This window comes from Nuphar pumila, chromosome 5, assembly GCF_984573655.1.
Source record: "Nuphar pumila chromosome 5, dmNupPumi1.hap1.1, whole genome shotgun sequence".
NCBI lineage: Eukaryota > Viridiplantae > Streptophyta > Magnoliopsida > Nymphaeales > Nymphaeaceae > Nuphar > Nuphar pumila.
In genome coordinates this window covers 76495229-76567317 of record NC_143253.1, presented here as the reverse complement: position 1 = coordinate 76567317, position 72089 = coordinate 76495229, and the positions used below count along the sequence as shown (strand labels likewise).

Genomic DNA, 72089 nt, shown 5'->3' with positions numbered 1-72089 from the left:
TTTGCAATCCATGTTTACTTTGATCATCTGTTGAAGCTTGAATTTCTATTTCCATCATGATCGCCAGTTGACTTAGGTGATCGTAATTTTTTTTTTCTCTCTTTTTTATATTTTTTGCAAGTAAGGCCGCAACGCAGGGCAGGATTTATCTGAGTACGTCATTCTCGATCCATTTGATTTGAATGATGTTACAGACCTCGTTCAGACCCCTCCAACCAATAGGGGGTCTCTTCAAATTCATCATGCATGCCAGCATGATCAAATCATGAATGTGAATTTTGAATACATGATCGTTCGTTCATGAATCACTGTACAATAGAATATGTCGATGGAATATTTTGCCCAAACTGAGATTCTTCAAGCAAGGTAAAACAAACATGAATTTCCCCTGTGTTATGTTGGCAATTCCCCATATATTTCCCCTGTGTTATGTTGGCAATTCCCTACACTATATTCACTCTCTGCACATCCATTTATTTTCTGCATTATCTGTGTATATGGCTTCTTAAAATGCATCGTTATTGTCTTATTTATAGTAATTCATCCTCATTTGTTGCGTTTGTTATGTATGCATTATATCTCATGATGGTTATGATGACAGAAGATTTCTGGATCCCTGCCCATCAGGAATATACCCTGTTTCACACTCTCAGCAAGGTTTGTCCTTCACTTCTAGTTCTGGACCATACTCATCCTATGTCAGGTGGTAAAATGTGGTGGACCTTAGGCAGAGTCCTCGTGGATATGCCTCTTAACGTTAAGTAGATCCTTTGGGATACACATCCCCATCATGTGACAAACCCAAGAGGAATCACCTCCTTGGCTGTCATGGCTCACGAGTTAATCTCTTAATGAGATTCCAGAGAATTCGGTCTATCAAAGTGCACATAGCGTAAGATGTTCGTAGTCAGAATAAAGATGATTTGATCCCCTGTCAAGTGTCGTCACCACCTGTTTTGCAAAATCCATTCAATTTTTTTTTCTTTTCTTTCTCTAAAGGGCTGGACCCAGAAGGAATGTAATAAGCACTAAATTGACCTGTTGATTGATTCAGAATTTGATAGATTTATGCTGAACCATAAGGATCATTTAGTGCCATCGCATAGTCAATAATCTACTAAAGCGCTTATCAGAAGCTGCTGGACCTTTTCACAAGAATATGTGTGCTTACGTTTTTGTTGGGGGGAGAACAGAAGATCATAGTCACATTTGGGTGTTGTTAATACCCATTACAAGTTCGGACCCTGCAGCCCAACCATCCTACGGTAAGGTAAGTTTTGTTCTGCCAACCAAACTTCATTATACTCTCTCATCGAATTTCATTATTATAGTTTTTTTTTCCAACTGAATGTTATTGATGAATTGTAATCTTTGTACACTGATATACATTTTGATATCAAGTTTCAACATTCAGAACAGGCTACTGCATTGTCTTTTGATCCAAACTATTCTAAATTGAGCTTCAGACTGTAGTTGCGTGTGCTTTCTCATTTGGTTGAGATCCCTTTCCACTTGATGATCATGGTGTGATCTCAATATAAATCATAAATTTGTTACAACTTTTACAGTAAAGTTCTACGACAAATCTCCATTTATTCCCAAAATTATGTGTGAAAATCCTTTGAATTAGCATTTAGAGATAACAAAGATTCGAATCATGGCATTAAGATTTTATTCAGTAATATACGTATGTGTCAGGCTTTGTTCAAGGGAATGACTGTGTCAATGGCATGTCAGCATTAGGTGAGTTAACATCGAAGTGTGAGTTAACACGCATTACTTGTTGGGATTGAAGCATCAGTCAGTTTGTGTGAAGGGCTAATTAATCCGCATATTAGTGTAAGTAGTATGAGTGTGTCAAGAGTTAGTTGACAGTTAATGTATGTGAGCATCTTATTAGGGTAAGTGTGGTTTGGATACCTGAGTTGATAGTGCAGGAGTCAATATCGTGCGAATTAACATTGTCTGAGTAGTATAATGCGTTAAAAGGTGGAATAGTGTGTTAATCTGTATTACCAAGTCAGCAACATAAGTTAGCATGTGTATTAGCATTATATAAATTGGTAGTTTGTATCATTAGTCTGTTAGGTCAAGCATGTCAGATGGTGGATGAGCGTTAGCAGCGAAGGTCGGATGAGTCATATTATATGTGCATCAAGTGGTTTTTGTGAATCAGCCTAATGATCAGTAAATTCATGATTTGTTAGTTATCAGATTCATCTTTATATCATGTTGCGAATCAGCAAATCTCTGATTTGCAGAAATGTTATCAGACTTCATTATATGTTGTGATCTAAGTCGATGAATCGGTAATCTGCATCGGGTCCCATTGGTTTGACAAGATCCAATATCAATAGTCCATCTCTAGCATAACAATTAGTATGTTTACTGTTACACTAATTGCCTCCTGCTGCGTATCTGTAATCGATTTCCATCATACCCTCTTTTGCACACTACTACAACAACCTTGTTAGCCACCCACACCTACCTATTTGCAGCATATTAAAATCAAATTCCATTATCTGTGGGAATCATGCATATAATCCCTCTCATTACCTTCCTGTCATTATGTATCTATTATAACCTTATCAGTTCCACGCATGTATATGTCCACCACCATTCACCTTCACTTCACATCTGCTTCCTCATCCTTCCAGCCTCATCAAATACTGCTTGATATTGATATCCTCCTTCTCATGTTTTTACCAACTGGGAAAGACACATGGTGTTATGGTGAGTAAGCCTCTTAATAGCATGCTAACATTTGCCTTGACTAGTTAGGTTATCTCATCTGAGCCACCGACTGCTGCCTTCAAAAGTAGTCACTGTTATGCATATATTATGCCATATAAGCTTTATACCAATCCATCTCAACTGAAATTTTCAGACTCATCAGACTAGAGAGACTGCATTTGAATCAAAATCTCCCGCAAAGTTTGTCAGCTATATTTGGCCTACCATAATGGGTTAGTTGAGATTAACCTCATAAATCCACTTCCAGCACATACCACAAGCATACTTGTTATCTCCATCTCACCTTGTGCAGATTTTCTGTAACACATATTAGTCACCAGCACCTGTCATCCCCTTTTATCATCCACAATTCACCTCAATAGCATCTTGTCGTCATCATTTTTCTGCCCAATCACCACTGTCATCATCCTTCATTTACCTGTATACCTTTGGTCCAGCATATAACACCTTCCAAACTCAGTTGCAAAACACTCCACTCATCCTTCGCAACATCAATCATCTTCCAGCTCCAACATATGACAACACCGCTATCAAGGGCTCCTTCAAATAAGTCTTCAGCATTCATGATTCTGTAACATTCACATATATAGCCACTCCAACTGCCACCTGAACCTCCTCCATATCACAAGCTATCTATGTTGCATATATGCCATATATATATATATATATATATATATATATATATATGTATATATATATTGCATATATATACATGTATGTATATAGGTATATATATATATATATATATATATATATATATCACTTTTTCCCCCACTTTAAATCATCAATATCATGGCATGTGAGCATCTCACCATCTGCATCTTTGAAATCAATGTGACATGCAATTCCCCTTCGCTTTCATACTAACTAATTGTTTTGCAGGGGAATATTTAAAAAAGGTCATTACTTGGAGTTGTAAATTCAATTTCGTGAATTTTAATAGTTAGATCTTAATGAGAATTTACATCTTATGTCTTAGATAGAATGAATGAACATTATAAATATCATAAATTGCTTGTTTTCATGCTTTTTACCTTCATTTTTCAAAATCTCACAATGGTGAAATACGAATGGCACGTGCACCATTTCGTAGGAGGTAATTAATCCTAAGTTGATGATTTACATCAATGGCCATAGTCAGGATGTAAACAAGACTTAGGATTTTTATCTTTTACGAAATAAACACTGGATCCACACCAGATCCGTTTTCAAAATTCATCATATTTTCCTTAAATATTTTTTTTTATCAGAATTTAACTTAAAATTAACTCAAAATATATACCAACGGCCATAGTCAGGATATATTGAGGGATAATTTCATTTTAAACTCTATAAAAGCACAAAATGTGTTTCATTCTTCACCTGAATTTAAATATAGATTATTATATAATACATTCAATGACCATACTCAATGATGTATTATATCTTCAATCTTATTTTAATTCATTTAAAGAATGGAATAGCTTTTCAAAATCCAATTTCAAAAATTTAAATTCATTCATCATTTAGGATAAAATTGCATCATATTTTTAAAATTTCTTTTGCATAAATCCAAGTAATTCTTTCCTTCATTTCTCTGATCAAAATCCTATTCATAAATTCAAATTCAATTTTATTTTTCAAAAGGATTCAAGAATTCAATTTCAAAGTCCCATTTGACTTTGAAACCTCAGAATCATCTTGTCTTTCAAATTCAAAATTCTATCTTAAATTCAAAATCCAATTTAACTTTGAAATTCATTTGTATATTCAAGAATCAATTTCTAAAATTCATTTTCCAAGTTCAATTTAAACTTGGAAGTTCTTGATTCATCTTCTGAATTTAACTCCAAATCCATTTTAGGATCCAAGATTCAACACTCATATTGGATCTCAGACTTCAGATCCAATTCCTCTTTAGGATCCAGACTCCAATCTCACTTTGGATCTTAAACTTCAGATCCAATTCCATTTTAGGATCCAGAATCCAATTCCATTTTTTGGATCTCAGACTTCAGATCCAATTCCATTTTAAGATCCAGAATCCAATTCCATTTTTGGAACTCAGACTTCAGATCCAATTTCCTTATAGGGTCCAGAATCCAATTTCACCATGGACTTCAGACTTCAGATCCAAATCCATCTTAGGATCCAGAGTCCAACTCTACGTTGGATCTCAGACTTCAGATCCAAATCCATCTTAGGATCCAGAGTCCAACTCTACATTGGATTTCAGACTTCAGATCCAAATCCATCTTAGGATCCAGAACCCAAGTCCATCTTGAATTCCAAATCTCGGATCCCATTCTGTTTAGGATCCGGAATCCAATTCCAATTCTAGATTTCAATTCCATTTTCGGATCTAATCTGAATCTCTTAAATCCATTTCTATTCTTAAATACCATTTGATTTTATCAGTCTATTCCAAACTTCAAAATCTAAATTCAATTCCATCTCAAGTATTCATTTCCTTTCCTAAATTCAAGTTCAAAATTCAAAGTCCATTTCCGACTTTGAAACTTCATTTCCTTTCATTTCAAAACTTCAAATTATTCTTTCTCAAAGTCAAGATTTATTCTTCCAACTCTAAATTTACTTCAAAGACTTAGAACTTTTCTGATATGTCTCAAAGTTCTAAGTTAGATTCAAACCATTTCTTCCCTCCAGTATCAAGTCCATCTCAAAATACTTGGAAAATTTTCCAAACATCTTTTCAAAAGAACATACATCTTTGCATTGCACAAAGCATGATTCTTTGTGCATTTAGAGTTAAAATAAATTCTTAGATTATATTTAAGCAAAGCAAAAGGCATAGATTCGATCCTTGGTTCGATTACCCCTGGTAAAGGCGCCAGGAACGGTCGAACCTCGTACCGACGAGCGAATCTCGTCTCTCCATTTTTTCCTGCAAATTTTCAAAACGGAGGCGAGTTAAATTTCTAAATATTTTCAAATCAAGGTCAAGTGAGACCGCGCAATATAGTTCCTCTTTTTCTCTTCTCTCTTTCTTTCTTTTCTCTTCTCTCTTTCTTTTCTTTCTTTTATTTTTCTCCCTTCAAAAAGGAGGAAAATAGAGGTTGGAAAAGGAAAAGAGAAGGAAGAGAGAGAAACCACAAGAGAGGAAAAATTTTGCGATGATCACACGTTCACAGTACATTGGTAATTTATGTTCTTTGATGCATACTTTACTAGTTGATATGGATTGTGAAATGCATTAGCGTAGTTACTGCCCATGAATTCCTATTAGTTACTTCCACTTATAGTTTTGTACTCTTGCTCATGCTGTAACTGCTTAATTATTGTAATGTGCATGCTATGTATTATCATGAATAGCCCTGCTTCGTCTTCCACACTTTGGTATATTGTGTTTGGTTTGTCTCACCAGCTCGAAAGAGTACTGACCCTGTTTTATGGGGATACAGGTTGCTTAGGCGTGCGATGGAGCTCGATGTGCTGCAACAGACTCTGAACCCACACTTCTGATGCTTGCTGGATCTTGGCAGTTTAGTTTTGGTTTTGTATAAGGGAAATGAGATTTGTACACTTTGTAAATGTATTTAATAAAAAGTTGTTTCCTTTTTCTGTTGTTATCTATAGACCGCCTAGAGTTTCCACTTGTCCTCCCCTTTCAGTTTTCCGCACTTGTGCTCTCTAGTTTAGAAAAAAAAAATTCCTAAAAATCCAAAGGATTTTCCAAGTAGAAATTCTGGGGCGCCACATGATCAACACGAGGGTTGATCTTTGAATGCAGTGGTTCAAAACCAATTTTTAGAAAATATGATCAACACGAGGGTTGATCTTTGAATGCAATGGTTCGAAATCAATTTTTAGAAAATATGATCAACACGATGGTTGATCTTTTAATGTAATGGTTCGAAACCAATTTTTAGAAAAATATGATCAACACGAGGGTTGATCTTTGAATGGAATGGTTCGAAACAAATTTTTAGAAAATATGATCAACACGAGGGTTGATCTTTGAATATAATGGTTCAAAATCAATTTTTAGAAAATATGATCAACACGAGGGTTGATCTTTGAATGTAATGGTTCGAAACCAATTTTTAGAAAAATATGATCAACACGAGGGTTGATCTTTGAATGCAATGGTTCGAAACCAATTTTTAGAAAATATGATCAACACGAGGGTTGATCTTTGAATGTAATGGTTTGAAATCAATTTTTAAAAAATATGATCAACACGAGGGTTGATCTTTGAATGTAATGGTTCGAAATCAATTTTTAGAAAATATGATCAACACGAGGGTTGATCTTTGAATGTAATGGTTCAAAACAAATTTTTATAAAAATATGATCAACACGAGGGTTGATCTTTGAATGCAATGGTTTGAAAAACCAATTTTTTGGAAAATATGATCAACACGAGGGTTGATCTTTGAAAAAGGTTGGACCAGAAATATTTGAACTTTTTGGTTATTATGATGAAGATTTTGTAGAAACTAAAATTTCATGATTTTTTAAAGACCCTCATAGGTAATATCATTTCTCTCATGAATGATGTCAGGATTGTCCTGCATTTTGAAAAAGAACAGGAATTTAATGCCCCAGTATGGCTAAGGAAGGAAGTATTGAATATCAAAGATAAAAAGAGAATTGACATTTTATTGATAAGCAAAAGTTGATAACAAAACTGAATATTTACAAGTATTTTAACCAAAAAGTCACAAAAAACTGGGCTTACTTGCCCCTATAAAGTGACTGACAAAAAGGGGTGAAAGCGAAAAGCTTTTGGCATTCTCAATTCTCTGAGTGGTTTGGAAATGGTTCGGGTGGAACTGCAGTTTGCTTCTCTCCTTCCTCTGGTACCAAAAGTTCTTTGTCAATGTAGTCTTGCACAATATTTTTGATGATGAAACAACGTTCTGTATCATGCCCCCTTGCTCGATGAAACTTGCCGAAACAATCTTTCCATTTCCCCTTGGTGATAGAAGGATCATCTTTCCTTGGGAGTTTGATCATGCCTTTCGCAAGCAGGTATTGTAGAACTTCTTCGATTGGCTGACCTTGAGGGGTAAGCTCGCGATCATAACCCCAACCATCACGTTTTGTTTTCTTCGACTTGCTTGATTTCCACTGAGCACTGACCCCTGTCTATGAGCTGGACTGGGCTTGCATGGTTAGGAGATCTGGATGCTTTTCTTCTTCATTTTTGACAAAGAGACTTTTATCAAGGCAGTCTTGAACTATATTCTTGAAGACAAAGCAATGCTCAGTGTCATACCCTGTTGCCCTATGAAACCTACAAAATTGGTCTATATATTTTCCCATGATTGTGGAAGGGCTGGCGGCCTTTGGGAGCCTGACTAATCCTCTAGACAACATGTATTCGAGGACTTTGTCAAGTTGCTCATCTAAAGAAGTGAAATCTCGATCTCTGCTCCAATCCTTGTGCTTTGGTCCTTCTTGCTTCTTGCCTTTTTGAAGAAGTCTATCATGGTTTTCACAACATTTCCCAATCTGACCTTTATACTCTCCCAAGTTGCTGCCCTTGTTGCCTTGGTTGCTTCCCCTGCTGGCTTTAGAGTTTCCTGCACTGATATTGTTGCATTCATTCATGGGGAAGGTGACATGTGCCTCTCCTTTGGTGGGAGCTTTGGCTTCAGCTTGCTCGGATAATATCTCAAGCATCATCTTTTTGAATAGCCGATATATAGCGGGATCGATTTCGCTTTTGTTGTTCTGAACTCCCTCTCTGACAGAATTTTGAGAATTCATTCCTTACTCTCTGCTTGTAACTCGGATGTTAGAGCAGTGCAATCTTTGATCTTCGCCTGAATCAATCGACAATGCCAATGCTCCCTCTGAAGGGCAAAATGGGGGTTTTTAGAAAAGATCTAGGAAGAAATTTTAATAAAAGAAGAAATCACAATCTGACAACGAAAATATCCTATTACGAGGGATCGGGTTGTCACCAAAATTTGCAACAACCGCATTGTTTTTCTGTGAAAAAGGATAAACAATTAAAATATGAACAAAGATTAATTTTGAAAAGGACATCTCCTGACAAAGGATATCTTATTGCAAAAGAGGGTAAGGAATAGAATATTTTGAAGAAAATAGAGAAGAATTCTGAAAGTAGATGACAAAGATTTAAAATTTGAAAGATTTGCAGGCAGGATCAAAAGAATTAGAAGAAATTAGGACAAGAAAAGAAAAATACACCTGGATTTTTAAAAACAAAGAAAATTTTTTGAATAATATATACCCAGGGTTTTGGAAAAAAATATATAAAATATCATACAATCACAGATGTACAAACAAGGATGCACAAACAGCACTCCCTAAAGCTGACTCTAAATGCAATATTTTGATAGGACCTTAATCCTAACTCTAAGGCCTAGATCATCTGATTCCAATCAAGATACGCCAATATACCCAAGCTGAAGCTCGAAGTACGTGGCATAGAAATATTTCTCTGGTTCTAAGGTAATGGCTTCCCAACATCCTTGAGCACCTACCGATATACCTCGGACTATGGCCCTTAGGTACGTGGTAGGGGGGCACGAACCCAAATAAGTGGCCCAGTTGTGAGGCTCTCTCCCGAATTATGGTTCAGTGAGACAGCCCAGCAACGTGAAGACCAAGACAATATAGGTAGGGATGTTTTTCAAGAAACATGTTCAACATGCAAGAAATCAGATGACTCTAATGCAAGTCCTAAAGAGATAGATTAAAATGAAGAGAATCATACACTTTCATACATTGTTTACATTCAATCCCTAGAATTGAGGAGAGTTGTATTTCAGACCTAAGTCTAATGTGAACATGGAATAATCTGTTGAGAAACTCTGTTTTGATATCACATAATATGATACACTGTCTCATTTGATTTTATATGATATGATAATATGTCCTCTTGAAAAATGTTATATTATGACTGAATATGTTTTGCCATAAATCTAACGAGTATTTGATGCAAGGATATCTCACCCAATAAGGATGGAGACTTCCTGTTCAAGTACAACTATGGTGCAATCATACTCCTTGAAGAAAAAGCTTGATGAGCCATGCATTCCTAAAGTTCAAATAAAGAGATCGGCTACCTCAAGATGAAGACTTTTTTCTTCTTTAGAGTCATATGTAACAGAACCTTCAGGAACTTGCATATTGCATATTACATACTCATTCCCACGATAGTTTCAAAAAGCTCTTTTTTGAAAACCAATAATTGTACCCTCTTACAACCCTTTATGAAAAAGATATTTTGTCATGTAATAATTGTACCTTACACTATATACAAGACAACATGAAAAAGAAATGTAGGAAAAAGACAAAAACATAAAATCGGCTACAAAAGAAAAACAAATATAATATGTTTTTGAAAAAACTTTAGTTACCTTCTTTAAAGAAATGTTTTTTAATATAAGAAGAAGACAAAAACATAAATCGGCTACACAAAAGAAAAACAAATAAAATATGTTTTTGAAAGGACTCTAGTTACCTTTTTATAAAACCATAGAATGTCGACTTACTTGAAGTCATCATTCTCTTTACAAAGCATTAAATATCTCCTGTAACAAATCCTTGTTAATATCCTTCTCAAAGAATGTCGACCTTCTTTTGGTCCTCATTCTCTCTGAAGACTTTGAAAAACACAACATAAAGAAAACACTTGACATGACTATGTACAAATAAATATCTCAAAGCACTCATTGTACTTACACTCATTTAAAGTAAAGAAGTACTTATGTACCTCAAATCATTAATTAGAATAAAGACAAAACTACAACCCAACGTTCAATGTACTATTGTAAGAAATAGACTTTTTACATAAAATATGTATTACCTAAAATATTACAACGACTAGTGTACCCTCTATTTTACTTTTATGGAAAAAGGCATTCTCGAACTTCTCTAAAAGATATTTTTGAAATGACATAACATTTCACATTTCAAAAAGTTACAATTCCAAAATGTAAAGACTACTTTTTAAAAGCTATATAAACACACTCAAATAAACTATTCAAACAATGGAATGGAATAGACGTGTGAGCTTACAACGAGAAAAATTCCTATTCGATATTTGAAAAGAGAGCCTTGAAAAAGAAAGAGAAAAAGAAAAGAAAGAAAAGAGAAAAAGTCAAGTCCAGCTCTTTGACAAAGAGTATCCTCTGAGTGACAAACAGAACATTCTGAGAATCCTTCATTCGTGCATTCATATCATTCTGAAAGTTCTATAGGAAGTATTGTAACTCTATTATTCACTGTATTCCTTCTTTGTTGAAAGAAGTAGACCTCTGTGAAAGAGGGTGTTGCCCTTCTCTGTTGAGAGAAGAAGACCTATGTGAAAGAGGGTGTTGTCCTTCTCTGTTGAGAGAAGAAGACCTCTGTGGAAGAGGGTGTGCCCCTTCTCTGTTGAGAGAAGAAGACCTCTGAGGAAGAGGGTGTTGTACTATTTATCCGGTGACTCAGATGTTATAGTGGAAAGCTCAAGTGGTTTGCTTGGGGACTGGATGTAGGTCTGGATACTGACCGAACCAGTATAAATTCTGTGTTTTATGTGTTGTGCCTTATTGCCTGATTATTTTATTTTATCGATCTTTATCGTATTTCACTATTCACCCCCCCTCTAGTGGAATTTCATAATCTCCTCGATATGATCCTACCAAACCATACTTAAATCCTATATGCATTACGTCAGCTTAGGACAAAGTCTAGGCTCCTAAGGTTTGCATGAGAAATGAAGCTGACATTTGTAGAATAAAGACTTAGAAAATATCAAAGCAAAAAAAAGGCATAGATCCAACCGGACAAAGACGAGTCCCATCTCGGTCGCCAAAACTGTGATCATCGCAAAAAAAATTCCTCTTTGTATCTTTCTCTCTCTTCCACCTCTTTTCCTTTCCAACCTCTATTTTTCTCCTTTTTGAAGGGAGAAAAATAAAAGACAGAAAAGAAGAGAGAAGTGAAAAGAAGAGAAAAGAAGAGAAAAAAGGAACTTTTTTGCGGGGTCTCACTTGACCTTAATTTGAAAATATTTAAGAAAATTACTCACCTCCGTTTAAAAATATTTTGCGGGAAAATGGAGAGACGGGATTTGCTCGTCGGTACGAGGTTCGACCGTTCTTGGCGCCTTTACCAAGGGTAATCGAACCAAGGATCGAATTTATGCCGTTTTGCTTTGCCTAAATAGTATCTAAGAATTTATTCTAAATCTAAATGCACAAAGAATCATACTTGTGCAATGCAAGAATGTATGCTCTTTTTGAAAAATGATTTGAAAAATTTCCAAGTTTTTTGAGATGAATTTGATAATAGAGTGAAAAAATGGTTTTTGAATGGTTGAATCTAACTTAGAACTTGAGATAGATTAGGAAGGATATTTCGAAATTCTAAGACATTGAAATAATCAGAGTTGGAAGAATAAATCTTTGGATTTTGAAAAGAATGATTTAAAGCTAAGATAAAAGGAAAAGGAATAAATTTTCAAAGTCTGGAATGGACTTTGAATTTGAATTGTGAACCCAGAGAAGAGATGAAATCTGAGATGGAATTGGATTTCAGATTTAAAATTTAAATCAGGATAGAATGTGGATTTGAGAGATGGAAATTTAAAATATAGAAATGGATTTAAGAAGTCCAGATGAGATCTGAAAATGGAAATTGGGTTTGAAATCAAGATAGATTTGGGTTTGAATTCTAGAATTGGATTTGAAATCTAGGATCTAAGATGGAATTCGAATTCTGGATCCTAAATGTGATTGGATCCGAAGTCTAAGATCTAAGATAGAATTGGATTCTGGAGTCTTAAATGGAATTGGATCCGAAGCCTGAGATCCAAAAATGAATTTGAATTCTAAGATCCTAAATAGAATTGGATCTGGAATCTGGGATCTAAGATGAAGTTGAACTCTGGATCCTAAATAGAATTGGATTCAAGATTTGGAATCCATGATTGAATTTGGATCTGAAGTCTGAGATCCAAGATGGAATTGAATTCTGTATCCTAAATGGAATTTGGATCTGAAGTCTGAGATCCAAGATTGGATTGAATCCGGAATCTGGATCCTAAAATGGGTTTTGGATCCGAAGTCTAAGATCCAAAAAGTGAAATTGGATCCTGGATCCTAGATCCTAGAATGGATTTGGTTCTAACTTTGGATTTGGATTTTGAAAGTCCAAATGGGTCTTTTGAAAATGAGTCTGGGTTTTGAAAACCTGGATTTGAATAAGAAAATGAACTTGGTTCTGAATAAACTTTGATTTTGAAGATAAGAAAATAAACATGATTCTGAATTTGAAATCAGAAGATGAATCTGAGGTTTCAAAGTTAAATTGAATTTTGAAAAAATTGAATTTTGAGATATTGAATTGAATTTGAATTTGAATTTGAATATTGACAATGAACTTGGAATTTCAAAGTTGTTTTGAGAATTTAATTTTGAATATACAAAGGAATTTTAAAGTCAAATTGGACTTTTGAATTTGAAGCTGGATTTTGGAATTTAGAAAATGAATCAAGAATTTCAAAGTTAAATTGGACTTTGAAAATGAGATAGAATTGATGAATTGAAATAGAAATTGAAGAAAGATATTCAATATCACGTGGATTTTTTAAGAAGCATTTTGAAAATATGATGCAATTCTATCCTAAATGATGAATGTATTCAAAGAATTTGAATTTGGTTTTGAAAAGCATATTTCATTCTTTAAATGAATATAAAATAAGATTGAGATTATAATACACTCCTGACTATGGTCATTGAATGTATTATATAATAATCTAATATTTAAATTCAGGTGAAGAATAAAATATGTTTTGGTGCCTTCATAGAGGTTAAAATAAAATTAATTCTCAATATATTCTGACTATGGCCATTGATATATGTATTGAATCAATTTTAGACTAAACTCTGATAAAAGAGAAAAATATTTACAGAAAATATGATGAATTTTGAAAAGGATCCAATATGGATCCAGTGTTATTTTATAAAAGATAAAAATCCTAAGTTTTATTTACATCCTGACTATGGCCATTGATGTAAATCATCAACTTAGGATTAATTACCTCTTATGAAATGGTGCACGTGCCATTCGTGTTCTCATTTGTGAAACTTTGAAATGAAGGAAAATGATGCAACAAATAATATTTATATGCTCATTCATTCTATCTAAAAGCTGGAAATGTAAATTCTCATTAAGTCCTAACTTATTACAACATATAAAATTGAATTTACAACTCCAAGTAATGATATTTTCCACATATTTCCTGCAAAAACACTTAGTGTGAATATAGAAAAGAATTGCTCATATTATATAGATTTCAAAATTGCCAATGATGAAATGCTCATATGTCAAGACATACATGATGAAGAGTTGAAAAAAATGACATACAAGCCTATATGCGTATGTACATGTACATGTACACCTATATATACATACATACATACGAATATATACACACATATATATATATATATACACATATATATATATATGTACATATATTCATATATATCACATATGACATGCGCTCAATGTAGGTGGATGAGAGTTGATCATGCATATAATTCAGGATTAATTAACATTAAAATATGCATGATTTTATAAAATAATGTTTCAAAAACCCAATTTTATGTTAGTTTTCGAATAAATGAGCTAAAATGATTGAAAATTAGAAAATGCTTGAAAAAGTAGCTTTATTTTGCATTTTAGTACATATTTTAATGTTTGTATTTACGTAGTAGTTTTAGTTGTTAATAAAATTTTTAAAAAAATAGAGAAACATAGTTTCATTTTGCAAGTTAGTTAAATCATTTTGGTTTCTTTATATAAAATAAGAAAAAAAAATTAAATATATAGAGTAGAATAGTTATATTTTTTTAGAAAAAAAAATAATAATAATCAAATAAGGTTTTTAGCAAATAAAACTTTTAAATAGTTTTTTTTTTAGATTTTTTTTTTTAAAAAAGAAAAAAAATAATAATAAACCAAACCGGTTTGCATTTAAAAAAAAAACTGAAAAAAATAATAAGTAACCGGCTTGAACCGGTTTGAATTTTTAATTGAAAACATTTTCTGTTTCAAACCGGTTCCAGCCGGTTTGAAAGGTTTTTAAAACCCAGAAAAACGAAAAGGGGGGCGTCTTCACACTGTGCGCCAAACCCAATTCCTCTTTCCCCTCTGTTTACTCTCTTTTCCCCTTTTTCCACCAGATTTCTCCTTCCTTCTCTTTTTTCTTTTTTTTCCCTTGCCTTTCCCTTCTTCCTCCTTATCTTCTTCTTCAGTCTGGTGGTGCTTCTTCAGTCGGCAGCAGCGCACAAGGTGGAGGCCGCCAACATCTTCCCCATTTCCTCCAGGTGAATACCGTGTGACAGGCGGGAATACTCCAGGTGTGATTTACGGTAAGTAAATTTCTATTTCTTCTTCTTCTTCTTCATCTGATTTCTTCTTCTTCTTCTTCTTCTTCTTCTTCTTCCTCCGATCTTCAGTTCTTCTTCTTCTTCTTCCTCTTCTTCTTCCAATTTCTTCTTCTACTTCTTCTTCTTCTTCAGCTTCTTCTTTATGTTCTTGCTATTTCTGTAAAACGAAAATAAAAAAAAATGAAAAACGAAAAAAAAAAAGATTGAACTTTATATTGTTTCCAAAATTTTTCTTCATTGCATGATTCAGTTTATTCTGTATTAATCATTTGCATATTTCTAATGTTCTTCATCGTTTCTTCATTTTTTTTTCATAATAGAAAATAATAATAATAAAAAAAAAAACAGTAGATCGCATGTTTCTTCTTTTTGATTTTTAGATTTGATTGTGCTATTCTGATTCTCTTGTTCTTCATTCTTTTGATTTTCTGTTTTTTTTTCATTTTTATTTTTTTTGATTTAATTTTCTATTTGATTCATCATTTCCTGTTTTTGATTTTGCATATAGATCTGCATATGTGTTTTTTTTAGTATAGTCTGTAGTCATTGCAATTCTAATTTCCTGTTTTTCATTTTTTTATGTTGAATCTGTTTTTTTCATTTTCTCTAATTTCCTTTTTGTTCTTACATTCCGATTACCAGTTTTGTTTTTTTTTCTTTTCATTAATCCTTAATTTCCTGTTTTTCGTTTCATGTATCTTCTGTTTTCAATACACTAAAATTCCTATGTACAATTGTTTTCTTGTTGCTTTACATCACGGTTTCTAGTTAGTTTGTTTTTTTTAACAAGTCATTTCCAGTGTGTTTTTTTTCTTTTATTTTCCTATTTCATTTGTCTGTGTTTTTTTTAACATTCATTTCTTGTTTTTCCTTAATTTCATTACATGAAGTTCTTGTTTTGTTTTAGTAATTAGTTTACTTTCTTGTTAGACATTAGTTAATTGAGCTAGTTGTTAGTTAGTTTTGATTTTAAATTTAGTCGTAAAAGTTTTTAGTCATAATATTTTTAGCATTTAAGTAAGTTGTTTACTATAATTTCTATTTCGATCTTTTGTACTGCTCGTGTTCATTTGAATTGTGCAGGATAGCACAAGACTGGAGCGGAAGTGATTACGTAACACGACGAAGTACGAAGAATAAAGCTTCTTTTTACTTTTTAGTTTAGAATTAGGAATTTAATTGGGTTTGTAAATATTGCACTTTACGCCCTCTGTGAAGGGTATTCATTTGTTGTAATAGTTAGTTGTTTTTACTTTTCTTGAACATTTTACATTTCAAATAATTCGGCAATAAAGATTAGTTTAGATTTGTGTACTTGAATACAAAATATTCCCGTTCCCTGAGTTCGACCCGGTCTCATCCACTAGTGAGAACCGGTTTTTATTATTTGATGTCTGGTTTTCACATGTTTTACATATAAAAATCTTTTCAAAATTACAACGATTATAAAGAAGACATCAAATTTTTTGCGCCGTTGCCGGGGAATGGCATAATATTAGTATTCACTTTATTGCCTAGTGTTTGTGTGCATTTAGGTTTAGAACCACGTATGTGCATATCTTAGAGACGAGCTTACTTTTCTGCACAACCCACCTACTAGGAGCCCCTTAGAGGTGACTGTGTACGATTGGTATCGTACACATAGATTTTATATTTCTTTGTATAATCTCTGTTATGTGTAACTGCTTGGTGTTTGTTTAGTTTTGTTGTTTTTAGTTTGCTCGCTTTGTGGTTTGCGTGGTTTGGCCGCTTAGTGCGTTAGTTGGGTAGAAAACCCAAATTAGGACGTGTGCTACACCGGTCTACTCCAAGGTGTACGCAATGGCTGACGATCATCATTTGATCCGTCCTTTAAGGGAGTACTTCATGCCAAATATGTATACTCCCACCTTCTGTATCACGAGACCTGATGTAGGAGCGAGCCATTTTGAGATTAAGGCCAGTGTAATTCAAATGTTACCTTTGTTTTATGGCCTTAACAATGAAGACCCATATCGTCATCTCGACGAATTCCTTGAGATTTGCTCGACTGTGCAAATCAATAACTTTGGAGATGATGCTATGCGATTGACTTTGTTTCCGTTCTCTCTCAAAGATAAAGCCAAGCACTGGCTAAAATCTCTTGAGACGGTTCGTATTACTACTTGGGAAGGAATGCAAAGAGAATTTTTAAAAAAATATTTCCCAATTAGTAAGACGAACCAGTTTTGTAAAGCTATAACCAATTTTTCTCAAATTGAGGGAGAACAGTTTCACGAGTCTTGGGAGAGATTGAAAGATCTTCTCCGCAAGTGTCCCCATCAGCAAGTGCCTCATTGGCAGTTGGTGCAGTATTTTTATGACGGGCTTACTGAGAAGCATCATCAAATGGTTGATTCGTCTTGTGGGGGCACTTTTATGCTCAAGAGTGAGGACGAGGCGTGGTCTCTATTCGAGACCTTGAGTGAAAACACGATGCATCATGCTTTGTCTTCACGGCTCGATAGGACTACATCTCTGTCTAGTGGTCCTAGGAAAATAGGGATTTTCGAAGTTGGGTCCGAGTTAGAATTGTGTACCAAGGTTGACGAGTTGACTAGGAAGTTAGATCAATTCCTAGCCAATTCTTCGAGAAGTCCAGTAGAAAGAGTGTGCGAGCTATGTGCTAGCCCTGCACATTGTGTTTTAGATTGTCTGGCAGCACCATTATATCCTGAATTCGTTCAGGAGCAGGTGAATGCCGCCCAAGGTTTCGCTAGACCCATGTCTGATTCATTTACACCATCATATACCCCAGGTTGGCGAAACCAATCCAATCCCCTATCCCATCAGCCCTCCCAGACACAGTATAGACCCAGTAACCCTTCACAAGGTTACTCGCATCCCAATTTTCCACAGGTTCATCCCCCAGCCCAACCTCTTTATACTCAACCCCATTCTCATGAGCATCCACCTAGTCAATCCTTCCAAGATAGGATATTACAACTTTTGAGCTCCCATACGCAGTCAATAGCCAAGCTAGAGACTCAAATGGGACAATTGGTTGAGACTTTCACTAAGCAAAGCCAGGGGAACCTTCATAGTCAGTCTGTTGTCTCAAAGGGAGAGGATTCCATGTCATTTGACTTGCAACCCACTGATTCACATCATGAGCAAGTCAAATCTGTTACATCCCTTCAGTATGGGAAGGCGTGTCACTCCACTCAGGAATCGACTCATGAACCTCATATCATTTCTACTGACGAGTTGATCTCCATGATACCTCAGCAGAAGGGGCCAGAACTACAACATGCATTATCAGCATATAGAGCCCCATTTTCTCAGCCTTTAGGATCACCAATTTTTACTAAGCAAGAGGTGCAGATGCAGAAGGGGCCAGACCTACAACATGCATTATCATCATATAGAGCCCCATTTTCTCAGCCTGTAGGATCACCAATTTTTACTAAGCAAGAGGTGCAGATGCAGAAGGTGCTTGACCAAGTCAAGCCAGATCATATTCACCACTTGTCTGAAGTTGCATTCATTAATAGTCGGTCGGTCCTAGACTCTCGATTCTTGACTAGTCTCTCAGATGAGACTAATCTCTGTTCTTCACGTCGAGAGAGTTATGATCCTACAGTTAGAGGTAGACGGGATGGAAACACAGTGCGTAGTGTCACAGATGACACTCTTTTCTTCATAGAGCCTCATTGAGCGATACTTCATGTCCATTGATCTCATGGACGATGAAGTTTTTTCCAGGGATCCGTCTGGATAGGGACGTGAAACTTAGCGCTTTATGGGAGGCAACCCATATCTTGTATATTATTAGATTTGCTTAGAATTTATAGATTTTATTTTGTTTTTACTTTTTCGTTTTATTCATGAGTTTTTCATATTATTTTTGTTTCATTCATGAGTTTTATGTTTTGTCATGTATACATTGCATTCATTATCTTCATAGAACGTGCATTTTTAATTCATGTCAGGACATTCTACTCTTTTCCCTCATTTATTTCCTCTCATGTGCATTCACTTAGTTTCATATAAGCATGAGAGAGTGCCACTGGGACAGTGTCATTCAAGCATGGGGGAGGGTGTAGTTTGCACACCTTGATATTTCTGTTTACGTTCTTGCACATGTTTACACATCTCTCATGAAAAGTAGATTTTTAAAGAAAGAGTTTGAACTTATATGAATGTTATTTCAAATCTGATGTTTTTAGAGGATTTTTAAGCCCCACGAAAAATTTTTCTGACATAGATCTAAAAATTATGGTTGTTTATGCGGATTTCAATAAAATGATGATAGATACATGTTAGAATTTATTTTGAATCATAAATATGAATATGCACAGTGCTATTTTTGAAAAACTAAGCAAATGAACAAAAGTGTAAAAAAAGAGCTCAAAAGAAAAAATAGCATGTGTTAGGTTGTTTGGATAATTCCACAATCCTTAGTAGATGGAACTTAGATGTAAGTTGAAACTTTTAATTCCATTTTCGAAAAGGAGAGTGGAAAACTTCGTGATCCTAAGTAACTGAGAACAGATACAAGTTGAAATGTTTGACTCTCATGTTATAAAGGTGAATGAAGGAAGTCACTTTTATGTCTTAGTTGATATATGTTGGTATGTATTGAAAAAGTATAGAAGATATTGACATTGCACAAGGCATAAAAGCAGACCACACGCAAGCTATAAGAGAAAAATAAGTGCGCAAAAAGAAAAAAAGCATGAAAAAAAAGAGAGAAAAGAGCTTAAAAAAAAAGAAAAGTTTAATGCTTAGAAGTGTGATTGAGAAAACCTGTGCAGAAAACATATGAGTGAGGATAAGTAAATAATAATATGTTTTTATTGGATTTTCTAAGAATAAAACATAAATAATTATGATATTTAGAAAAGTGAAAGAAATTCTTTTTCTGTGGTGGTATATAAAAGACTCTAATTATGTTTTGATTTTGAAATAACAGAAAATATTTGTGAAAATAAATTCTTTGATTACCTACTGATTGTGAGGATGTGTAATATTATGCATACATGGCAGAGATGTTTGTGGGTAGCATCACTGCAAACCCTCACGAGACCTTACTCATCCACTGGGGTAACCCAGGGGTTGAAAGGGCTTGTTGCATGAGCTAAATGCAACCGTGATTCCTACGAAAGTGAATTAGGTGATAGTTTGATTTCTTGCATTTTTCTAGTTTGCTCGAGGACTAGCAAAATATAAGCATGGGGGTATTTGATCATGCATATAATTCAGGATTAATTAACATTAAAATATGCATGATTTTATAAAATAATGTTTCAAAAACCCAATTTTATGTTAGTTTTCGAATAAATGAGCTAAAATGATTGAAAATTAGAAAATGCTTGAAAAAGTAGCTTTATTTTGCACTTTAGTACATATTTTAATGTTTGTATTTACGTAGTAGTTTTAGTTGTTAATAAAATTTTAAAAAAAATAGAGAAACAGAGTTTCATTTTGCAAGTTAGTTAAATCATTTTGGTTTCTTTATAGAAAATAAGAAAAAAAAATTAAATATATAGAGTAGAATAGTTATATTTTTTTAGAAAAAAAAATAATAATAATCAAATAAGGTTTTTAGGTTTTTAGCAAATAAAACTTTTAAATAGTTTTTTTTTAAAAAAAGAAAAAAATAATAATAAACCAAACTGGTTTGAATTTAAAAAAAAAAAACTGAAAAAAATAATAAGTAACCGGCTTGAACCGGTTTGAATTTTTAACTGAAAACATTTTCTGTTTCAAACCGGTTCCAGCCGGTTTGAAACGTTTTTAAAACCCAGAAAAACGAAAAGGGGGGCGTCTTCACACTGTGCACCAAACCCAATTCCTCTTTCCCCTTTGTTTACTCTCTTTTCCCCTTTTTCCACCAGATTTCTCCTTCCTTCTCTTTTTTCTTTTTTTTCCCTTGCCTTTCCCTTCTTCCTCCTTATCTTCTTCTTCAGTCTGGTGGTGCTTCTTCAGTCGGCAGCAGCGCACAAGGTGGAGGCCGCCAACATCTTCCCGAATTCCTCCAGGTGAATACCGTGTGACAGGCGGGAATACTCCAGCTGTGATTTACGGTAAGTAAATTTCTACTTCTTCTTCTTCTTCTTCCGATTTCTTCTTCTTCTTCTTCTTCTTCTTCTTCTTCCTCCGATCTTCAGTTCTTCTTCTTCCTCTTCTTCTTCCGATTTCTTCTTCTACTTCTTCTTCTTCTTCAGCTTCTTCTTTATGTTCTTGATATTTCTGTAAAACGAAAATAAAAAAAATAAAAAACGAAAAAAAAAAAAATGAAAAACGAAAAAAAAAAAAATTGAACTTTATATTGTTTCCAAAATTTTTCTTTATTGCATGATTCAGTTTATTCTGTATTAATCATTTGCATATTTCTAATGTTCTTCATTGTTTCTTCATTTTTTTTTCATAATAGAAAATAATAATAATAAAAAAAAAAAACAGTAGATCGCATGTTTCTTCTTTTCGATTTTTAGATTTGATTGTGCTATTCTGATTCTCCTGTTCTTTATTCTTTTGATTTTCTGTTTTTTTTTTTCATTTTTATTTTTTTTGATTTAATTTTCTATTTGATTCATCATTTCCTGTTTTTGATTTTGCATATAGATCTTCATATGTGTTTTTTTAGTATAGTCTGTAGTCATTGCAATTCTAATTTCCTGTTTTTCATTTTTTTATGTTGAATCTGTTTTTTTTCATTTTCTCTAATTTCCTTTTTGTTCTTACATTCCGATTACCAGTTTTGTTTTTTTTCTTTTCATTAATCCTTAATTTCCTGTTTTTCGTTTCATGTATCTTCTGTTTTCAATACACTAAAATTCCTATGTACAATTGTTTTCTTGTTGCTTTACATCACGGTTTCTAGTTAGTTTGTTTTTTTTAACAAGTCATTTCCAGTGTGTTTTTTTTCTTTTATTTTCCTATTTCATTTGTCTGTGTTTTTTTTAACATTCATTTCTTGTTTTTCCTTAATTTCATTACATGAAGTTCTTGTTTTGTTTTAGTAATTAGTTTACTTTTTTGTTAGACATTAGTTAATTGAGCTAGTTGTTAGTTAGTTTTGATTTTAAATTTAGTCGTAAAAGTTTTTAGTCATAATATTTTTAGCATTTAAATAAGTTGTTTACTATAATTTCTATTTCGATCTTTTGTACTGCTCGTGTTCATTTGAATTGTGCAGGATAGCACAAGACTGGAGCGGAAGTGATTACGTAACACGACGAAGTACGAAGAATAAAGCTTCTTTTTACTTTTTAGTTTAGAATTAGGAATTTAATTGGGTTTGTAAATATTGCACTTTACGCCCTCTGCGAAGGGTATTCATTTGTTGTAATAGTTAGTTGTTTTTACTTTTCTTGAACATTTTACATTTCAAATAATTCGGCAATAAAGATTAGTTTAGATTTGTGTACTTGAATACGAAATATTCTCGTTCCCTGAGTTCGACCCGGTCTCATCCACTAGTGAGAACCGGTTTTTATTATTTGATGTCTGGTTTTCACATGTTTTACATATAAAAATCTTTTCAAAATTACAACGATTATAAAAAAGACATCAAGAGTGCTATAGTGAAATGGTGCTGAAAGCATGGCCATCAGGGGCAACATTCAATGAGAGAGATGGTTATGCACAAGGCCATGACTGTGTGATGGGTCAAAGGATAGCTTATAGCAGTTTTCTAAACTGCTGTAGCAATCACGATATCACAGCAACTCGGGGAGTTGCTGTAGAAAAATTCTTGCGGCAATTGTTGGCCCTATTGTAGATATAATGAAGCTACAACCATGCTTAGCAATGCTGTGGCTGAATGGGAAGTGAAGAGATGTGAGATGATTGATGATGTAATGCTTGACAGCAAGTGGAGATATGTAATGCTGATGAACAGGTGCTGGGTGGTAAGTGTTGTGCTTGGAGATAAAATGTGGGTATTGGGAAGTGGATATTGCACCAATTACATAGATATATATATAGGTATAGGGAATGGGCTAGGTAGTTGAAATAAATATGAGATGGTAGATGCTGTGGAGGGGTTTTATAGTGAAACATAGGAAGTGATTGGCAGATGCAAAAAAAATATGTGTGGAAATTCATAGGTGGAGGATGGAGGTGCTAAAGTGGATGGGTGCAGCTGCTAAAGATGGTGGTGAAGAAGGTAATAAGTGGTTATGACTATGTAAGTGAATATAGGTGAGGCAGCTACAGTAGGAACATTGTATATATATATATACATTTCTATGAAACTGGACATTAAAGTGGTCAAAGGGAGGGTATATGATTGTTGTTATGGTAGCAAGAGAGACAGTTGGAAGAAGGTCTAATAATCATCATCTTTACTGATGACATGTATCACTCGATATGCAGGAATCACAACATGCAGAAGATGTATAAGCTGCACAAGGATAATATGAGATGGAACATGCAAGGCATATGGAGCGACTACGGTCTAGGCTGATGGAGACAGTGACCTGAGTGGTTTGCAGATGGATTGTGAGAGGATAAAACATAGGTTATGTGTGATACTGTGAACACCCCAAATTTTTCAAAATCTTTTAAATATTCCCTTTTTGCCCCTGATTTCATTCTTTTTAGCAATTGAGTCACTTTTAAATTTAAATTCCAGTTCATTTCTCAAGTTTTACTACAATTAAATCCATTTTATACATCTGACCCAATTTCGGATCCGGATCCATTGTCAAAATTCAAATCTGAGCTTTGTCATCCGATTTACAAACCAAATTCTCAAAATTACCAAAATAACCTTTTGAAAGGCTCAGACAGTTCGTCCGGTATTCATTTTGATCCATCGTGTTATATTCCTCAATTTGAGGTTTAAAACTCAAATATTTTCTCAAAACTTGGGTTTAAACCCATTTTCTGAAAGAATTTTCCCCAAAATAGCCTTGAAAACCCTCTTTTGTAAATATTTCTCAAAAATACAAAAAATTAGTTTTAAATCTTTGATTTTAGGGTTTTATTCTAAAAACATAAAAAGAAAATATAGAAAATGAAGAAAAGAACAAAAAAAATAAAAATATAGAAAAGAAACAAAAAACGGTTTTTTTTTGAAAAACCTCCTTTTGAAAATACCTCCTAAAACCATCTTTTTGAAATACTTTTTAAAAGGACCATTTTTCTGAAAAGAGTTTTTTTAGGGTTTTATAAGCTCTCTCTCTCGTTCACCCTCTCTGGCCTGAAACCCTTCACGAAGCTTCCACCGCCCCTTTCACCCCTTTGGCAGAGCCACCCTCCGATCCTCCAAACCGCCGATCGCTAACCTCCTCTGCCCACCTCTCTCTCCTCCGTCCGTCTGCAACAAAATCTCCACTCTCAAACTCCCTAGAAAACCCTCCATCGCCCGCCGGTGGACCTCCTTCTCCTACCATCGTCGATTCCCAACGACTTCATCTCCAGCCACTCATCCCCCAACCGAATCCTCCTTCTCTCCCTTTAAGAGAAGCACGCAGGGGACTTCATCTGGATCGTTTTTTTCACCCCTCCATCGCCTCTTTCTTCCTTCCCTTTTCCTCTTATTCTTATTATTCTTCTCTCCCCTCTGCATATTTTTAGCTTTTTTCTTCCCCATCGATTGGGAGAAGTCGACCCTACCGTAGGAGATTCAAGCCATCCATTCCCCCCCAGGTGAGCTATGGTAAGTGGCCATTCTTGCTTTATTTTTTTTCTTCTTTCTGATTTCTTTTTCCTTTTCCTACCTTTAAATCCCATTTACGCACTAATGGTGGTGCCAGATTGCTTGTTCAATCTCGGCCCATCCCCGTGCCACAGCAACGGGATCTTTGATCCCAACAAAATTTTTTCCTTTTGTATATATATTTTTTTTATTTTAATTTCCTCTCTGATTTTATCTTGCTCGATTGTTGTTCTTTTTTTTTATTCCTATCTTCCTCTCAATTACATTTGGGGTCATATTATTCATTACACTGTGTTCATTTCTTTATATATCGCATGTAATAGTTTATTACAGGGTCTTAGTTCGATTTCCTGTTTCTTTTTCTCCATCTGATTATCAATGGGGGCTTAATCCCCTCTTGCAACACGGTAATTGTAGGGGCTTCCTATGATATGCCTAAGATATTGATTTTGTAACTTGATTACAAGTTTGTGTTCTTTGTAATTTCACGTTATTTAGGCCAATGATCCCCTGCACATGAATATCCACATGTTACTTACCAGCATTCTCATCATATATGTATATCTCATCCCATGGTCAATCTGCTTTCCTTGACTAAAATCATCCATGTGCCCTGCCACATAAAGGTATGTTGCTGGTTATGTGTTGTGTCTAATATCAATATGTTCAACAAATTTTGTAAACATTGGATTCTCCATAATTGATCTGCTGAAAGATCAATTAGGCCTGCGGAGGAGTCTGATCTTCGATTTCACCATGAAACTCTGCATTCTCTTTGGAGATGATTTATGATCATCATGAATTGTTCGGATTTGTTGTGAAGCTACCATGTGTTCGTGCCAACAGGGTGAAGCTCGATTTAAGCTTTGATATGTTTGTTGATAATTCCCTGTTAAATATGAAGGTTAAGTGTGAGCAAATCCATTCCGCTTGTCTGGTCTTAAACAAGGTATGCTAAAGAGACAATGTAGCACGGAATTCCATGATAGATGGTTATGTTTTAGTTGATCATTTATGAAAAATTTTATGGCCTCTCTATGAGTTAACATGATGAAGTCATTTCGTTGGGTTGCCTATAACTATGTCAAGTCTGGAATGTATCTAAGCAATCGATCAAGTTTGGTGTGATCAAATCCACTTTCAAGTGGGTTGGATTCCTTGGTTGCTCCTGACTCTGGAATAACTCTTCCAATTTTGGTTCTGTCAAAATGCCCAGTTTTGTCTCTCTTAAGCAGTATGAACATATCGAGACAAGATTTCGACGTATTTGGCGATCTGAAGTCTTAGTTGTTGCCCAGCGCAAAGTGGACAATCAAGCATTGCTCAATTTGTTTTTAGTTTAATTAATCTCAATACTTACCAGTTATTTTCTCAATTTATTCTTAAAGCTAGCCCACATAGCTCCCTTTTCCTGTTAGAAACCTGTTACTTGACATTTTTTTTTTACAGGTGATAACCACAAGAGATGTTTGGTTTCATGCCCTCATCCGTCAAACTCATGTCTGACGCCATCTCCAGAAGGATTTTATGCTTTGGTGAATCAAGTAAACACCTTTACCACCACAAATCTGTGCCGGCTGAGAGTGTTCTGAGGGACCAGTTGAGGTTATTATGGTAAGATCATCTTGATTAAATACATCGTATATACCAGTTTATGCATGATAGATGTATGGCATGTGTTAACTTGTACATAATAGATACATTGTATATGCTTGTTTTGCATATCAGAGGTATCACATAGGTTAGTTTCTTATATGTTAATATAGTAATCCACATACATCTACTGTATTATATATATCCATTTACATATATTATTACATCATCCATTTCATTCACATCACTACTTCACCCTTCAATCTGCAATAATTCACTGTTGTCATGCACCCACTTACCTTCACTCAAGCATTTCACTGTAATTGCCACAACTTGACCTTTGAGTGGTATATAAAACTATTGCTAAGAATAAAAATTGCTATCTGAATTATCAAATGTTTTTTTAGAGATGACTTATTCATGTGCTTCTTGGGATGCCAGCATCATGTTTATATTACATTGTGAATATCCTTGTCTTTCAATATCCAAGGTATGTGATTAAACTGTTTCTTTCCTCATTGGGTGGGTTCCATTTAGCTATTCATCATATGTATGTATGTATAACCTGAAGCAATGGTAAAACGAGTGAGAGGTAAGATTTTCCATTGTGGATGCAAGTTATGATGACAAACCATATTACTTTATTTCTCTTTTCCTTCTCTCTCTCGGTTGCTCCATTTTAACAAATCCAAATCAGTGAAGGTAAAAGTTGAACAACCAAAATATGATATTTTGCCTATAAAAGATCTGATTTGTGAACCCCGACCTCAAGCATGATTCTTCAGCTTTATTCTGACCCTTCTCTTTATATACCTATGTCCAGATTAGGCCATGTAAATCTATGATTGGCGAGACTTTATGTGCAGGCTCCATCCTCTTCATTATCACTGCACCTACAGCAGTATACAGTATTATTATCATACCTTGTACATAATGCCCCTCATCTGCTGCCCTTCAGCAGCCTCATACACCCATTATGTGGGAAACCATGGTCTTGATGTCATTAGAAAGTCTGTGTACCTGTGTTAGGTCTGTGTTATTTTATGGGAAAATCAAAGGATTTAAGGTCTGCAGCTAAAGTATAGCTCAAAGGCAAATGTCCAGGTCGCTGAATTCCATTTCAGAAGAATTGCAACACTCCTTTTGCTCCCAGCAACATCCCTGGTAGCCTTACTCCCCCAGTGCAGCAGTCCAATGGACTGCGGTAGTCCATTTACCTTGTATCATTGTCATATACATATATATATATATATGCATATATTACTTTTCCTGCACCTTCATATGTACCCTGGCAGATGCAGTCCCATTCATTATATACATTTTATAATATCCACTACCTGTATATCAGCACCTCCCCACTTTTTCTATATTACACCCTTCTCATTTCCATGTATAACATAATACATATATATACACATATACATAAATATATATATATATATATATATATATATATATATATATATATATATATATATAGTTTTCCACTCATAACAGTTCTTCCATTCTCATCCATAACATTTTCAATTTATTGTATTTTTATAATCTCTGCATCAGCAGGCATTTATTTAAAATCTGGCTCTTTTCTTTACTTCCTTTTTCAAGTTTCGTATTCAAATTCTTGAAACAACTCCTGAGAACCGATTTGCTCTTCTTATGGGTCTGGAATATTTAATTGGAATCTCTTACGTTGATGACACCGAGGTGTTCAAGTTTTTCCTAGACTATTGGAATTCATTGGTCTTGGAGCTTTTCGAAGCACATCGCTGTGTAGACAATCCATCAAGTTCTGCAAGCATGATGGGGCTTCAGGTGCCTTTGCTCTCTGGTATGGCTGATGGTCTTGGTTCACAACTTCTACAGAGGCGTCAGTTATATTTTGGTCCATCATCTAAGCTGAGAATCCTTATGATTTGCCGTATGGCAAAACCTGAGGAAGTTCTGATTGTAGAGGATGAAAATGGAAATATTGTCCGGGAAACTATGAAAGACAATGATGTCCTTGTTCAGTACAAGATTATGAGAGAAACACTTATATACTTGTCACATCTAGATCACAAAGATACTGAGCAGCAGATGTTGAAGAAGCTAAGCAAACAATTAAATAGAGAGGAATGGACTTGGAATAACTTGAACACTCTTTGTTGGGCTATTGAATCAATATTTGGATCTATGGTGGAGGAGCAGAAAAATAAGTTTCTGGTTATGGTTATTCGTGATTTGTTGAATCTATGTGAAATCACAAAAGGGAAAGATAATAAAGCTGTGATTGTTAGTAACATTATGTATGTGGTTGGACAGTACCCCAGGTTTTTGATGGTTCACTGGAAATTTCTTAAGACTGTTGTGAATAAGTTGTTTGAGTTCATGCATGAAACTCATCCTGGAGTTCATGATATGGCTTGTGATACATTCTTGAAGATTGTTCAGAAATGCAAGAGGAAGTTTGTAATTGTTCAGGTTGGAGAAAGTGAGCCATTTGTATTTGAGCTTTTAACTGTTCTCTCTACAACTATTACAGATCTTGAGCCCCATCAAATTCATACATTTTATGAATCGATTGGTTATATGATTCAATCCGAATCTGACCCACAGAAATAAGATGAATATCTCCAGAGATTGATGCAGTTTCCTAATCAGCGATGGGTTGAGATTATTGGCCAAGCACGCCAAAGTGTTGATTTTTTGAAGGATCAGGCTGTGATAAGAACTGTGCTTGACATATTGCAGAAGTTCACCAGTGTTACCATTTTCATTTCTTACATCATATATATATATATATATATATATATATATATATATATATGCAATCCAACATCTCATATATATCTTTCTTTATTCCTTTTTTATCATGTCATGAAATATACACATGCCCACTTGTATGGTGGATTCAATATGATATTTGTATATTTGTTTATTATTTTGTGCTAAACCTGTTTTGCAGAAAATATACGGAAAGTTTTACACTTTCAATTTAAATTAGGGATTTTTAATTTAAAAAAAAAACTCCAATCTCAAGTTCAAAAACTTGTAAATAGCTAGATTATAAATTTACATTTCTAGATTAGAATGAATGAGTGTATCTGTTTTCATATCATTCTTTCTTTTATTTCAAAAATTCACGAATGGGAACACGAATGACACGTGCACCATTTCGTAAGAGGTAATTAATCCTAAGTTGATGATTTACATCAATGGCCATAGTCAGGATGTGAACGAAACTTAGGATTTTCATCTTTTATAGAATAACATTGGATCCACACTGGATCCTTTTCAAAAAATCATCATATTTTTGAATATTTTCTTCTTTTATCAGAGTTTAACTTAAAATTAACTCAAAATATATATCAATGGCCATAGTCAGGATATATTGAGAGTTAATTTCATTTTAAACTCTAAAAAAGCACCAAAATATGTTTCATTCTTCACCTGAATTTAAATATAGATTATCATATAATACATTCAATGACCATAGTCAAGGATGTATTATATTTTCAATCTTATTTTAATTCATTTAAAGAATGGAATAGCTTTACAAAATCCAAATTCAAAATCTTTAAATTCATTCATCATTTATGATAGAATTGCATCATATTTTCAAAATTCCCTTTTTAAAACCCCAAGTGATCTTGAATATCTCTCTTCAATTTCTATTTCAACTCATCAATTCTATTTTCAAAGTCCAATTCGACTTTGAATTTTCAAATTCATTTTATATTCAAAACTTCAATCCAAATTCAAAGTTCAATTTAACTTTGAAATTCTTGATTCATTTTTCTAAATTCCAAATTCAAGCTTCAAATTCAAAGTCCAATTTGACTTTGAAATTCATTTGTATACTCAAAATTCAATTCTCAAATCGAATTCCAAATTCATTGTCAAGATTCAAATTCAAATTCAAATTCAATTTGATATCTCAAAATTCTATTTTTAAAGTTCAATTCAACTTTGAAACCTCTGATTCATCTTCTGATTTCAAATTCAAAATCAAGTTTATCTTCTTATCTTCAAATTCATAATCAAAGTTTGAGATTAATTCTGAATCTCAAAATCTGACCCTTCTTAAATTTTAAATTCAATCTGGGTTTTCAAAACCCGGATCCATCTTCAAAAAGTCCCATTTGAACTTTCAGAATCCAAATCCAAAGTTAGATCCTAATCCCAACTTGGATCCAGATTTTCAAGTACAATCTCTACTTTTGGATCTCGGACTCCAGATCCAATCCCCATTTAGGATTCTAGATCCAAAATCCAACTTCACCTTGGATCTCAGACTTCAGATCCAAAATCCATATTAAGATCCAGAATCCAATCTCATCTTGGATCTCAGACTTTAGATCCAATTCTATTTTAGGATCTCAGATCCAAATTCCATTTAGGATCCAGAATTCAAATTTCATCTTAAATTCCAGATTTCAAATCCAATTCTATTCCCAATTCTAGATTTCAAAATCCAAATCTACCTTGGATTCCAGATCTTGGATCCAATTCCATTTAAAACCCAGAATTCAACTTCATCATTGGATCTCAGATTTTGGAATCAATTCCCATTTAGGATTCTAAATCCAGAATTAAATTTCATCTTGGATTTCAACTCTATTTAGGATCCAGACTTTGGATTCAAATTTCACCCTGATTTCAAATTTTAAATTCAAATTCCATGTCAAATTTTATCTCTAAGTTCAAAGTCCATCTTCTGACTTTAAAATTTCCTTCCTTTTCCCTTTTTCAAATCATTCTTTCCAAATTCAAAGATTTATTTTCCCAGCTCTGATTATTTCAAAGACTTAGAACTTCAAATCCCTCATCTCTCTCAAGTTCTAAGTTAGATTTTACCATTCAAAAACCATTTCTTCGTTCTATTATCAAGTTCATCTCAAAATACTTGGGAATTTTCAAAGACATCTTTCAAAAGAGCATACATCCTTGCATTGCACAAGCATGATTCTTTGTGCATTCAGACTTAGGATAAATTCTTAGATAATATTTAGGCAAAGCAAAAAGGCATAAATTCGATCCTTGGTTCGATTACCTCTGGTAAAGGCGTCAGGAACGGTCAAACCTCGTATCGAGGAGCGAATCCCGTCTCTCCATTTTTTCTGCAAATATTTCAAAACGGAGGCGAGTAATTTTCTAAATATTTTCAAATCAAGGTCAAGTGAGACCCTGTAAAAGAGTTTCTCTTCTCTCTTCTTTTCTTTTCTCTCTTCTTTTTCTCTCTTTTATTTTTCTCCCTTCAAAAAGGAAGAAAATAGAGGTTAGAAAGGAAAAGAGAAGGAAGAGAGAGAAATACCAAGAGAGGAAAATTTTTGCGATGATCACAGCTTTGGCGACCGAGATGGGACCCGTCTCCGTCTGGTTGAATTATGCCTTTGCTTTGCTTTAATATTTTCTAAGTCTTTTATTCTTCTATGTCAGCTTCATTTTCCATGCAAACCTTAGGAGCCTAGACTCTATCCTAAGCTGACATCAAGGCATATAGGATTTAAGTATGGTTTGGTAGGACCATATTGAGGAGATTATTTCATGTTCACATTAGATTTAGGTTTGAAATACAACTCTCCTCAATTTTAGGGATTGAATGCAAACAATGTATGCAAGTGTATGCTTCTATTCATTTAAATTCTATCTTTTTTAGGACTTGCATTAGAGCTTTCTGGTTTTATCTGCATGTTGATCATGTTTTTGAAAAAATCCCTACCTATATTGTCCCGGTCTTCACGTTGCTGGGCTGTCTCACTAAACCATAGTTCGGGAGAGAGCCTCACAACTGGACCACTTATTTGGGTTCGTGCCCCCTACCACGTACCTAAGGGCCATAGTCCGAGGTATATCGGTAGGTGCTCAAGGATGTTGGGAAGCCTGTACCTTAGAACCGGAGGAATATTTTATGCCACGTATTTCGAGCTTCGGCTTGAGTATATCACCATACCTTAATTGAAATCAGATGATCTAAGTCTTAGAGTTAGGATTAAGGTCCTATCAGCCATTTTAAAATATTGCATTTAGAGTCAGCCTCTAGGGAGTGTTGTTTACGCATCTTTGTTTGTATATCTGTGATATTTTATATTCCTTATATTTCTCAAAACCCTGGGTATATATTATTCAAAATTTCCTCTTTTTAAAACCCAAGTGTATTTTCTTTTTTCTTCTGATTTCTTCAAATTCTTTTTTTGATCCTGCCTGCTATTTTTCAAAATTTTAAATCCTTGTCATCTATTTTCAAAATTTGTTTTCCTCCATCACAAGAGAAATGATATTACCTATGAGGATTTTTAAAAATCATAAAATCTTGAAAATTTCATAAAATCTTCTTCATGATCACCAAAAGTTCAATATTTTGATCTAATCTTTTTTGAAATGAACTATCACGTTGATTTTCCTTTTTCAAATTGGGTTTTAAAACCATTGTCTTCAAAATCATCCCTCACATTGATTTCCTTTTTGAAAATAGGTTTCGAACCACTATCTTCAAAATCAAACCTCATGATGATCTCTCATGATGATTCCCCTTTTTTTTAGGATCAGCTCTCATGCTAATCATTCTTCTCGTGGTTGGTTTTTCCCAAAAATGATTTCTCACTTATCTTTTAAATAAACATTTTTTTTTAAAATCCCATATGCAGGCAGGATCAGAAACACTCATTTTTCTCAAATCTTATGAATTTTCAGTTAATTTTGTTATCTTTATCAATTTCATTCATTTTATTTTTATCAAGTTTACATCAATTTTATAAAATTTTATCAAGTTTTATCAAATTTTTCTCAATTTTATCGAATCTGAACCCTTTCAGGTTAAGGGATAAACCTGATGCCTCTTTTCAATGAGGTATTCTTTTATTCTATGTTCCCGCTTAGGTTAAGGGATAAACTTGACCGTCATTGTCCGAGGTGTTCCCATTCAGGATAAGGGATAATCCTGAAACCCCTCATAGGAGCAATAAGGCTACCTATGAGAATTCTTTTGTAAAGACAAGTTTTCAATTTTCCTCGATTTCGTAAATGTCTATCAATTTCTCTTTTAATTTTCCCCAAAATTATTTTATTCCTTACCCCTTCAAGTTAAGGGATAAATCTGACCCTCGTTGTCCGAGGTGTACCCTTTCAGGTTAAGGGATAAACCTGACCCTCGTTGTCCGAGGTGTTCCCATTTAGGATAAGGGATAATTCTGAAAACCCCTCGTAGGAGCAATAATGATACCTACGAGGATTCTTTTGTAAAGACAAATTTTTAATTTTTCTCGATTTTGTAAATTTTTATCAATTTCTCTTTATTTTCCCCAAATTTTATTTTATTCTTTACCCCTTTCAGGTTAAGGGATAAACCTGATGCCTCTTTCCCATGAGGTATTCCTTTCTCCTTTTACCCTTTCAGGTTAAGGGATAAACCTAACCCTCGTTGTCTGAGATGTTTCCATTCAGGATAAGGGATAATCCTGAAACCCCTCATAGGAGCTATAATGCTACCTATGAGAATTCTTTTACAACACAAGTTTCCTCAATCCTTATTTTCTAAATTTATATCAATTTCTCTTCATTATTTTTCCTTAAATTCTATTCTTTTCCCATTCAGGATAAGGGATAATCCTGAGACCCCCTCACAAGAGCAACAATGCTAACTATGAGAATTCTTTTCAAAAACAAATTTTCAAATAAATTTCTTAATTTTTTCTTCACTTTTATAAATTTTATTCTTTTCCCACTCAAGACAAGGGATAATCCTGAGATCACTCATAGGAGCAACAATGCTACTTGTGAGAATTCCTTTACAAAATAAATCAAATTTTCTTCATTTTTATAAAATTTTTCATCAAATTCTATCTCCTTCTATCCTCTCAAATATTTTTCTTTCTATTTCTCCGTTCAGGATAAGGGGTTAATCCTGAAAATTGGACGGCATACTTAGTCCATCTAAATCATAGATCATAAATTCTAAATCTTGTCATATCGCTTCTAAATTCAAGTCTCAAGTTATCTCTTCACAAAATCCTCTTTCCCTTTCAGATTAAGGGATAAAACCTGAATCATTTTCCTAAATTCTCATCAAATGTATATTCTTTTCCCCTTCAGGTTTACGGATAAACCTGAATCATTTATTATAAATTCTCCATAAATGTCTATTCTATATTTCCCCTTCAGGATAAGGGATAATCCTGAAACCCCGAAAATCATTCCTGCTTCAATCTCTAAATATCTTAAGAATGTCGGTCTCCTTCCCGACTCTCAGGTTGAAAACCCATTCCTTGCACAGGGTTACTTCTCAAAAACTTCAAGTCTAAAGATTAAGTTCAGTCACAAAACTCAGTCCTCGTGCTGTTTGTCTCTCAGAAAGTCTCAATCTTAAATCAAAGGTCGTTAAATAAAATGTCTCAGCTACTTCGTTGGTCGTTAAATGAAATGTCCCAGCTACTTCACTGGTCGTTAAATGAAATGTCCCAGCTACTTCGCTGGTCGTTAAATGAAATGTCCCAGCTACTTCCCTGGTCGTTAAATAAAATTTCCCAGCTACTTCGTTGGTCGTTAAATGAAATGTCCCAACTACTTCACTGGTCATTAAATGAAATGTCCCAGCTACTTCACTGGTCGTTAAATGAAATGTTCCAGCTACTTCGCTGGTCGTTAAATGAAATGTCCCAGCTACTTCGCTGGTCGTTAAATGAAATGTCCCAGTTTTCATTGGTCGTTAAATGAAATGTCCCAGCTACTTCGCTGGTCGTTAAATGAAATGTCCCAGCTACTTCGCTGGTCGATAAATGAAATGTCCCAGCTACTTCGCTGGTCGTTAAATGAAATGTCCCAGCTACTTCGCTGGTCGTTAAATGAAATCTCTTAGCTACTTCGTTGGTCATTAAATGAAATGTCCCAGCTACTTCGCTGGTCGTTAAATGAAATGTCCCAGCTACTTCGTTGGTCGTTAAATGAAATGTCCTAGCTACTTCGCTGGTCGTTAAATGAAATGTCCCAGCTACTTTGCTGGTCGTTAAATGAAATGTCAAGGCTACTTCGCTGGTCATTAAATGAAATGTCCCAGCTACTTCACTGGTCGTTAATTGAAATGTCCCAGCTACTTTGCTAGTGTAAACACCCCAAATTTTCATTCACCTCCCCGAAATTTCCACCAAACATCATCATTCAGCCTTTGACATCGCTGGAGGGCAAAATGGTCATTTTCTGAGCCTGAACCTTACAGAAGTCTAAATTGCATCTGCAACTCTCAAAATTTCTCTATTTTTAGCTCAGATGTTCAAATTTTTATTCCTGACAGGAGACAGGCATCTCCAAGTCTTGGTTCAAGATTCTATTGCATAAGACATGACATTGCATATCATTGCATGAGCACCTCATAGCACTGCACTGCACAACATGTCATCTCGACGTCCAGAACTCTCAATTTCAAAATTTTCAATCCAGATTAGAATTTCAACTCTTTTCGAAATTGATTTCAAAACCCTGGGTCTTCAAAATTATCAATTCATCCCATTTTACCCCCAGGGCTCTGAATTTCACGATATTTCCTCAGGAAGACAATCTGGATAATTTTCAATAAAGTTCAACTCAGATTTTGCCTTTTGTCAAACTATTCCAACTATCATTCTTTTACAAAATCGCCCTAGAGGGGGCAACTCTTTTCAAAAATTTCTGTTTTACAAATTAGTCCAGATTTTATGAAAATTCCAAAAAGAGGTTTTGTTGTCTTGTCCTTATTTCAATAAAGAAGCAGTGTGGGACCCACATTGAGGTAGTGTCACACAGGCTTTTCTTTTGAAAAATTTAAATTTTGAAAAACCCAAAAAATATAGGAGCCTTGTCCCCTGGATTGGTGTCACTTGTCATTTTCTCTCTCTTCCCATTTTCATGCCAAGTGTCAGTGTGGGGCTAACCTTAAGAAACCGCCACATGTCATCTAATTTATCTGCCATGTGTCAGCATCCACCATCTTCACCCTGCGCCATATGTCATTCCAAAGATCATCCATGAGATGCCATGTGTCATGTGTTATCCTGTCCAGAAAAAGCAAAACTTGTCTCCTTTGAGGTGGCACCATTTAAAGAGTGTCTTCTGCAGAGGACACGTGTCAACCTCTCCCTCTTTCAGAAAAGTAGACTAACACATGTCTCTTCCTACTTTTCTCAAAAAAGTAGAAGACACGTGTCACTCCTAGCTTCCTCGAGAAAAAGGTAGGCTTGTCTCCTCTGAGGTGGCGCCATTTGAAGTATGTCTCCTGCAGAAGACACATGTCAATCTCTCATTTCCTCAGAAAAAGTAGATGCCATGTGTCATTTCCTACTCTTTTCAGAAAAACTGGAATTCAAATATTCAAATCTCTCCAGAGGTGGCACAAATCCTGAACTTCACCTTTTCCATTTTGTCTGAGATGGCGCCACATGGCTTGGACCTCCTTCACTTCCCTCTGCCACATGTCATTCTCTGCTTCTTTCAGAAAAAGTAGAGGACACATGTCATGTCTAGCTTCCTTCAGAAAAAGTAGAGGAAATGCCACATGTCCACTCTCCATTCCTCTAGGGCCAACATCCATTTGAAATTCAAATTCTCCTATGAGGTGGTGCCATTTGAGAGAACTCCTCCAGACAGCTGACACTTGTCTGCCACATGTCCAGACCTCCCTCCATCAGAAAAAGTAGAAAAACCCCCCTTTTGAGGTTGCGCATTCTACTTCATCCATTCATGTTCTCCTGCCACATGTCAGTATGGAGCAACTTGGAGGGGGCACCACATGTCAGCCTCTCCTTTCCTGCAGAAAAAGTAGAATTTGAATTCCTTTGAGGTGGCACAATCTGCTTCTTTCACTCCTGTCCTTCTGACACATGGCAAGAGCCTCCAGAGATGGCGCCACATGGCATGCTCCTATTGTTTCCAGCTTTACACCTCAAATCGCCTTTTGAGGTGGTGCCAATCTAGAGCCCCACTTGGCTTCAATTTTTATTTTTATTTTATTTAAAATAAAAGTAGCCCACCATGAGGTGGCGCCACCTGAGGGCTCCCTACAAAAGGCAAATTTGAATTTCAAACTCCAAGAGAGCACCCTCTGAGGTGGCGCCATCTGGGAGCTTCTTGCAGAGAAAATCAAGCATACCCAAATTTTGAAAAATTTCAAATCCCGCTGAGGTGTCTCACCCACAAATTTCCTATTTTATTTTCTCAAAAAATCAAAATAGCACCCATTGAGATGGCGCCACATGGAGGGCTCAGATTGAGCCTGTTTGAAATTCAAATTTTTCAAAAAAATTCTATAAAAACAAGAGTCCACGCCCAGCCTAGGGAGACCATTTTTTTGAAAGCTTCTTTTGGACTTGGAAATTCGACCTAGCCTTCTTGAGAATCTGATTTTGAACTGTGGGAATTCACGCCCCCTTTGGCTCAGTGGAGAAGGTGCAGTGAAGTTCGTGCAGTGGCCAACTCGATTCAAGCGTAGGCCAATTTTGGTGAATCATCCGAAGCCCGGAGCGAAGGACAAACCAAGCCCTTGGTAGCAGTCCCTTGCAAGAGTTTCAAAGCTGCGTAAAAAAGCAAGGTGCACCTCTTTTCCTCTTGATTTGATTTCATAATTTGATTCGGGAGTCGTTTGGAGAAAGAGCTCATCCGAGAGATGGATTGAGCTATTCTCATAAAACGACATATATAAAAATACATCATTATGCTTCCTTGATGATTTTTAGCATTCATGCATTTAGCTAGATTTAATTTTCATTTTATTTCGTTAATTTAGCATGTTTCATGAATTAATTAGGATTAATTTAGCATTTATTTCAATTCTGCTATGTTTCAGTAGTTCACTATTTTTGTCAGTCAGTCCACATGTCATTTCATGCATGTAATTGTTGTTAAAAAATCACGAAATGCGCCCTTAGGTGTCCCTAGAAATGTACCAAAAATTTGGAAGCATTTGAAATCGTTTAATATGGTAAACGTTCAAAAAGGTGAGTCGAGTTTTATTACCGTGGATGCATTTTAAATTTTTACTTCCGACTTATAAAATCGAGATCTCCCTCATGAGAGACTCGCTTTTCGATCTGAAAGATGTTCTGCACTCAGGAGAATGTCTAGTTGTTAACCTGAGTTTCTCAGATTTTTATGATTTTTTTTAATGTCTGACAAAAATACGAGAGTGAGGGACACATATCAGAGCCTGATTTGGGCCTCTGAGACTTTGGATCGACTTAGGTCGATGGGTTCTCTTTGGGTATTGATCCAAATCCAAATATGTAAAAAAAAATGTTATGTCCGAGATGTCATCTGTTTGCACCTGAATGCCGGTGATTTTTAGGACAGTTGGGACAGCTGTTTTGGATTTTTCTTGTCAGTCACCTGTTTGGTCACATTTGTCTGTTATGTTATTTTAGGCATGAAACGTAAATTTTTTTTCTGTGTTTATGTTGATCAAATGCCAAAGTCATGAACATGAAAGTTGTCCATGTAGGTATCGTGAGTAGCTCTGTTAAATATCAGAAATTTCAATGGCTGTTTTTTATTTTTTTAGAATTTTATATTAGATTAGGTTGATTTTTACCTTCGTCAGAACCAAATCCCTGTTACTGAACTCACCATGGCTCAAATCCCGAGGTTGTAAAAACCAAAAATGTTCCATTTCAGGTTCTTTAGTAGTATGCAAAATATCAGAAGTTTTCATTGTGTAAATCGTGCATTATCATATTAAACATTGCATTTGGTTCGGGTCCATAGGCAAAATCCACCCTTTTTAGGATTTTCTTTAAATTTTAGCATTCAAATCATATCATTTTGTGATTTTTAGCATTCTAAGCTGTTTATCAGAGTATGTAGATGCTTCATACCGAATTTGGTGCAATTTGGAATCCATTTGAGGTTCGGTTTAGCCATAACATCAAAACAGGGTCCCGCGGGACCCGAATCCAAGCGAAAAATAAGCTAAATTCGTTATTTTGGATAAATTGCAAAGTGTCAAATTCTGATTTTACAGTCTTAATATGTTTAACAGCATGTCATCATATCTCATTATGCATTTCATCATCATTTGATTCAATTTGAATTTCAAAATCTCAATTTTTATCAAAATTTCCTTCAAAAACCCTGATTTTAAAGGTATAACTTTAACATTAGGAGTATTTTGGTCATTTTGACCACCATTTTGAATTTCAAAACTATTTTCCACTGAATTTTCTGCATTTACATCATTTCAAATATCAAGGAAGCATGAGAATAGGGTTTATATCCAATTAAATCCAATAATTTCATAATATTATTGGAGAATCTTGGAAAAGCCCACATATTTGAGCTAACCTTATTTCAAGTTTGGCAGGGACATTCAAATGAAGGAGCTAAAGTCTGCAATTTCCATTTATTTCATTTATTTAGTGATGTAATAATGTAAATTTTGGAATAAGAGATTTAATTTCCCGCTTAGACTAGGATGCATATCATATAGTTTGAATTTATGCAATATCCTGTTTATGTGATGCATGCATTTTATTTCAAAAGCACTATAGATGATCACGAATGGCACGTGCACCAACTCTTAGGGAGTTGATGAACTCTGTGGAATCCATATTTACGGCCCTAGTCGGAATATGGACGAGACCCAGATCCATCATCTTTCTACTAGTCACATTGAGCCTACACTCTTAGGCTATCTTAAAATGCACATCATATTTCTAATATTTTCAAAGTATTGTGCATTAAATCAATTAAACTTTGAACATATTCATGGCCACAGTCAGGATATGTGAAGGGTTTATTTTGACTTAATACACATTTTCCAATAAATTTCTTAGAAAATCTTTCAAAGTGCATTCATTCACTCATATCATTTGCATCATGAAATCATTGGTTTTCTCAGGATTTTCACAAGAAAATTTCATTCTCAAGAAATCGATTTCTCGATTTCTCAAGAAACTCTGAGGATTTTCCAAAATCGGGTTTCCCAAGTTAAGTTTTCACAGTTTTCCATGGAAACCAGTCTCTCAAGAAACTTCTAAGTTGGATTTCCAAAATCAAAGTTTTCCCTCGATTTCCCCTGGAAAATGATGTTCTCTTAAGATTTTCAAAAAGAGTTTTCCAATCTTTATCAAGAGTCAAAAAAATCAATTTTTCAAGGGTTTTAAGGCTAAGATTCCCAGGATTTCAATTTCCCAAGTTCAGTTTTCTTCTCCAAAGAATTTTCCAATGAATTTCAATTATTTTCCAAAGAAAGCTTTCAAAACTTGAAGTTTTTCCTAACAAGCATTTTTCCTTCAAACGTTTACCTTTTTCTCAAGAATTCTTTCCATTTTTTCAGGATTTCCATCATTTTCCTAAGAAAATTCTCAAAGTTTGAGTTTTCCTGAGAAGTGTTTCCCTTTTGAAATGTTCACCTTTTTCTCAAGAATCACTTCTATTTTCCTAGGATTTTCAACTATTCATGATTTTCCCACAACTTTATGAACTTTCCTGGGATTTCAAATCTTTTTCATCTGAGTTTCTTGAGAAATTGATTTTCATCTTCTTTTGAGAGATGCTTTTCAACTCCAAATATTTTCCAAGCATACATCATGTTTTCCCAAGCTGCATTTTACAAAATTCTCATAGCACATGCCTGAATTCTTTGTGCATATAGGATAGAACACGATTTTGATGATTTAACTAAGTCAAACACAATTTTGGTCCTTGGTTCGATTACCCCTGTTACAGGCGGCAGGAACGGTCGAACCTCGTACCGACAGGTCGAGCCCCATCCCATGGATTTTCCCACAATTTTCAAAAATGGAGGTGAGTATTTCAAAACAATTTCCAAAATCCGGTCAAGTTTGAATCGCGAAAGAGTTTCCCTTTTTCTCTTCCGCAAGGAAGGGAAGACGGGAAAAATTTCGCGACGATCACAGCTGGTCATTAAATGAAATGTCCCAGCTACTTCGTTGGTCGTTAAATGAAATGTCCCAGCTACTTCGCTGGTCGTTAAATGAAATGTCCCAGCTACTTCCTTGGTCGTTAAATGAAATGTCCCAGCTAATTCGCTGGTCGTTAAATGAAATGTCCCAGCTACTTCACTGGTCGTTAAATGAAATGTCCCAGTTTTCACTGGTCGTTAAATGAAATGTCCCAGCTACTTCGCTGGTCGTTAAATGAAATGTCCCAGCTACTTCGCTGGTTGTTAAATGAAATGTCCCAGCTACTTCGCTGATCGTTAAATGAAATGTCCCAGCTACTTCACTGGTCGTTAAATGAAATGTCCCAGCTACTTTGTTGGTCGTTAAATGAAATGTCCTAGCTACTTCGCTGGTCGTTAAATGAAATGTCCCAGCTACTTCGCTGGTCGTTAAATGAAATGTCCCAGCTACTTCGCTAGTCGTTAAATGAAATGTCCCAGCTAATTCGTTGGTCGTTAAATGAAATGTCCTAGCTACTTCGCTGGTCGTTAAATGAAATGTCCCAGCTACTTCGCTGGTCGTTAAATGAAATCTCTTAGCTACTTCGTTGGTCATTAAATGAAATGTCCCAGCTACTTCGCTGGTCGTTAAATGAAATGTCCCAGCTACTTCGTTGGTCGTTAAATGAAATGTCCTAGCTACTTCGCTGGTCGTTAAATGAAATGTCCCAGCTACTTCGCTGGTCGTTAAATGAAATGTCACGACTACTTCGCTGGTCGTTAAATGAAATGTCGTAGCTACTTCACTGGTCGTTAAATGAAATGTCCCAGCTACTTCGCTGGTCGTTAAATTAAATGTCCCAGCTACTTCGCAGGTCGTTAAATGAAAGGTCCCAGTTTTTACTAGTTGTTAAATGAAAGGTTCCAGCTCCTTCGCTGGCGTTAAATGAAAGGTCCCAGTTTTACTGGGCAGAATGTCCAAAATCATAGATTCAACAAAAGGTCGCATCAAAATCTATATTGAGTGATTATTTCATAAAGGATCCAAGAAAACTTTGCCAATACGCTAAAAATACTTGTTGATTCCAAAAAGTTGTACTGCACAAAAGAATCGCCTCAGACTATCTCTAGTATTCTTTCAAAAAGGGTGAAACTTTTTGCGAAAAAGGGATAAAATTCAAAACTTTTCCCTGTTGATCAACCAAAAGGATGTAGGAAATATCCTCGGTATGATTAGCGAAAGAAATATTCAATGATGTTGAAGAGCCTGGAGCGAATTGATATTGATCATGGCTATGACGCATGTTTTAAGATGATTTTTTGGCAATCAGGAAATGGAAATATCTTAAGCTATAAAAAGAATTCACTCAATACATGTCTCTTCCATTCATTTAAAGTTGCAATCAAATATCTGCAAAAGGGATCTCTCAATTGTCGTCAAGATGAAGACGAATAGGCGAGCTAGACCCTCGCGGCCAAAGAAGATTTGGATCATCTTCGAGATGAAGGAGTTTGTGAAGGATCCTTCTAGGGAAAGTTTAGATCACCGTCGAGATGAAGGGAAGTGTGATGGACCTACCGACAAACCCCAAAAGATATTTGATTTCTGCTATCCTCTAAAGACCTTTTGAGTCAATGCCATCAATAGAATTCCTGAGATAAAAGAAGGATCGAAACATCTCCAAGGTGAAGGAGTTTGTGACGTACCCTTCCCTCGAAAAAAGAGAGAAAAATCAGGACATCTCCAAAATAAAGGATGATATAAAAAGCCCGAAAAACCCAATGACTCAAAAAGAGTGCAAAAGGATCATCATAGGAAAACACCCAGATATCAAACTGCCAAAATTGTCAGAAGTCATCTTTTCTCATGCAAAATTCTTTTATCAATGTATTTTCACTATTTGCTTTTATGAGATTAAGAATATTTCTTCTCTTCTCATATCAGGAAAATGGATAGCTTCCTTGAAGAAAATCATCAGTGCTAAAATTTTGAATTTTGACTCTTAAAAACCAAGGAGTTAACCTCGTTGGAGGAAAATACTCTAGGTAAAAAGAGGGAATGTCTTTTGCACATACATGCACATTTTAAAGCGTTGTGAGTCAACTATAATTTTATCTTATTGGCAAAATTTTCTAGATATTTGAAGAATAAAATAAATATTCAATATCCATTTTGATGCAACCTAGCGTTGTTTACATCTTTCAGAAGAGTTGCCTCATTCAGTTGAAGTATCTCTTCTGTCCCATCACGGTTTCTTCATTCGAAAAATCTGTATGGTTGTTCCCACTCAGGTTAAGGGTCAAAACCTGAATTTTTTGCGAGAAGTCATCAATTTCAAAAGCTGATTTAGTCTCAACAATGAGACGCCCAAGTTCATCCCTTTTTCAAAGCTTTAGGGAACCCCATTTTCCTCCTTTCGCAAACCCCTTTCGGATTTGTTTGTCCAAACTCTGAAAGTCCCATCATGGTTTCTTTGTCCGAGGATTCCAGTTGGTCATCCCCTTCAGGTTAAGGGTTAAGCCTGAACCTCACTCATCGAGGTATCTTCCTTTTTCAGGTTTGGGTTAAACGTGAGTCTCATTTTGATGAGGTTTCCTCGTTTTAACGAGGTGTTTCCTTCCAGTCCCATCATGGTTCTTCCCATCAAGGAATCCATGTTTTATATATCCATCCAGGAAAGGGTCATACTTGAGTTTCATCTCATAAGGCATTTCTCTCAAAAATGCCCCATCAAGGTCCACTTACATTCCTTTCCCCATCCAAATTATCTTAATATATCTTCGTCCCATCCAGGTTAAGGGCTAAACCTGAGTCATTCCAAAAGCTGCTCTTGTCTCGCCCATGAGATTTGATCTAAATTCTTATCTTTCATCACTTCAGGATCTTCACCCAAAATCTCATCACAATTTCCTCATTTCTATTATTCAGTCATATCATTTTCGAGGATTTCGTCTCCCCCAAGCCATTCAGGATAAGGTTTTAAGCCTGAAAAGCCATGTCTTTCCAAATAAATCCTTCCACACCCAGTTCAGATCTGCTGACTGGGCATTTTTTTCAAAATTTGGAGTATTTTCTTTGCCACTAAGCTCAGCTTTCAACCAGCTTAGTAGCAAAGAGGGGCATCTGTGAACACCCTAAAATTTTTAAAATCTTTTAAATATTCCCTTTTCGCCCCTGATTTCATTTTTTTTAGCAATTGAGTCACTTTTAAGTCTAAATTCCAGTTTATTTCTCAAGTTTTACTGAAATTAAATTCATTTTATACATCTGACCCAATTTCGAATCTGGATCCATTGTCAAAATTCAAATCTGAGCTTTGTTATCTGATTTACAAACCAAATTCTCAAAATTACCAAAATAACCTTTTAAAAGGCTCAGGCAGTTCGTCCGGTATTCGTTTTGATCCATCGCGTTATATTCCTCAATTCGAGGTTTAAAACTCGAATATTTTCTCAAAACTTAGGTTCAAACCCATTTTCTGACAGAATTTTCCCCAAAATAGCCTTGAAAACCCTCTTTTGTAAATATTTTTCAAAAATACAAAAAAATAAGTTTTAAATCTTTGATTTTAGGGTTTTATTCTAAAAACATGAAAAAGAAAAATATAGAAAATGAAGAAAAGAACAAAAAAATAAAAATATAGAAAAGAAACAAAAATCGTTTTTTTTTTTTAAAAACCTCCTTTTGAAAATACCTCCTAAAACCATCTTTTTGAAATACTTTTTAAAAGGACCATTTTTCTGAAAAGAGTTTTTTTAGGGTTTTATAAGCTCTCTCTTTCGATCACCCTCTCTGGACCAAAACCCTCTTCACGAAGCTTCTACCACCCCTTTCACCCCTTTGGTAGAGCCACCCTCCGATCCTCCAAACCGCCGATCACTAACCTCCTCTGCCCACCTCTCTCTCCTCCGTCCATTGTGATCATCACAAAATTTTTCCTCTCTTGTGGTTTCTCTCTCTTCCTTCTCTTTTCCTTTCTATCCTTTATTTCCTCCTTTTTGAAGGGAGAAAATAAAAGACAGGAAGAAAGAGAGAAGAGAAAAGAAAAGAAAAAGAAGAGAAGAGGAACTCTTTTGCGTGGTCTCACTTGACCTTAATTTTGAAGATATTTAAGAAAATAACTCGCCTCTATTTTTGAAATATTTGCGGGAAAACTGGGAGACGGGATTTGCTCGTCGGTACGAGGTTCGACCGTTCCTGGTGCCTTTACTAGGGGTAATCGAACCAAGGGTCGAATTCATGCCTTTTTTCTTTGCTAAAAGATTATCTAAGAATTTATCATAAGTCTAAAATGCACAAAGAATCATGCTTGTGCAAATACAAGGATGTATGCTTTTTCAAAAAAATAATTTTGAAAATCTCCAAGTGTTTCTGAGATAAATCTGATAATAGAATGAAGAAATGGTTTCTAACTTTAGAACTTTAAGATTTAAAGTTCTAAATTTTTGGAATAATCAGAGCTTTGGGAAAATAAATTTGAACTTCGAAAGGAATGGTTTTGAAGTTGAGATGAAAAGAGAAGAAAAGAAAATTCAAAGTCGTAAATGGACTTTGAATTTCGGATTTTGAATCAGGATAGAGATGGAATGTGATTTGAATTTCAGTTTTAAAGTTTGAAATCAGAGTAAGATTTGAGAAATCCAAATAGAATTGATAGATGGAATTAGTTTTTGGATTTTTGGGAATCAAAACTTGGATTTTGAAATCTGGGATGAAATGGAATTGGACTTGAGAATTGGAATTGAGAATAGAAGTTGATTTGAAATCTGGAATTCAAGATGAAATTTCAATTCAAAGTCTGGTTTCTAAATAGAGTTGAGATTCAAAATTGAATTCTAGGTTTAGAATTCTAAATGGGAATTGGATCTGAGTTTTTGGAATGGAGTTTGGATCTGAAGTTTGAGATCCGTGGTAGAAATGAATCCTGGATCCAAAATGAAATTTGGATATGAAGTCTGAGATCCAATATGGAATTGGGTTTTGGATCCTAAAAATAGTTTTGGATCTGAAGTCTGAGACCCAAAAGTGGAGATTGTACTTGGAAATCTGGATCCAAGTTGGGATTCGGATCTAACTCTGTATTTGGATTCTGAAAGTCCAAATGGAACTTTTGAAGATGGATCTGGATTTTGAAAACCCAGGTTGAATTTAAAACTTAGGAAGATTTTTCAGATTCAGAATCAATCTCAAACTTTGAATTTGATTTTGAAGATAAAAAGATAAACTTGATTTTGAATTTGAAATCAGAAGATGGATCAGAAACTTCGAAGTTAAATTGAACTTTTGAAGTTTCAAATTATAAATTGGAAATTGAAGTTTTGAATACAAAATGAATTTAAAATTTCAAAGTCAGTTTGGACTTTGAAATCGAATTTTGGATTTTTTTGAAAAGGAGATAGAATTGAATTTGAAGATAAATAAGATTTGATATGAGAAATGAAGAAAATACTAAAAATCACTTGGAGTTTTAAAAGAGAATTTTGAAAATATGATGCAATTCTATCCTAAATGATGAATGAATTCAAAGAATTTGAAATTGGTTTTGAAAAAGCAGATTTCATTCTTAAAATGAACGTGAATAGGATTGAAGATATAATACATCCCTGACTATGGTCATTGAATGTATCATATAATAATCAGATTTAAATTCAAGTGAAGAATAAAATATATTTTGGTACTTTTATAGAGTTTAAAATGAAATTAACACTCAATATATCCTGACTATGGCCATTGACATATATATTGAATTAATTTTAAGTTAAACTCTGATAAAAGATGAAAATATTTTAAAGAAAACATGATGAATTTTGAAAAGGATCCAGTGTGGATCCAGTGCTATTTTATAAAAGATAAAAATACTAAGTTTTGTTTACATCCTGACTATGGCCATTGATGTAAATCATCAACTTAGGATTAATTACCTCTTATGAAATGGTGCATGTGCCATTCGTGTTTCACCATTGTGAGATTTTGAAAAATGAAGGTAAAAAGTATGAAAATAAGCAATCTATGGCATTTACAATGCTCATTCATTTTATCTAAAACAAGAAATGTAAATTCTCATTAAGATCTAATTTATTACAAAAATTGAATTTACAACCCCCAAGTAATGATATTTTCCACATATTCCCTGCAAAGCACTTGATTAGTGTGAAAAGAGAAGGAAAATTGCACATATCATATAGATGTTAATTGATGAAGTGCTCATGTGCCAGGATATAAATGATGAAAAAAATGAAGAATGACATTACATACCTATATATACACATATGCATGCCAATATACATATACATACGAGTATATGCATATATATATATATAGATATATATATATTCACACATATATATATATATACATATATATCACATGTGACATATACTTAATGTAGGTAGCTGAGAGTGATATTGAGGCTATGGGAGTGTCAATATTGCAGCAATAAATGAAAGCACAGGAGGTTGTGTTGAGAGTAGGTTATTGATATAGACCCACTGACAGGAGAGAGAACAAAAGATTTTAGTGCAGAAATTTTTGAGGTGGTGCTGGAAGGAAATAGCACTGTGTACAGTGAGTGGTGAAGAATCGTTGGTGTTGAGGCCAATAAGTCCTTGCCATCCATTATATCTACAAAATGACTCCTTTCGACTCAATGATGCAATGATAACCTACTTACAGAAATGTCATCATTTACCAAAGTGGGATTACTCCAATATTTTCATTGAAGATATTCTAACATTTTAATAAAGAGTTGTTGCTGAACCTCTTTATTTTGCAGGTAATTCGGGAAAGGATGGCACAATGAGGTCTGAACATGATATATACCCATTATTGCATGATGACACTATGGTGGTGGCGACATGAAAGGGGTAATGAAGGACTGCTACAAGTGTAGCAGTATGGATGAGTGATGGGTGTTATCACGAAGGGTAATAACACAAAGTTGGGTTAGATAACAACGTGTGACAGTTGGGAAGAAGTGTGTCCAGGTGCAACTGCTATGAGTTGCAAGGGCAGTTGAACTTGTCTTCTCTCTTAGTAGGTTCGCCCTAAAAATTCCACTATATTTTTCAAATGACAGGGATCCAGGGTTGCATTTGTGTATTTGTGACAATAGTTGAAGCATTCACCACAACTGTTTGCAAATCATTATCAGCCAATAACCCAAGCAGTGATGAAAAAAATAGACCTCTCCTGTTCTATCACCAATAAATTTTGAATCAGTCTCATGTTTTCTTCAGAAAGTGCTCTTGAAGCAACATTTATTGGTTCATTCTGCTGTTGGTCCAATGCCTATTGATCAAAATCCTTTGTAACATGAGTACCATCACAGAAAAAGATCCCACCAGGCCTCTACAATGTTTTTGCTTTCTTTAATTTAAGAGAGAAAGATACTGACCATGCACATACCAGCAAACCTTTTCTCTAAAACATGCTTTTCATTTAATAACTGTAACCCCTTAATAGTAGCATCTGCAAGTTTTCTCTGCAGCTGCACTAATTCCTGCTCCTGGATTCTAAATTTGAGCCCTTTCAGTGCCCTTCTCATTGGTCTCGTGAAGGTGCATGAGGATTGGTTATCAGGAGGCTGAAGACAATGTGATGCATATACAAAAAAAAAATATAACTAAAATGCAGAACATGGTGATGGCGCTGAACCTAATAAATATAGAGAAAATTCAAAAGATGCATAGCCAACTCAAGAGAAAATACACGATGATGATTTTATGTGATATCGGAGGAAAGAAAACCTGTAAAAACAGCAAACATAAATTAGACCAGATAAGAAATTTAAACATCATAGCTCAAATTCAAAATGTGTAAGACTGAAATTAATTGACATAGGGTATCAATGAAATGGGACAGGAAAGTAATGGGGACACTAAGTGATCAATAGCAGTATGTAACTGTTGTATGAGGTGTGAGGGATTGAAGAAAACACGCAAATGTATAGATGAGGTTCTTGAACATAAGCACAAGCAAGCCAATTGATGTACTCACGCGGGGTCTTGCAGATGGAGGTTCATCTTTACTTACTGTGACATTGATATCATCAGAATTTACTTACAAAGATCGGGTGCTAAGAATATTATTAGAAACTAAGGGGGGTACAATGCACAAGGTAATGGTTACGTGTTCATGTTGCAGGACAAATGGAATTAATAGATCACTGGTGATCTATATGATCCCTATGTTAAAACGAGAATTCGATGGTGTATAGATGATTCTAAGGACCTTAAAACACAGATGACGCCTATGGCGAACTAATGATTTAGGCAGATGGGATCAATACAATTGTGTACTAGTACAGAGTATGTGGAACACGAATAAGGATGACCTCTGTTGAATGCCTTGCAAATCGGATTTTACTGAACTATGTATTCAGAAAGGAGTGGGAGGCCATCCTTTCTGTTTGAACTGTGAATCTCATTGATGATTACATGAGATTTCTGAAGTGTCAAAAGATTGAACAGGTAAAGTGCTATTCAATGAAGCCATCGAATGCACTGAAACGAAAGATAAGCTAAATATGATGGATAAAGAAAGCAGCTCATAAATGGAATATATCTCAAAGGCAAGATGTTATGTCAGATTGATGAAGCAGTAAATAGAAATTAAACATGTTGTATAAAAAAAAAACTAAAAGCATCAGCAAGATGCGGGAATCGCCATAGAAATGGCACTTTGAACCATAATGCAAAAAAAAAAATGAGAATAATGAATTTGATGTAATCGAAATAAGAATCCGAAGGCATATAGCTGATTGAGATTAATAGAAAGAGCAGGACCTGAGATCAAAAATCAAAACCCACGTCGATTTATCAGGACAGGATCAAGACTCCAATGTAAACAAGTGGTAATAAACAAAAATTGGGAACAAATTGACTATAAATTGGAATAAACGACAGAAAAAGGGAATAAAACAAAATAAAATAAAGAAAAAGAGAAAAAAAATATGTCGGAACGGCGGTTCCATTTGCTATAGCACAGAAGAGGGGTTGGGGTTGCCATAAGCAACCCAACACACTCGATAATGCGTTAATGGGGCGAACAGAGGAATCTAAGGAATTAAAGATGAAGAGAAGAAAGAAAAAAAAAAGAATAAGGCTCTTACCGGATTCTTTGTTTTTGGCTGAAGGAGGAGAGGCTTTCCTTTTATAGCACTATCGCAGTCTCGATCGCGCTTTTCACCAAGAGAGTGAAAGAGAAGAGGCCGAGAGGGGTGAATGACGGATGGAATCGATGACGATGGATTGTTGAGAGGAAGGAGAAGAAGCTGATGAAGTGGTTCCTGGATCAGAGGAGAAAGACTCGATGATGATGGATTGCAATGGATGTCGAGCACTTCTCCTTCACGACTCTTTTAAAGAAGGGGAAGAAGATTGAGGAACTCGTTCGTTGAAGATGGATGGTGTGAAGAAGATGGGTTGTTTGAGATCAACGATGGAGAGAGGAGAGGGAAATACACGGGAGGAGTCCGTTGGAACTTTTCCTCTTTTCCAAAAAGAGGGTTCGCTTTTAAGAATTTTTTGTAAAATGGTTAAAAAAATGAGGTTTTCAGAAAAATTAATTTAAAAAGCTTCCAATCCATTTGTTTTTCTCGTAGTTTTTCTATTTTTTTTGGTTTTTTGTGTTATTTTTCCATTTTTTGCATTTTAAAAAAAAAATCCTAAAGTTTTCTGAGAAGACAAAGATTAAAAATAATAAATTTTTTTTGGTATTTTTACAAAGTATTTACAAAAGGGAGTTTTTCTGAGAACTCAAGGCGATTTTTGGGAAAATTTCTTCAGAAAATGGGTTTATATCCGGATTTTTAGGAAATATTCGAGGTTTGGAACCTCGAATTGAGAAATACCAAGTTGTGGATCTAACAGGATGTTAGATAAACTGCCCGAGCCAATCAGAACCATTTTTTGGTATTTTTGTAATTTTAATTTGGAAATCGGACAACGAGGCTCATATTTGGATTTAAAACACTGGGTTCGGTTCCGAAATCGAGTTTGAATGGAATTCAATCCAGAAAATCTGAAGAATAACTGAATTTTAGTTTTGATTTTCTTAGAAGATGGAACCAGGGGCAAAAAGGTCATTTTTGCAAATCTTTGAAAAATTTGGGGTGTTCACAGATGCCCCTCTTTGCTACTAAGCTTGTTGAAAGCCGAGCTTAGTGGCAAAGATAACACTCCAAATTTTGAAAATGCCCCAATCAACAGATCTGAACTGGGTGTGGAAGAATTGAAAGTGCACTAGGATCGAGGCAACGAGCACTAGAGGGGGGGTGAATAGTGCTTGTAAAAATTTCTGCGGAATATTTTATGATTTTGCAAATCTCAAAGCAAACACACAAAGAACACAAGATTTTATCCTGGTTCGGTCAAACCCGACCTACATCCAGTCCCCAAGCAAAACCCGCTTGAGATTTTCCACTATCAACCTTGTAAACTACAAGATCACACAGACCATAACCGGTCCCACTTTCAGTAACAATCCTACTGAAAGCAAACAACTCCTCTACACCAAGGAGTCCTTTTTACACAAAAGAAATAACAACTTACAATACAACCTATGAGCCTTCCTTTTGAATGCAAATGAGATGCAATTCGCTTTTGAGGTTGTTGAAACACTCTACTCACGAATTCACTATCTCTCAAAGTGATTTGAGTGAAAAACTGAAGTGAAAATATCACGTGAGTGAGAAAACAAATACTTGAATGAATAGGAGTGAAAAGCAAGAAGTAAATGATTCAAATCGATTGAATTCTTGTTGTTTTTTAGTGTAAAATGCACTCATATTTATAGTTAAAAGATTCCATACGTTGAGAGTATGAAAGGGTGTCAAAACTGTCCATTTTGAACGATCAAAACGTTTGAAAAATGAAAAGACACGCCTTTTTGAAGTTTCAGGAAAATGGCAAAATTAGTCGACTGAAACATCAGTTAGTCAACTAATAGTTAGTTATTAGTAGACTGAGAGTTATCGTCCGTCGACTGATCTGTTAATCGAGCCGTTTGAAAATCTGAACTTTTGAAACTTAGTCGACTGGAGAAAAGTTAGTCGACTGATAATATCATCAGTAGACTAAAAAACCTTTTAGTCGACTGCTGCTAAAAACTTCTGAAAAACAAACATTCTGTTCGGTCGACTGATAAAAAGCATTAGTCGACTGCTGCTAAATTTTCAGAAAACACATGTTCTGTTCAGTCGACTGATAAAACCATTAGTCGACTGCTGCTAATTTTCCAGAAAACAGACATTCTGTCCAGTCGACTGATAAAACCTTCGGTCGACTAATTTGACAAAAATGACTTTTTAGAAAATATGGCGCGAAAGGATTAATCGACTGATAAGTCTATTGGTCGACTAATAAACATGAAAATTTAAGAAAAGAGTTTTCTAAAAAGATTTTCAAAAGAGTTTCTTTTAGAAAAGTTTTTCTAAAGACTTTTAAGGTGAAATGCAACCTAAATATGCACTCTAAGTAAGGCTCTTACAAGAATCTAAGACTTTTAATGAATTAAACATTTGCATACTAGTCTTCAAGGATTCTTCACCGAATTCTTCAATTTCTTCATAGCCTTAGCTGAAATGCAGTTGATTCTACTTGCTCATCATCAAAACCTTGTACTTGAAGTATCATGTATGGCTTCATTGTCGTAACAATCTCCCCCTTTTTGATGATGACAAACTTAATCAAAGATGAAGCATTTAGATGCATAGATGGAGATTTTGCTCCCCTATCAATATGCTGCAAAACATTAAAAGTTAGCACATTTAAAGCACATATATCACATATTGATTGGTTTGCATTTCCATTCATCATTTCTTCATGTATTTAGAAATACATTCATTCAAAGCTTTTTTTTTCTCTTAATTTTGCATTTCTCATGCAAGATATCCTGTAATGTAATTGCTATCATCTTTTTCTCAAGATCTCCTGCAATTTCAATGTAATGCTATCTTTATCTTTTTCTCCCCCTTTGTCAGAATAAAAAAGAGTAAGGGCAAAAATAGCATAAGCAAAATAGACTTTTAACTCGTATCTCTATTTTAAAACACGGCAAGAGAGTTCTGGCATGTTTTGAAGATGCGCCAGTCACTGCAAGAGGATTCTGGCGTTTCAAGATCACGGCCAGAAGATTCCGGCGTCTCCCTGTTACGGTAAGAAAATCCCGGCGAAGATGGAGTCGAACGGCACTCCGAGGGTTTTTCGGAAGAGAGAGAGGCAAGATTGAAAGAGGGGTTTTCGTTTTTAAGAAAAACGAAAAGGTACGAAGTGAAACAATGCCTCTTTTGTTTTAAAAAAAATGGGTTTTAAAACAAATCCAAGGGGTGTCGGGTCCCTTCATTTAAAATATTTAAAAAAAAATTTAGTCGACTAAAACTTTATCGGTCGACTAAAAAGTGCGACTTTTTCTAAAAATATCATCAGTCGACTAGAAATATATAGGTCGACTAATATGGTGCGATACATTCCAAAATATAAAACATCAGTCGACTAGAATTTTATCGGTCGACTAATATAGTGCGATTTTGAGATTTTGTTCAAAAATCAGCATTTTTATAAATCCAAAAATGAGCAAATACCTAGTTCTCTCCTAATTCTCATAAAATCTTCATTTTTAAGAGGTTTAGTGAAGATATCAGCATGTTGTTCTTTAGTGGAAATAAAATTTAACGAAATATCTCCTTTTAACACATGATCTCTTAAAAAATGATGTCTGACTTCAATATGCTTAGTTCTTGAGTGCTGAATAGGATTTTTCGAAAGATTTATAGCACTAGTGTTATCATAATAAATAGTTGTTTTGGAGTAATTCAAACCAAAATCTTTTAAGGTCTGTTTCATCCAAAGTACTTGTGAACATGCTAAACTAGCCGCTATATATTCAGCTTCAGTTGTTGAGAGTGATACTGAATTTTGCTTTTTACTAAACCAAGAGACTAAGGAATTTCCCAAGAAATGACAAGTTCCACTAGTACTCTTGCGATCAGATTTACTTCCTGCAAAATCTGCATAACTATATGAAACTAAATCAAAGGAATATGATTTTGGGTAAAACAAACCGAAATCTGAAGTATCTTTCAAATAACGAAGAATTTGTTTTACTGCAGTTAAATGAGATTCCTTTGGATAAGCTTGAAATCTTGCACATATACAAACACTTAACATAATATCAGGTCGACTAGCAGTTAAGTATAATAGAGATCCGATCATACCTCTGTAGAACTTAGTATCTACACTTTTACCATTTTCATCTTTATCAAGAGAAGTAGTTGTACTCATAGGATTCCTTCTTGATTTCGATGAGTCCATCCCAAATCTCTTGAGAAGTTCTTTTGTATACTTAGCCTGATTGATGAAGATTCCTTCTTCAGTTTGCTTTATTTGAAGTCCAAGGAAGTAGTTTAATTCGCCCATCAAGCTCATTTCAAACTCTTCCTGCATAGCCTTAGCAAATTCTTTACAAAGAGAATCATTAGTAGAACCAAATATTATGTCATCAACATAAATTTGCACAATAAGAATATCTGAATTAAAATGTTTAATAAATAAAGTGGAGTCTACCCGACCAATGAAAAAACCAGATTGTTCTAGAAAATTTCGTAGTCTTTCATACCACGCTCTTGGTGCTTGTTTGAGTCCATATAAAGCTCTTTTCAAATTGTAGACCTTTTCTGGATATTTCTCATTTTCAAAGCCTGGAGGTTGCTCTACATAAACTTCTTCATTGATGTGTCCATTTAAGAATGCACTCTTAACATCAATTTGATATAACTTGAAGTTCATGTAACTGGCAAAAGCAAGCATCATACGAATTGACTCTAATCGAGCAACTGGTGCATAGGTTTCATCAAAATCTATGCCTTCTTCTTGATTATAGCCTTGTGCCACTAGCCTTGCTTTGTTATGAATGACTTTACCATTTTCATCCAGCTTATTTCGGAAGACCCATCTTGTTCCAATTACTGGATGATCCTTTGGTCTATCAACTAGATCCCAAACATCATTCCTAGTAAATTGGTTAAGTTCTTCAGACATGGCTAAAAGCCAAAATTCATCATCACATGCCTCATTGATATTCTTTGGTTCTAATTTAGATATGAAAGCAACATTTGCAATATATTTTTCAACTGCCTTCTAGTTTGGACACCACTCTTTATTTCACCAATAACTTGTTCATGTGGATGATTAGGAACTTCTTTCCAAACCGATTGAAGAGGAATATTTTCTTGAGAAGTACTCTCTATCAAGGGTTTTTCTTGAAGTATTGCTTCTTCTTCTTCGCTTAGAGGAATAACCTACTCACAATTCTCATCAAATGCAGCATGTAAAGATTCTTCAATACAACATGTTCTTTTATTGAAAATACGATATCTTTTACTTCTAGAAGAATATCCAAGAAATATTGATTCATCTGATTTTGAATCAAACTTATCAAGATTATCTTTGGTATTTAACAAGAAACATTTACTACCAAAATTTTTGAAATATGAGATCTTTGGTATACGATCATAATACAATTCAAAACATGTTTTATGTAAAATTGGTCGAATAAGAACACGGTTTAGAACATAACATGTTGTATTAATTGCTTCAGCCCAAAAGTATTTTGGTAAATTTTTATCTTGAAGTATGGTTCTAGCACATTCTTGCAAAATTCTATTCTTTCTTTCAACAACTCCATTTTCTGGAGCCGCTCTAGGAAAAGCAAAGTTGTGAGATATACCATGTAAATCACAAAACTTTAGAAAAGATTCATTTTCAAATTCACCACCATGATCACTATGAATTTTAATAATAGATGTAGATTTTTCATTTGTAATTCTTCTACAAAGTTTAGAAAATTCTGAAAAAGCATCATTTTTGCTTTTTAGAAAAATCACCCATGTAAACCGAGAATAATCATCTACTATAACAAAAGCATACTTGCTACTATTCAAACTTTGAATTCTAGATGGTCCAAATAGATCTAAATGTAAAAGTTCAAGAGGACGTTTTGTTGAAACTATATCTTTAGCTTTAAAAGAACTCTTGATTTGTTTACCCCTTTGACAAGCATCACATAAGTGATCCTTTTTATATGGTATTCTAGGTAGGCCTCTTACAAGATCATTCTTGGATAATTTTGAAATAATTTTAAAGTTAACATGTCCAAGTCTCTTGTGCCATAACCATTGAATTTTATTTGAAACAATAAGACATTTTTCATTAAAAGAGGGTAATTCATCTAGATATAGTTCATACACATTGTTTCTTCTTTTACCTTTAAAAATGATCTTTTTAGATTGAAAATCAGAAATTAAGCATAAATCATTTTTAAAAGAAACATGAAAACCTTTATCACATAATTGACTAATAGATATTAAATTATGCATTAAACCATCTACTAAAAGAACATTTTCTATCAAGGAAAATTTTGGATTACCAATATTACCAATACCTATCACTTTTCCCTTGTTATTGTCACCAAAGATGACGGTTCCTCCATCCTTATTTTGGAGGGTGGAAAATAACTCCGGCCTTCCAGTCATATGTTTGGAACAACCGCTATCCAATATCCATTTGCTCCTTATGTTGTGTACCTACAACAAAATAAAAAAACAGAGCATTTGACCCCTTTCTATTTTTGGGTCCATGAGAGTTAGTCTTAGGAACCCATATCCATTTGGATTTTGGTTTTCTTTGATAATAAATATTCTTTCTATAAAAGAATTTAGAATAAACATTTCTAGAATAATCATTTCTAGATGTATTTCTATTAGAACTAGAAAGTTTAGTTTTATGAACAAAAGGTTGAGAATAATGTCTTTGATTTTTCACCACATAGTTTGGTCTATTTTGAGTATCAAAGAAGCTATATCCCAATCCGGTTTTATTAACCGAGCATCTTTGAGAACCAAGAAGTTTTTCTAGATTCTCTTGACCATTTGTGAATTTGGTCACTATAGAAAGAAGATCATTTGACTTTTCTTTAAGACTAGATATTTCCTTTTGTAAGAAATTGGTTCTAACTCCAATTTCTTTTATCTCAAGTGCTTGGCAAGAATTTTCCTTCTTGAGATCTTCTATTTCTTGAAGTAACACTTTATTTTGAGAGTCAAGAGTTAAATTTTCAGTTTTTAACTCTTTATTTTTAGAACTAAGACTCTTAAATTTAGCATATAAATCATTAAATGCTTCAAATAACTCATCATAGTCAAATTGACTTACCGAATCTTCTTGTGCTACAAAACACATGTTGGCGACTTCTTCATTAGATTCTTCTACCTTTGACATACCTTCGTGTGTCACGAGAAGAGTATGCCAGATTTCATTTGCTGTAGAGCATTGAGAGATGCGATTGAATTCTACCTTGTCAACGCCACAATATAATGCATTCATGGATTTGTCATTCAGTGAAGCAGTCTTCTTTTCATCATCGGTCCATCGGCTGAAATCAGTTGATGGAGTTTGGTACTTTTCTGAAAGAACTCTCCAGATATCGAGATCCATGGATTGCAAGAATATTGTCATTCTTACTTTCCAGTATCCATAGTTTGTTCCGTCGAAGAGAGGAGGACGAACAAAGGAGCTTCCTTCTTTGTGCTGAGATGTAGTTGCCATGCTAGATGACGGTCAAATCAAAGTAATAGCAAACCTGTGCTCTGATACCAAATGAAAGTGCACTAGGATCGAGGCAACGAGCACTAGAGGGGGGGTGAATAGTGCTTGTAAAAATTTCTGCAGAATATTGAATGATTTTGCAAATCTCAAAGCAAACACACAAAGAACACAAGATTTTATCCTGGTTCGGTCAAACCCGACCTACATCCAGTCTCCAAGCAAAACCCGCTTGAGATTTTCCACTATCAACCTTGTAAACTACAAGATCACACAGACCATAACCGGTCCCACTTTCAGTAACAATCCTACTGAAAGCAAACAACTCCTTTACACCAAGGAGTCCTTTTTACACAAAAGAAATAACAACTTACAATACAACCTATGAGCCTTCCTTTTGAATGCAAATGAGATGCAATTGGCTTTTAAGGTTGTTGAAACACTCTACTCACGAATTCACTATCTCTCAAAGTGATTTGAGTGAAAAACTGAAGTGAAAATATCACGTGAGTGAGAAAACAAATACTTGAATGAATAGGAGTGAAAAGCAAGAAGTAAATGATTCAAATCGATTGAATTCTTGTTGTTTTTTAGTGTAAAATGCACTCATATTTATAGTTAAAAGATTCCATACGTTGAGAGTATGAAAGGGTGTCAAAACTGTCCATTTTGAACAATCAAAACATTTGAAAAATGAAAAGACACGCCTTTTTGAAGTTTCAGGAAAACGACAAAATTAGTCGACTGAAACATCAGTTAGTCGACTAATAGTTAGTTATTAGTAGACTGACAGTTATCGTCGGTCGACTGATCTGTTAATCGAGCCGTTTGAAAATCTGAACTTTTGAAACTTAGTCGACTGGAGAAAAGTTAGTCGACTGATAATATCATCAGTAGACTGAAAAACCTTTTAGTCGACTGCTGCTAAAAACTTCTGAAAAACAAACATTCTGTTCGGTCGACTGATAAAAAGCATTAGTCGACTGCTGCTAAATTTTCAGAAAACACATGTTCTGTTCAGTCGACTGATAAAACCATTAGTCGACTGCTGCTAATTTTCCAGAAAACAGACATTCTGTCCAGTCGACTGATAAAACCTTTGGTCGACTAATTTGACAAAAATGACTTTTTAGAAAATATGGCGCGAAAGGATTAGTCGACTGATAAGTCTATTGGTCGACTAATAAACATGAAAATTTAAGAAAAGAGTTTTCTAAAAAGATTTTCAAAAGAGTTTCTTTTAGAAAAGTTTTTCTAAAGACTTTTAAGGTGAAATGCAACCTAAATATGCACTCTAAGTAAGGCTATTACAAGAATCTAAGACTTTTAATGAATTAAACATTTGCACACTAGTCTTCAAGGATTCTTCACCGAATTCTTCAATTTCTTCATAGCCTTAGCTGAAATGCAGTTGATTCTACTTGCTCATCATCAAAACCTTGTACTTAAAGTATCATGTATGGCTTCATTGTCGTAACAAGAATTATTTTGAAAATATGACTTCTCAGGCTTAAAACCTTATCCTGAATGGTTTTGGGGGGATGAAATCCTCGAGAATGATATGATTGAGTAGAAGATGAGAAAACCGTGATAGGACTTTTGGGTGAACATCCCGAAATGGTAAAATAAGAATTTTGATCGAGTCTCATGGGTGAGACAAGATATGCTTTTTGGAACGATTCAGGTTTATCCCTTATCCTGGATGGGACGAAGATATATCAAAATGAATTGAATAAGGAAAGGAATACATGAGGACCTTGATAGGACATTTTTGAGAAAATGCCTTGTGAGATGAAGCTCAAGTAAAATCCTTTCTTGGATGGATATATGAAGCATGGATTCTTCGATGGGAAGAACCATGATGAGACTGGAATAAAAACACCTCGTCACAATGAGGAATCTCGTTGGAACGAGACTCAGATTTAACCTGAACCTGAAAAAGGAAAATACCTCGTGGCACGAGGTTCAGGCTTAACCCTTAACCTGAAGGGAGAATCTACCATACGAATTTCTCAAATGGAGAAACTGTGATGGGACCTTCGGAGTTTGACGAACAAATCCGAAAGAGATTTTGCGAAAGGAGGAAAATAGGGTTCCCTAAAGTTTTGAAAAGGGGACGAAATTGGGCGTCTCATTGCTGAGACTAAAATAGCTTTTGAAATCAATGACCTCTCGCAGAAGGTTCAGGTTTTGACCCTTAACTTGAGTGGGTACTACCACGCGGAATCTTCGGATGAAGAAACCGTGATGGGACAGGAAGAGGTACTTCTTCTGAAGGAGGCAACTCTTCTAGAAAATATAAACAGCGCTAGGTTGCATCAAAATGGATATTTAATGTTTGTTTCATTCTTGGAATAGCTAGAAAATTTTGCCAATAAGATAAAATTGTAGTTGACTCAAATGCTTGAAAATGTGCACATATGTGCAAAAGATATTTCCTCTTTACCTAGAGTATTTCCTTCATCGAGGTTAACTCCTCGGTTTTAAGAGTCAAATTCAAATATTTAGCGCTGATGATTTTCTTCAAAGAAGCTATCCATTTCTTTGATATGAGAAAAGAAGAAATATTCTTAATTTAATAAAAGCAAGTAGTTAAAAGATATTGATAAGAGAATTTTGCATGAGAAAAGATGACTTCTGGCAATTTTGGCAGTTTGATATCTGGGTGTTTTCCCATGATGATCCTTTTGCACTCTTTTTGAGTCACTGCACTTTTCTCGGGTTTTTAACATCATCCTTCATTTGTATGTGTCCTGACTTTTCTCTCTTTTTTGGGGAAGGGTACGTCACAAACTTCTTCATCTTGGAGATGTTCTGATCCTTCTTTTATCTCAGAAATTATATAGGCTCAAAGGGTCTTTAGATGATAGCAGAAATCAAATATCTTTTACGGTTTGTCGGTAGGTTCATCACACTCGCCTTCATCTCAACGGTGATATGAACTTTCCATGGAAGGATCCTTCACAAACTCCTTCATCTCGGAGATGATCCAAATCTTCTTTGGCCCCGGGGGTCTAGCTCGCCTATTTGTCTTCATCTTGACGACAGTTGAGAGATCCCTTTTGCGGATATTTGATTGCAACTTTAAATGAATACGAAGATATGGATTGAGTGAATTCTTTTATGGCTCAAGATACTTCCACTGCTTGATTGTCAGAGAGTCGCCTTTAAACATGCGCCATAGCCATGATCAATATCAATTCGCTTCCAGCTTTTCAACATCATTGAATATTTATTTCACTGATCATATCAAGGACATTTCTTACATCCTTTTGGTTGATCAATAGGAAAAAGATTTGAATTTTATCCCTTTTTCACAAAAAGCTTTACCTTTTTGGAAAGAATACTAGAGGTAATTCTTTTGTGTAGTCAGATTTTTAGAATCAACAAATGCTTTTAGCAAATCGGCAAAGTTTTCACGAATTCAATGTGAAACAATCACTCAATATAAATTTTGATGAGACCTTTAGCTGTAATTTAGGGAAATGATGTAAAGATCAGACTTTGAAAAACTTGACTTTAAATTTTGGAAATCCCGACCAGTTATAAGAAACTGGATTTCAAATTCCGACCAGTGAAAACACTAGATTTCAAATCCCGACCAGTTATGAAAACTTGATTTCAAATCCCAACCAGTGAAAACACTGGATTTCAAATCCCGACCAATTATGAAAACTGGATTTCAAATCCCGACCAGTGAAAACACTAGATTTCAAATCCCGACCAGTTATGAAAACTGGATTTCAAATCCTGACCAGTGAAAACACTGGATTTCAAATCCCGACTAGTGAAAAATACTGGATTTCAAATCCCGACCAGTGAAAAATACTGGATTTCAAATCCCGACCAGTTATGAAAAGCAGGATTTCGATAATCCCGACCAGTGAAAAATACTGAATTTCAAATCCCGACCAGTTATGAAAACTGGATTTCAAATCCCGACCAGTGAAAAATACTGGATTTCAAATCTTGACCAGTGAAAAATACTGGATTTCAAATCCCGACCAGTGAAAATGCTGGATTTCAAATCCCAACCAGTGAAAAATACTGGATTCAAATCCTGACCAGTGAAAAAAATGCTGGATTTCAAATCCCGACCAGTGAAAAAATACTGGATTTCAAATCCCAACCAGTGAAAAATACTGGATTTCAAATCCCGACCAGTGAAAAATACTAGATTTCAAATCCCGACCAGTGAAAAATGCTGGATTTCAAATCCCGACCAGTGAAAAAAATACTGGATTTCAAATCCCGACCAGTGAAAACACTGGATTTTGAAATTTCTGACCAGTGAAAACACTGGATTTTGAAAATCCCGACCAGTGAACATACTGGATTTGAAAATGAAGGATTTAATCTGATGGTTTAAAAGTGATTGAATTTGGGAGATTATAACCCGAGAGTTGAGAAATTGATGAAGTATTGCAATCTAGAGGTTGGGAATTGATGGAATTGAGATATTAAAGATCTTGAAGGTTTTGGAACTGATAGAATGGGGAAGTCGCACCCTAAGGGTTTGATCTTTTGGAATACACAACCAGTGGGAGCTGGATCCTTTGGAGTACATGACCAACGAATGTTGGCGCTTTTAGAAATATATGACCAACTGGCTTTTGGATCCTTTGGAAATACATGACCAGCGAGATGCTGGATCCTTTGGAAATACATGACCAACGAGTGTTGGATCTTTTGGGAAATACACGACCAGCGAGATGTTGGATTTTTTAAAAATATATCAAATTTTGGGAAGTTCAAGTCAAAACTTGAATTTTGTAAAAGGAATGTTTTTTATCAGAAGACTGAATTTAGAAATTTACTGGTGTAAGAACCAGATTTTCCAAATGAGCTCAATATATGATTGAAGAAGTTTGAGAGATAACCAGTGCGAGGACCGGGTTTTGAAGATGAGCTAGATTTTCAAAATGAGTTTTAGAAGATAATTCAGGTTTTATCTCCTTATCCTGAACGGGGGAAATAACAAAAAAGAATACCTCATTGAAAGGAGGCATCAGGTTTATCCCTTAACTTGAAAGGGTATTTTTCAAAGATAAAGATGGATGGAATTTAATAAGATTGACGAGAATTTATTAAAACTTGGCAGAAATTGACAATAGCTTGATGAAAATTTGATCAAGGCAAAAGTGAATAAAATGAAATGAAAATAAAGATCACAAGATCAATTGAGAATTAATAAAATTTGAGAAAAAGTGCTTTTGTCTAATTTTGCCTACATATGATGAAAGAAGACAATTATAGTTCAAAATAAAATGCCCCAGTATCATGGAGAAGAATGTAAGAATTGATAGAAGATCATTGTTTTATTGAAATGGCTCTTTGAATAGTATATAAGGCTTTAGAATGAAAATTCTAAGTATAAAATTTCTTCAGATGCAGAGCGTTGACAGGATCTGACATTTCCACCCCATTTGCATTGATTAGATGATACAAATTGCGAGGCAATGCTTCCTTAACCACATAAGGGCCTTCCCAATTAGGTGACCACTTGCCCTGTGGTCGATGCTTGAGATGAGTCGTTGATCTGAGTATCAAATCGTTAACTCGAAATCTTCTCTCAATGACGGACTTGGCATAGTGTCGAGCTATCCTTTGTCGATAAGCTTGAGCATGCTCTGCTGCCTTGAGTCTCTTTTCATCTAATAAATCCAGCTGCACCAATCTCTGCTGCTGATATTGATCAAGCGGCAATTCTATAGGAAAAGCAAATTTGAGAGCGGGCTTCTAGACATGGAGAGGCAGCACTACTTCAGTTCCGTAAACAAGTTATGAAGGAGTGACATTAGTCGGAGTCCGAATGGTGGTTTGGTATGCCAAAAGTGCATCATGAATTTTCTCATGCCAATCTCGACCTGTCTTCACAGTCCTTTCCAAAATACGAATCAAGATTTTATTGGTGGCTTTTGCTTGGCCATTCCCTTGAGGATAATAGGGAGCTGAGAAATGATGGCAAATTCTGAATTTAGAACAAAGTGTTTTCATCCTCTCATTTTTGAAATGGCTCCCATTGTCTAAAACAATATCATGTGGTATGCCGAAGCAGCAAAGAATGTTCTTGTGAATGAAAGAAACCACATGGCGGCCTTCTACTGTGTGTAGAGTAACAACTTCAACCCATTTGGTGAAATACTCTGTCGCAGCCAAAAAGTACTTGTGGCCATTATAAGCAGAAGGGGTAATTGGGCCTACGACATCAAAGGCCCACATAGAAAATGGCCAAGGAGAAACCATTGATTGTAGATACGTGGCCGGTGCATGAATAGAAGGTGCGTGCATTTGGCACTTGACGCATTTCTTCACAAATCGATGACAGTCCTGCTGCATGGTATTCCAATAGTACCTTGCTCGAACGATCTGCTTGACGAGAGTTTGATAGCCGACATGGCCACCACAAATCCCTTCATGTGCTTCTTGGATAATTTCCATAGCCTCTTCTTTGTCTAAGCATCTTGAATACTCAGAATTGAACCAACGACGGTAGAAGACATTGGAAAGAATGAAATATCGGGTAGACATACGCTGAATTGCACGCTACTCCCTTTTTGGCATTTCTAGTGGAAACTCACCAGTCTCAATAAAATTCTTGATATTTTGATACCAAGGTTTCTCCTTCTGATCGACCTGGCTTACTTGCATGGTTGAAATGAAAGCACGTTGCTCAAGTCTGCCAACTTCGAAACAACGACATTATTAGTGTGCCTTTGAATGATAAAATGGAGCCCAGGCTGGCTAAACCATCGACTATCTGATTGTGCTCTTTCCTGATGTGATTGAGCTGAAATTCTTCGAAGTTGTCCACAAGAGTTAGGATGATCTTCTGATAGGGAATCAATTTGGAATCTTTCACTTTCCATTCAGTGTTAACTTGACTGACAACAAGTAATGAATCGCCAAAGGCATGCACTCTCTTGACATTGAAACTTTGCAGAATTTTGAGGCCTTGTATTAGAGCTTCATACTCTGCCATATTATTAGTGCATTGGAAACCAAGCTTGAGGGAATAAGGGATCATCTCTTTTTCTGGAGTAATTAACAAAACTCCAATCCCTATGTCAGACATATTTTTAGAGCCATTGAAGAACAAGTTCCAAACTGGAGGCTGTTGGACATTGTAGATGTGCTCATCAGGAAAATCATCCTCTGCTTTAATTTCTACTGTTAGGGGAAAGTCTGCCAATTGATCTGCGATCGCTTGGCCTTTAATTGACTTTTGAGAGACATACTCTAAGTCATATTGCATTAGGAGGACCTGCCATTTTGTGATCCGTCCAGTGAGAAATGGTTGTTCAAGAATATATCTGAGAGGATTAAGCTTTGATAGAAATTTGATTTCAGAAGCCAATAAGTAATGTCTTAATTTCTGGCACATCCAAACCAGAGCTAGACATGTTTTCTCCATCTGAGAATACTTCTTTTCATAATCAATGAAGGTTTTGCTCACATAGTAGATGGTGTGCTCTATCAGGCTGCCTTCTTCATATTGTGCGAGGAATCCACCACAGGCATTCTGATTTACGAAAATATATAGTAAGAGAGGCTTCCCCAATTTTGGTGGCTTCAAAACTGGTGGATTAAGGAGATACTGCTTGATGCGCTCAAATGAGAGTTGGCATTTTGATCCCTATTCAAATTTTACTCCTTTTCTAAGCAAATGATTGAAAGGTTCGCATCCTATAGCCAAATTAGAGATGAATCTGCGAATAGACTGAATACGCCCTTGAAGGCTTTGCAGTTTCCTAAGAATAGTTGGCAGCGGCATATCATTAATGGCTTTTGCTTTGGCCGGGTCCACCTCTATTCCTTTCTTGCTGATAATGAAGCCGAGCAATTTGCCAGACTCAACTCCAAAAACACATTTCTGAGGATTAAGTCTCAACTTATAGAGAATAAGTCTTTCAAAAACTTGACTAAGAGGATCGAGGTGATCCTCTTCTTCTTTAGACTTAACCAGAATGTCATCCACATATGCATCCATATTTTTGTGCATTTGATCATGGAAGATAACAGCCATTGCCCTTTGATATGTTGCCCCAGTTTTTTTGAGTCCGAACGGCATGACTGTATACCAGAAAGTTCCCTAGGGTGTAGTAAATGAAGTTTTTGACTGATCCCGAATGGCCAACTTGATTTGATTGTAGTCTGAATATCCGTCCATGAAAGAAAACATGGCATGACCCGCTGTGCTATCAATCAACAGATCAATGTTGGGAAGTGGATAATCATCTTTAGGGGTAGCCTTATTGAGATCCCTGAAATCAATGCAGATTCAAGCTTTTCCGTTCTTTTTAGGAACTGCCACGATATTTGCCAACCAGTCTGGATAATCAATGGCTCGGATGAAGCCTGCTTTCAACAAATCTTCAAGTCCTTCCTTGACTTGCTGCTCAATTCGACGATCTAACTTCCTCAATTTTTGCTTGATTGGTCTGGAATCTGGTTTCAACTTGAGTCGATGCTCAACCAGCTTGGGATCTAATCCTGACATATCTTTATAAGTCCAGGCAAATACTTCTTGATGCTGCTTAAGGAATTGGACGAGTCTTGCTTTTTCTTTTGCTTTTAGGCCCGAAGCAATTTTGAGGATTCTCGGATCATCTTCCGAACCAATGTTGATGTCCTTAGTTGGATCTTGAACCAAAGATGATGGTTCATCCTGCTTCTGAATGTGAGCAAATTCTGACAATTCTTGGATAGTTGAATAAAATTCTGCTGGTTCTTCGGTCTGCTCTGCTGCCTGGCTGACCTTTGCTCTGTCTTTCATTTCAGGAAACCTTGCCAATTTTAGATATTTGGGATTGATAATGAATTTCTTCATTGATTTAGGAGTTAATGGTCCTGAAAATGTAAGAAAGGTTTTTAAGAGAAAGTACATGTAACAAACAAGTTTTTTGTACAAAGCAAAGAACAATGGCACAGACAAAATATAAGAAAGAATGATAGATGCCCGAATATGAAGAGAAGATTGATCTTTCATTGATTGAAGTATAATATTTACAGGACATTGACAAAAGATGGGACTGTGTTGTCCCTATAAGAGTTAACAGAAAGAACAGAAATGAAAAAGCAAGAAAAACAAAGGCATCATCTTCTCATTGGCTTCCTCTGACAAAAATGGTTTTTTTGCTGGAATCGTGGCCGGTGAACCCCAACCCTGAGTTGTCCGCATGCTAAATAGGAATGATAGGCTCCACTATGTCATCTTCATTTTTCCCTATGCCCCGAAACGGCTGGTATCTGTGTTTTATCAGAAGATCGAATCCCTTTCTGGCTTTGGAAAACTGAGGAAATAAGGGATGATCTTTGAAGGAGGTGTAATTGATGCATCCTCCTAACTTGAAAAAACAAGGTCCCTGCCATTGGACTGTGGCTGCCAAATTTTCTTCTTCCATGATATCTTTTAGCTTCAGCATCTCTAGACTTTCACTGAGATTGATTTCATCCGCTTCCCGGATGCTTGGAATATCTGCCGTAAATGTCGGACGGGGAATCATAGGCTGTGGCAGCCTCTCTTCAGGATCTTCGCCCAGGATAGTGGTAATCATTCCTCCTTTGGACCATTTTATGCACTGATGGAGGGTTGATGGAACGGCATTAGCATTGTGGATCCATGTTCGTCCTAGCAGAAGATTGTAAGTCGGCGGCACATTGACGACATGGAAGAGGACTGTGTGCACTGAATAGTTGATGAAAATTTCCAGGAAGATCTTGCCCTTTGCAGTCTGCCCGTGATTATCGAAGCCATAGATGGTAATGGGATCAGACACATATTCTTCTTCCTTCAATCCCAGAGCCTTCGCTGTCATCTCTGGGCAAATGTTGAGGCTGCTGCCTCCATCAACCAGCACGTGCGGGACAGTCATGCCCCTGGTCCTTACCACAATATATAAGGCATTGTTGTGAAAAGAATGAGGCCTTGGCAGGTCCTCATCTGAAAAGGTGATACGCGCATTAGTCATCACCTGATTTACAATATGTGCCATATCTTCGGGCGTAGTGCCCGGCTTCACTTTGATCTTTCTTAATAAATCATCTAACTTTTCCCGATGCTTGGGAGAATCATGAGTTAACTCAAAAATAGAAATGTTGGAGAGCGCTGTAATAGGTTTCTGAAAGCTTTTGGCCCGCTCTTCTGCTGCATCAGAGGTTTCTGCTTCCTCTGCACAGACTTCTTTTTTGAGAAATCTTTTTGGAAAAACTTGGTTTTTTCCACTCTCAACTGACATATTCCTTAGGTTTAAAAATGAGAGGATACTCATCCTCTGAGATGCAGGCTGATCCTGATGTAGAACCATCACTTGATACTGAAGACTTATATCTTTGCTAGAGCATGGATGTATATGGCTTTGCGGAAGAAAAGAATGTTCTGAAATGGTTGATGCTGAATGTTTTGGGAATGGAGCGGATAGGATTTCCATTTTGCCTTCCTCTTCATCTTCGATGAGGATGCTCTTATCGATGTAGTCCTAGATCAAATGCTTCAGGACAAAATAATATTTTGTATCGTGGTCAGTCGCTCTGTGGAACTTGTAGCACTGCTCCTTGAATCTTCCCATGATCACTAGAGGATCTGCAACTTTGGGAAGTTTCACCATTCCATGGGATAGCAAATATTCCAGAACTTTCTTCAAAGGCTGGTCGAGGGGAGTAAATTTCTGATCCCTGCTCTAGTTGATGTGCTTGGGTTTTTCCTGAAGATCCTCTTTTTGTTGAGGATCGGTAGGGAGAGGCTTGTCATTGTTTTTGAAAAACTTCCCCTTTCTCCCTCTGCTCTGTTCAGGCTTCGTGCCACTGCCGCTGCCATGCTTGCTGCTACTGCCCTGGTCATCCCCTAGAACCTCGGCTGAGTAAGTGAAGTGTGTCATCTTCTTTGGATCCTGGATATTTTTGGCCAAAGTGACACCTTCATACATTCCGTTTTCCACTCCCATTTCGAGTCATTCTGCTCGTTCTGTCAGTTCAATAAACAACTTGGATGGATATGGGAAAAGCAGGCTTTTCAGGGGCTGAGAAAAGTTGTTGAGAATGACTTGGAGGGCATGCTCCTCAGAAATAGGATTCCTCGTCTTATTACAAATACTCCTTCACTTATTGATGAAATCTTTGGCTTTCTCATTGGGCTCCTGCTTGAGGTTGCACAAATGGTTTAGGGTGGGCAGAGTTTCTGTGTTGAACAAAAAGTGCTCGACAAACATATTAACAACTTTGTCAAAATCCCTTAATTCGATGGGATTGATGTGCTCGGCATACCACTTAGCAGCTATCCCCTCCAGACTGCAGGGAAAACAAAGAAAAAGGGCACGGTTATCCTCACTGAACCGGGCACATTCTGCGAAGAACATGGCAAGATGGGCCTTTGGATCGCCAGATCCATCATACTTAATGAATTTTCTGGGGAGGTTTTCCAGATTGTTATCCCCTTCTAATCCAAGATAGAAATCTTGCCTGGTATACGATCTTTTTTCCTTGTTCCGGATTTGCAGATCCTTGACTATCTTCGTTAATGCCTGAATTGAATCCTCTGCGGGGGCCCCGTACTTGGGTTTGTTCACTGATAATGGCTCTTCCACTGGCTTCTTGAATTGCCACAAATATTTTGGAATGTAAATCAATTGCTCTTCTTCTTCAGAGTTCTCTTCTGCTGATTCTGAATCCTCAGAAGTGCTGTCACGCTGGACCTTTTGCTTGCTGATCTTGACAGGCTTTTTCATAGGCTTCTTCTTAATCTTGCCCTTAGTAGCTGCTTTCTTCGGACCAGCCTTAGCCTGCTCGGCCATCATTTTGGACATCATTTTTTGAAAGACCCGGTACATGGCCGGATCAACATCGCTCTCGTCCCCTAAGTCATGCTTCTTAGATGATCTGGGAGAATTCCTTTCTTCTGGCTCGCTGTCACTGTGCTGCTGAATAGTCTGCTTGCTTGCTCTTGTCTAAACCATTTTTTGTGATGCCAAAGTTTTCCTGCAGAATATGGGAACAGTTAGAGTATGGAGAAACTTTTGAAAACCATAATTTTTTGAGAAAAAATGAATAAAGGATTTTGGTAGACAATTTCAAGAGATTATCCCATTACCCCGGATTGGGTCATCACAAGATTTGTGATAATTGTGTTACCATTTTGATGAAAACGGAGAAATGTGCCTTGTTACCTAGGCGAGTTCGTCAACCATGATAAAAGATATTTGAAGAGAAGTAGGAAGAACATCCCATTTACCTGCGATGAGGTTGTCACCAAAATTGTGACCATTTGTGCTATAAAAAAAAATACAAGAGATAAAACTTTGGCCCAAAAAGTAATTTTTTATTGATAGTAATATTTACAGACAAAGAGAGGGTGGGCAGACAGTTTGCCACCACTCTTGATATGCAGACGATACATTTGGTCCAGAAAATACAGATAGAGAAACAAAGAAGTCCCAAGTATATTTGGTGACATGGTATGCCCCAGACTACTGATCCGACTGCAGGTTGAATTCTGGCATGTTGCCCGTCGGGAAGCGGGTGTTGGCACGAACCTGCCACTACGAAAACTGCCTGAGACATCTTTCTGGCTGATAATCAACATAGAAGAAGGAGCCAAACAATCTGTAACACTTGCTGCGAGCATAAGTCTAACGAGAAACTGTCTCTTTTCTATTGAAGAAGTCCCAAATAATCTCCTCCTGATGTAACTTCTCGATCAAAGCTCGATACTGAATGATAGTCTTCAGCTGCTTATTGCTGAATCTGAAAGAACTGGCCTTCAAGGGAACATGTCGCAGGAACCACGACTGCAGGGCGTAAGTGCATCCTTCTACCAGAATAGTTTCTCCAAGAGCAAATCGAGCCAAGCCTCGATAAAGAAAAGCCAAGGCTGCCATAGAAACTGATAGTTGACGGGTCTGCCGGCTTCCCCATCTTCGAAAGAGCTGGGCAACTCTGACATCTATGAAATTCTGGCCATCTTGGAAGAAAGCTAATCTTACTGTGCATAGGATCATGGCATACTGAATTCTGTCTTTTGTTGCTCGAGACAAAGTGTCAACCTCATCGTAAGCTCCGTACTTGCGATAAAGTTTGAACAGGTCAATGAACTGATTCCCATCAATTTCAGTGAGAGGCCAGGATTTGCTCCCTGTTGCTCTGGCCAAGGCTTCTCAAACATCTACCCCTTTGATGTTGATCAAAAACTGCTGCTCGACAGGATCATCTAGCTGACCAGCTCGTTCGGGCAATCCCATGATATCATTGAATTCGTCCATCAGTAGAGTCATCTCTCCCCATGGAAACCAAAATATGCAGGTACGCGGATTCCACCGTTCTGCCATAGCCTGAATCAGAGCTCCATTGATAGTCCGCTTGCCTACTGCAGATGTCATCTCCAACCCACAGTCATCCAAGTGGTCTAGAAACATACGCGAGAAGGTGGCGAACCAAGAATAATACCACCGAGGGAAGAAAGGACGAGACTGGATGACCCGATGATCCGGGGATCCATCCTTTATCTGATAGAAGACATGATCTCTGGGAAAGACAACATCAAGGGAATCAGATGCCATCGAAATGATACTGGGGCAAAGAAGAATGAGGAGGAAAATTAGATAGAACGTAAGATTTACAGATAGACTCTTGAAGAATCAAACCTGGAAATTTTTGAAAGATTGAGGAAATTTTTAAAGGAAGTTTCCAGGGTTTTGAAGAAAAAAAGAGAAAAGAAATGTAGGTAGAGGAAGATATACACCTAGGGTTTTTGAAAGAAAGGGAAAATTTTGAATAATACATCCAGGGTCTTTGAAAAGGTTTGATACATATATATATGAGAGAATAAGAAAAACATCACAAAAGCTGCACAAACAAGGATGCGCATATAGCACTCCTTAAAGGCTGACTCTAAATGCAATATTTGAAATGGATTATAGGACCTTAATCCTAACTCTAAGGTTTTAGATCATCTTATTCCAATCAAGATACGCCGATATACCCAAGCCGAAGCTCGAAGTACGTGGCATAGAAATATTTCTTCGGTTCTAAGGTAATGGCTTCCCAGCATCCTTGAGCATCTACCGATATACCTCGGACTATGGCCCTTAGGTACGTGGTAGGGGGGCGCGAACCCAAATAAGTGGTCCAGTTGTGGGGCTCTCTCCCGAACTATGGTTCAATGAGATAGCCCAGCAGCATGAAGATCGGGACAATATTGGTAGGGATGTTTTCAAAAACATGCTCAACATGCAATAAATCTAGAAAGCTCTAATGCAAGTCCTAAAGAGATATTTTCTTAAGTTTCATCTCTTGCGAATATCGCCCTCGTTATGACCAT

General features: G+C 35.7%; 1 pseudogene; it reads left to right on the top strand.

The window, feature by feature from the left end:
- Positions 1–22882: 22882 nt before the first annotated feature.
- On the top strand, positions 22883–47979 carry LOC149837771 (protein EXPORTIN 1A-like; annotated as a pseudogene).
- Positions 47980–72089: the final 24110 nt, after the last annotated feature.